The sequence below is a fragment of the Ambystoma mexicanum genome, chromosome 5p, assembly GCF_040938575.1.
Source record: "Ambystoma mexicanum isolate Mex_15411 chromosome 5p, UKY_AmexF1_1, whole genome shotgun sequence".
Lineage (NCBI taxonomy): Eukaryota > Metazoa > Chordata > Amphibia > Caudata > Ambystomatidae > Ambystoma > Ambystoma mexicanum.
The window spans coordinates 218,037,080-218,109,168 of NC_090930.1; positions in this window are offsets into that span (position 1 = coordinate 218,037,080).

Consider the following 72,089-nt stretch of genomic DNA (forward strand, 5'->3'; position numbering starts at 1 on the left):
CAAATAAAGCACACAGGGGACTGTGTTGCCTGTCATGCAGGCGATGTGACGGCCTGCATCATGGCGGCCCACTACTGCTCTGAGTTACTCCTACAATATCGTTTCACCATTTGTTTTGCAGACTAGTTGTTCCATTCTGAGAGGAGGGCATCAGCAGGAAAGGACATCATTTGAATCACCAAAAGCTTTAAACGTGTGAACGTTATTATGACCATTTTTCTCACAATTAATTGTGCTGTGTTTCTGTACTTGTAGCCACATATATAGTAACATGAATAACCCCCCTTTAAAGTAAAAGGCGTCACAATTTAATAGTACAAACAGTAAAAGCCTTAAAATAGTGGAAAGAGATAACTAATATAAAAAGTGTATTTGCACGCTAAAGGATATGCAAACTGTGAGGAAATGTGTGTGATAGACTAGTCGGATGAAGTTGAAATTGGTTTAAACCTGAGGAGAGTAGAATAGTGTCTAGTTTCACATCCGTGTCCCTGTGCAGAGTGAGAATGTAACTCTGTGCATATTTATAAGTAACCTAGATATGTTTTGTTAGTTCTCGCAACAGAGAGCCTTAGCAACATGTGCTCGTCCAAAGTATCTAACTTTGCTTCATTATTTGCTTTAGTCTTTGTACATTTGTGAACTGTTCCCCTGAAGCATTCATTACCCTGCAAAGTTCCTGCTGCATGGCCTTGTGAAACTGCTTTGCAGGGTATAGTACAACAAAGACATTTTCAAAGCAGAATGAATAGGTGTATTCATAGTTGTCTGTCTGAATACTTTCAAACTGAGCACGACCATGTTAATTTTCGAACCACTCACTCCACTTCCTGCTTTGCAATACCATATATTTGAAAATAGTACCGGAATTACAAGAAAAAAGTTGCATCGCAACACAGTAAATCTGTTTATTAGAGCGTGCACGAATCAGTGCCGATCAAAGAAATTAAACGTCGAACAAGGAAACCGTAACAAGGAAGCGTGGACATCTGACAGCTATTGCCAAGCAGAAGCATTTGGAATTATTTTCAATGTTACATCTACAATAATATGCATTTCAAAAGCTTATTGGTCGGGCCTTTTAAAATGTATAGCGGAAAGTTATTGTATTTTTTGCACTCTGGGGGATGTACAAACATCTCCTATCTTTCACATTATAAAGATTGCTTTTTCGATATGTCGATATGTTGTTTACCTAATTATAAGTATTATTGCACCATTGAATAATCTACAGAAAACAAACGTCCTCCGAGTGCATCGAGCTTGGTACAGAGACATCCGCGTTTCTGTTTCAGTTTCATCTCTCCCGTCGCAACAAGTTCCTAAGTTCGTATAGATCTTTAGTTGAGGCCTCATTATCCCCATAGTCCCTAAAAGATTCAGTCTGAACTCGAGAAACATGTGCCAGATGTGCCAGAACTCCTTACCTTGGAAAATGTAAGGTTCGACATATAAATGGGCTGGTAGATATTTTAAATGTTCTTGTGATATTTTAGCAGTCTGGGTGTTGTTATGACACCAAACCCATAAATATGCCTTGCATTTCATATTTTTAATTTCTTTCACCAAGGGATCATTGAGATTCCATAAAAATTCTATGTCACTAAAGACATGTAGCATCTTTTCTGAAAAGATGACTAGCAATTAATTATTTGCCACCATCAATGCTTTTTTCAATATTCCCCATATATTGTCTAACTCAAGGAACATAATATGTAAAAAGAATGACCCTAATCTTACATGTCCTTCCATATTTGATGAGGCAATGCCCAGATCACATCTTACTAGAGACAATGAGGTACAGCTGGGAACTCACAAGATAGGTGGCAAAAAATGACCTTCCAGTTTGGTAAGCTAAAGTTCAAGGTTAGTTGTAAAGGAATCAAGTCCATATAGTACTACTGATGAGAATTTTTATTTATATAAACTAGTAGTCGGGGTTTAAAGAGAAATCAATATATTTATTCTTATCCCTCAAGCAGATAGCAAGAATTAATCCTCTTTGGAGCCGATCGTGTAAAATGTTCTTTTCCGAAGCCTTGCAATTAAGTACTGCACTCAGATAGATATATTCCACGATGCTTTCCAATAGCGGTTGCCCACATTTCCAAATGGAGCATCATTTTGCTTTTTGTTTCTGATCTACATCACTTTGGTTTTAGAACAGTTGATTAGTAGATGATGATACCCACCAACGAAAGCAAAGCATTGAGCATAGACTCTATTGGTTTTTCAGTGTGACATATGCATAGAATAGCCAAAATAAATTAGTGGAGCCTAACTCTGGGGAGACCAATTTGACTTGTTGCTGCCAAGTGAGAAAATCAGATAGATATACATTAGTAAGAACAGGAGGTAAAATGCAGCCCTGTTTAAGACCTTGGTAGGTAGAAACCTGACGTACAAAGTCACCGGTAAGGTAAGAATGATTTTAACATTGGTATGTTTGTGTAGGCCCTAAATACACTATAGACATCTAAGATCCACATTTTTATTGAGCATTTTCCTCCGAGGACATTGGGGATAAACCAAATCGAAAGCCAATGAAAAGTCGATGAAGGCCACATAATGTTATGCACGGTGGAACATTGTTCTCTAATTTCTGTGGTTTTCTATCCTCAGAACTCTTTGCTCAAGAGCCCATTTTTGTAGATCACACAATTTATTGTTATAAAGACATTGCTTATAGAGTCCAGTAAAACAGTCCATGTGTAATATCTAGGGACATTTTTATAAATAGTTGTGAATCGAAGGTCTTGTCATGAAAAAGGAATTTGTCTGGAATCGAAGATGAGATTACATAGTGGCCTTGCCCACTGAGGTCTCAGGATTATCTTTTAGAACAATAGCAGTGTTTGCGTCCCTGAGCCATTGAATCTTTAATTTTACCTATTGCTCTCAAAATATTCTCAACGGTAAATTCGTAACTATCGTAACTATTGGTTTTAGCAAGATGGTTCCAGTCCAAGTTGGGCTATGCCGTTGGTTGATAAGCAGCCGAAATATGCTGCACCCATGTCTGCTCATTGATGGGCATTATTTGCAGCTGACCTGTGTTAATATGCTTCTCGGTATTCGTTTACAAAATGCATGGGCATTCTTTCTAATCAGACACACTACCTTTCTTATGTTCATCTGTTGGGGTCCTACATATTTATATTGAATCAACCAATTTGATTGCCTCAATCATGTTACTTTTTCCTTATAGGTTCTGACAGAATCAAAGTTTGTACTTACATTTCTAGTTTCCTTTCTCAGTTTATTTTCACTCATTAACAGCATGATCCCACTTCACATTTGTCCTCCTCACAAGGCACAAGTCCTTTTTTAGAATGTGTTAATATGGGGGTGCAATGTCCCAAATTAAAAAGGAAGTATAGGCCTATAAACTGCTATAACATGAGTGTTTTTGCCATTTTATTGACTTGGGCTTCGTTTCTGCCTCACTCTAGAGAGTCTATGGATGGCCAAGTATGCGGTGGGGGTGAACGGGAAGCACACATTTTAAGCATTGCTTCAAGAATTAGGCATCTGAGTGTTTCATCCATGTTATGTGAATGTCTGCCATTTTGAATTAGATTCCATTTCTAGTCCATCCTAGAAAGCCTCTGGGGCTGGGCTGCTGAGTATGTGGCAGGATGGCCAGGCAGCACAGAATATGAGTCATTGGGCCTTATTATAACCCTGCTCGTCTGTTAATATTACTGTCTGATGTGAGTGTGTGGAGAGTGTTCAGTTTTTCAGTCAAAGGACTGGCTGACCTTGCATTTGCATTAAAGCGTATTTCCTTCAATTTGTGAATCTCTTCATTGTTTCTGAATTGTATTAAGAGTCTACAAGTGGTGACCCTGATGTGATCTCCAGCACTTCTCTGGTCGCATGTCGCAGGCCGTGGCACCTCTAGGAGAACTTTTGGGTTGTATTTAGTATCTTGTGGTATTCTGTGGTATTTTGGTATGGTAGTATATTGGCATGGTGCTATTTTGCAGTATATTATACTGGACTTAGTACATTCTGAATAATTGGCTCATGCTCTCCTGTGATATTGTATCCACAATATCACTCTTAGGCCCTTTTAGCTGTGTTTAAGAATATATTAAACATGCAAATGAATTACAAAACTTTCATTCAGCCTCTCTTGGTAAAACAATTGTCAGTTCAACAATGTTTATTCGGATATAAAAACATCCATCCATTAAACACATGCCATATATAATTTAAAAATTCTTTAAAATTAGTCATAATGCAAAAAATGTTTACCATTACAAAATTGCTATACCATGCACATACTTTCACACCCCACATCATGATGCTAATAGAACTTAGACCTATCCCTTAAAAATCCCCTTTCTAATATACATATCATTTTTTATATTAGACAGCAATGCCCATGCAATCAAAACAGATTCTGCTGACAGAAGCAACGGTAATCCAGGTCTCTGGGGCCTGGGACCTCAATACCTTCAACTCTCTCTTCCTAAATATCTTCCTTCTCGAGCTCTCCGTTCATCCACCTCCAACTCTCTCAGGATTAGTCGCTTCTACAAGCAGCTAGTTGGTGGTAGATCTCTTTCTTCTGCTGGGGCCACCCCTGGAACAGCCTGCCTGCCTCTCTGAAACGTGAGGAGAACCATCTCTGGTTCCAGAAGCACCTCAAGACCTTCCTCTTTGCTTCTGCTTTCTCTCCTCCTCTCCCCTGCTGATCTCCTGGCTGAATCTGAAACTGCACTGGTTACCTGCCTACACTCTGATATTGGGCCCAGGACCCCTCCCCACCAGTTGTACACCTGCACTGCCCCCCCGGCAACCCTTGCACTCAGGGACTGTTTCTGTATCCCTACAGCTCCCACTAGCACTTGACACCTGATGTCTGCACTTACCCTTGCACTTGCCACCGGCTGGCCGCACCGTTGTTTATTGTCTTATTTATTTTACTGTTATCTTATGTACTGCAATGCCCCCTCCCCTTCCCTCTGCACTTTTCCCCATCCCCCCCTCCCCTGCACTTGCGTGATCTCAATGTCACCTAGCCTAGTAGGATCGTTGTCTCTGTCTTCCCTCTGTTTCACCTCCACTGCCTCATTGTGCCTTGAAGCACTTGTGTATAGGCGTGTTATAAATGCCATATTGTATCATATCATATCATATAAAAGTGCATATCAGTTTGCTTTATAATGTGCATAATTGTTAATTTTCTTATTTCTCCATAACTTGGACAAAACAGTAGAACATGTTTTAAATCCTCTATTGCGGCCCCACATACTGGACAACCTTGATTGTCAGAATAACCAGGCCAATTTACAGTATTTGCCCTCAACCAAAGACAATCAACAGGGTAATCCATAGAATTTCGCACAAAAGAGGCGCACGCGGCTGGCGCACAGTGTGCGCATGCGAATGTCTGCACCAGCCGTGTGCGCTAAAATCGATTTCCGCGCACAGCGTATTCATTGATTTTAGCCTCCAAAACCAGCCGTGGCGCAGAGTGGCGCAGCGACCCTGCAGCAGCACCAGTTACGCCCCCAAGAACGCCCTTGCGCAAGCAAAAGCCATCAAAATACCCAATCCAGCGCAAAGGGCTGTGCTAACCCTGGACCAGTTTACACGGCTGCCAAACAGCAAACGCCAAGCGGGGAACATGTATTACTGGGGTTCACGTGAAGTTTCACACGTGAAAGGGCCTGTGCGAGTGGGGTACGTGTATAACTAGGGCTCGCGTGCAGTTTCACACGTGATTTCAGCAGGGTACGTGTATTACAGGGTTCGCGGTAAGTCTCACACGCGATTGGATCCGGGTACGTGTATTTCGGGGGTGCGCGGTAAGTCTCACACTCTCGAAAGGGCCTGTGAGAGTGGGGTACGTGTATAACTGGGGTTCACTGGAAGTTTCACACGCGATTTCAGCAGGGTACGTGTATTTCGGAGGTGTGCGGAAAGTTTCACACGCAAAAGGGCCTGTGCGAGTAGGGTACGTGTATTCCTGCGGTTCGCGTGAAGTTTTACACGTGAAAGGGCCCTGTGCGAGTGGGGTATGTGTATTCCTGGGGCTTGCGTGAAGTTTTACATGCGAAAGGGCAATGCCCGTGCCCGATACGTCACAGACGCGCTTACGCGCTAAGGGCCTTTGGTCCAATGAAATCACATACGTGTGCTGACCCGCTTACGTGCTAAGGGCCTTTCCTCGAATTACACGCTGACATGCAAATATTTCACGTGCCAAATCACTCCGTATCAAGCTGGCCACGCATACACACATGGAAGACCACGCTCCTGCCCTGAAGGCCATTTTCCTGCCCCCCCAGAACCCCGAGCACGCTCCCACCTGCCATCTGCTGCTGCCTGACTGTCTGCTGCCCACGTTCCCTGCTATTTGGTGCCTGCATATCAGCTATCTGCAGGGGTCCAGTTGCTGTGTCCACCCCTGCTGGAACAGAAGACTCCCGACTGGGATACCATTGCTCCACAGCCCAGCCCCAGGACCCAGTTGCCCACCCATTCCTGCCTCTGGGGTTGCCATGTCGGGCACATCTCCATCTGGCACTACTGGCAACCCCCAGCCAGAGAGGCAGAGGGCCACCAGCTTCACTGCCACCGAAGTTGGTGTCCTGGTGGAGCATGTCCTGGGGCATTATGATGCCCTCTTCGGAACATCACGAGCCAACAAGGAAGGACGGGAGAGGATCTGGGACGACGTAGTGGTTGCCATCAACGCGGAGGGGGTGGCAACCCGCGACATCAAGCATGTGGGGGCCGGGCACGCATGTGTAACATCCAGATGAGGGTCCTGGAACGCGTAGGCCCAGCGCTCCACGCCCAGATCCTTCGGAGGCAGACCCTCTGGTAGTCTGATGCTTTCCTGTGTGTGTGACTTAGGCCATGTATGGATGTGTGTTTGCAGGGAGATCATGGTCATGCATGTGAGACCAGTTATGTGTGAACCACATGCTTGGTGCATGTGTTTTAATGCAACATGGGGAGCTCTATGCGGAATGCACACATGAAGGGAGGTGAGGAATGGGTGCTGATGTCATGTACATGTATGGTGCACATGTTTGTGTGTGTGCCTGAGAAGTGTGTGTGTGACTTTGAAACGCCATGGATGCATGTGACTTTGAAGGCAACATCTTGGTTTACAGGGGCCCTTCTACATGGATGTTGATGTTGATTACAGGCGCCAGGACTGTTTCTGCATGTGTGTTGTGTGCATTCACCCATGTGTTGTGGAGTGACAGGATGGAAGTGACATTTGACAGTGCCACTCATGTGTTATTGCTTCCTGTCTAGGGTATTTTGTACTGTACCCTGATGCTTGTGTTCTATGTCTCCCTCTACGCAGCGTCAAGTGAAGAAGAGGGCGGAGACGGCGCTGTGGAGCCAAGCGGCGGGGATGCCTCCACTGGGCGGGGACGCAAGGCCCAGCCACCCTCCCAGGAATGACCATCATCCGGGACCGAGGGGGCTGGTGCTGCGTCTGCCACAACGGCTGTGGCGGAAGGACCGGGTGAGCCCCCACAGGGTCTTCCAATGGTGGAAGACGGTGTGGAGACATCCAGGTTGGTGGTCTCCACAGAGGAGGAGGAGCCCACTACTGAGCCGCACATGGGGCATGGTGGGGGCAGTCCCACTGGTGCAAGTGGTGCAGTCCGGGGCCAGGGTCAGGAGGCGGCACAGGTCACTGCAGAGGGGCCTGTGCATGTCGCTGTCCCTGACCCTGTGACTACACCACCATGCACCAGCAGGGAGGCCCCGTCCCAGGCCTGTCCGCAGGTAGGGGAGAGTGCCATGTCATCTGCCTCTCCACTACCTGCGGACGAGGGGTCCCACGAACGTATGGGCTCCATCCTGGTTGGTGTCGCGTTGCGCACTCGTGTCATTCGTGATGACGTGCGTTCTTCCTGGGTGGAGAACACACACCATCACGGAGAGCAGCGTCATGACGTGGCACTGCTGGGAGGGGCCCTGGTTGGTGGGTTCCTACATGTGTTGCGCACTCTGGCGGACCTTTCCTCCTCTGAGGAGACTATGCACCAGTCATTCTCCACACGGTCTTCCGGCCCAGATTCCACCAGGGCCCCCTGTGGACCTGGCCCGACCAACACAGCCAGCTTGGTGGAGCTCACATCCCTGCTACAGTCGGGAGTCGGCGGCCCAGCAGGGGTGGACACCACAACTGGAGATCAGCTGATGAAGGATGTGCAGGCAGCATCAGACACGGCACATGGACAGCAGCAGCAGGAGCAGGCTCTAGGTGGGAGCTATAATGGCTCGGGGACATCAACATCAGAGGAGCAGGCATCGGCCAGAGGGCAGGAGGACCCAGGAATGGGAGTGTCTTCCGTGTGGCACCGGTTGGGCCAGCAGATAGGTGCGGAGCGGCGGCGGGCAGAAGAGGCGCGGCTCACCATGGTCAGGGCGGAGTTCTCCCTGCGTCGGGCTTTGAGGCGGGCAGAGTGCCTCGAGGCAACTCGCAGGGAGTTGGAACAGGCCATGAGTGTCTCCCTGCGAGACCTCGGGGCCAGGACAGAGGCCCACCTCTGGCAAATAGACATGGTGTCCGATGATGCCCTGGCCCGGGACACCACAGAGTGAGCCGCTGGACTTGCCCGTCGCCATTGTATATAGTTAGATAGTGTTAGGTTTCCTTTCATTTTTTCTTTATTTTGGTTGCGCTTGGACAATGCACCACTTTTTTGTATATAGTTATTTATTAGGTAGTATTTTTGATAGGTTTCATTTCATCAGCTCATGGACCCTGGATTGTTTATCTGTACATAGTTCACCATTGGATTGTTCTCTTCTTTTTTTATTTTCACCATGGAGCAATGGTTTTCACTTTCTTTTTTCCCTTAGATTTGCTTTGTTGGACTGTGACTTTGGACACCATTTCTTTTGGATTTCTTTGGATTATGATTTTCTTTTTTTAATTCTTTTACGAACATGCAGCTTTTCTTTTATCATTCCCATTGTTGTGTGTTGGATTTTGATTACATTCATGTTGTGTTTAATACATTTTTTTCTTCATACTTCAATGTGTGTTATTATCTCATTGGTTTCATGCATGTCATGATATGGGTTTTCACATACACTTGCACCCATTGTGTGTGTGTGATGGACATGTGTTCATTTACATACTTGCCATTGGGCTTGTATCATGTAATTGCCTTTTCTATGTGGGTGGATGCAATACTTGGTTGGGTCTTTGGGCTGGGGAGGCTGGCCATAAGGGCCATGATTGAGGATCATCATGACCTGGGGGCAGGTGGACATGAGTGGGACATGAGTGGGGGCCCGCTGGCAGGTGCCCTGCACTGCAGGCGGGTGGAGTGCAGGGGGACATGAGTGGGGGCCTGCTGGCAGGTGCCCTGCACTGCTGGGGGGTGGGGGTCCAAGGGGACATGAGTGGGACATCAGTGGGGGCCTGCTGGCAGGTGCCCTGCACTGCTGGTGGTGGGGGTACAGGGGGACATGAGTGGGGGACTGCTGGCAGGTGCCCTGCACTGCTGGGGAGTGGGGGTGCAGAGGGACATGAGTGGGGGCCTGCTGGCAGGTGCCCTGCACTGCTCGGGGGTGGGGGTGCAGGGGGATATGAGTGGGACATGAGTGGGGGCCTGCTGGCATGTGCCCCTCAGTGCTGGGGGGTACACCCCACCCCCCAGCAGTGAAATGCTGATCTCATGACACAAACCAAAAGTCAACTATGTACATCAACACATGTCTGTCACACACATACACTGGTTGGCATTGCTTGTGTAAACCCACATTTTCACATGCATCAACCCAATGAGCGTATCCCACACATGGAACTAAAAAATGAAAATGTATTATGTACATGAAATCAAAAATGAAATGAAAGCATACCAAAATATGAAACATGAAATGAAAAGCATGTGAAAAAGATGATTGAATGAAAATGATAACCAATCGAAAAATTTGAAAGAAAAACAGTCCAAAGTCACCCTCCAACAACGCAAATCCAAAGGAAATGTAAAAAAAAATCTCCATTGCTTCATGTTCATGATAAATAAAAAAAAGAGAAATCAATCCATAGTCCAACTATTTACAATCCATTGTCCGGAAAAAATAAATCCATTGCTCCATGTCCATAATGCAAAAAAAAAAAAAAAAGAATACATGATGAAACTATATACAATCAATTGTCCAAGGATGTAAAGTGTCCATGATCCCAACCAAACAAATGAAACCTACCTAACTAACTGCCTAAACATATAACTATATACACATTTGTGTGGCATTGTCCATTGACCGCAAATGAAAGGAAAATGAAAAGGAAACCTAACTCTAAAAACTATTTACAAGGGCAGCGGGCTAGTCCAAAAGCTCACTTTTGGATGTTCCGGACCAGGGCATCATTGAACTCCTGCCGAATGTCCTGGAGGCGGTCCTCTTCCATGGCCCCGAGGGTTTGCAGGGACGATGACATGTTCTCCTCCAACTCCCTGCGAATTGCCTCGAGGCACTCGGCCAGCCTCAGAGCCCTCCGCATGGAGTTCTCCGCCCTGACCATCATGAGCCGTGACTCTTCTGCCCGCTGCCGCTCCGCATCTATAGCATGGCCTAACCGCTGCCACACGGAAGACACTTCCAGTCCTGGGTCCTCCTGCCCTCTGGCCAATGCCTGCCCCTCCGATGTCAAAGGCCCCGAGCCATGATGGCTCCCACCTTGTTGCTGCTGCTGCTGTGCCTCTGCCTGTGCCCTTGCTCTTGCTGCCTGCACATCCTCCTCCTGCTGGGGTGCAGTTGTTGAGGTGGCCACCCCTGCTGGACGTCCGACTCCCGACTGTGGCAGGGATGTGTCCTCCATGTTACAAATGCCATATCATATCACCAGCCTGGCCGCAGGGTCAGAGGCAGCTCCACAGGGTACCCAGGTGATACATGGGTGGGAAGATGGCATGGAGGACGACTGGGGCATAGGTGGTTCAGTTGAGGAGGGGGTCGGAACAAGGTCCAGAAAACGGAGGAATCCGGCCCTGGTGAGCTGTCCCAGTAGGTCAACGCAGTCAACGAGCCATTCGAGAAGACGTGCAGTCTCCTCATGAAAAGACTGCAGGTCACCTCGCATGGCCCGTTGACGCAACGCCACCCCACCCAGGACAAGCTCAACCCAGTCCCGGATAGCCACGTCCACAGGGAGAGGAAGGCCAGTTGTTGTAAGCGGATCCCCTCCCTGAAAACGGGTCTGGACGTAGGCATTCCTGCTGGTGCGGGATGATGCAGTCACAGGATCGGGGACAGGATTACACACAGGCACCTCCGCGGTGGCCTTTGCTGCCTCCTGTCCCTGCACCTGCACTGCACCACTAGCACCAGTGGAATTCCCACCTCCAGACCCCGTGTCTGTCCCTTGCACGGCCTCCTCCTCCACCAAACCCCCCACCAACCTGGATGACTCTGTGCCATCTTCCTCCGTCGCACCCTGTGGGGTCTCAGCTCCCCCTTCTGCTGCCAAGGAGTCCAACTCCAACCTCCGCCTCTTGGACCTTTCCTTGGCAGCTGCGGCCTGGGACGCAGCACCGGACTCCTCACTCCCCGACAAGATGACAACCTGGGAGGGGAGCCGGGCCTTGCGTCTCCGGCTGGCGGGATGATCCCTGCCACTGTGCTCCACAGCACCCTCTCCGCCCTCTTCTTCAGTTGACGCTGCAGACAGGGAGAGATAAAACACAGGCATCAGGGCACTGTACAATGGACTGATACACACATGACAGTTGCACATGAGTGGCATTGTTTAACTACAGACACGGCATCACACTCCATGACACACATGTCATTTTAACTCACACACATGAACATTTCAACAGCAATATTGCACCAGCCAGCACCATCCATACACATACAACAGCATGAACAGCCAAAGGTGATCCTGACATCACATGAAACACAAGGAGTGCACTAGACATGCACACACGCCACCACACTTACATACATGTCTACATCTCCTCCAACTGTTGCAGTGATGAGATCGCCATACATGTCACATCTGGCATTGCGCCTTCTACATATCAGTGTCACGTGCATCCATGTTGCATCACAGTTGCACACTTGTCAGATACACATACATGCACATGTACACAGTGCAGATACATGCATTATGAACCACCATCCATGCCACAACCATGCCAATGTACATACACAGAAATTCAAACATGTGTGCTCCCACCCCTGCATTTGCGCAGCATGCTTACCAAAACATACACCATCAATGTGTCTCACAACTGAGATGACTCACATGTGGCAGCCTCATGCCCATGTTCATACACATCCCTACATGGCCCTACATAAACACATGTGCAACCTGCACACTACTGGCACACCAGGACACACACAGCATACTATCATCATGCATGTACACTTACCGCTCGACTCCAGACGGGTCTGCCTCTCAAGGATCTGGACGTAGAGCGCTGGGCATATGCGTTCCAAGACTCTCATTTGATGGTTCGACAGCTGGCCCCGGTGCCCCTTGGCATCCGTTGCCTTAGCGAGGCGCCGGGCCTTGTTGAGGGTCCTGGACCTGAAGTCCTCCCAGCGCTTCTTGACATGATGTAAGTCGCAGACTGCCACCCCCTCCGCGTTAATGGCCGTCATGATGTCCATCCAGATCCTGGTCCATCCTTCATTGTCGGCGCGCAAACTTCCAACGAGGGCATCATACTGCCCCAGGACTTGCTCCACCAGGACACCAACTTCGGTGGCAGTAAAGCTGGTGGCCCTCTGCCTCTCTGGCTGGGGGTTGCCAGTGCTGCCAGATGGTGTTGTGCTGGACATGGCAACCCCAGATGCAGGAGTGGGTGGGCAACTGGGTCCTGGGGCTGGGCTGTGGAGCAATGGAATCCCAGTCGGGAGTCTTCGGTTCCCGCAGGGGTGGTCACAGCAACTACACCCCTGGCTGACGTGCAGGCAGCAAATGGCAGAGCACATCAGGCAGCAGCAGATGGCAGGTTGGAGCGTGCTTGGGGCTCTGGGGGGCAGTACTTCGGCCTTCTGGGCAGGAGCGTGGTCTTCCGTGTGTTTTTGCATGGCCAGCTTGATACGGAGTGATTTGGCACGTGAAAAAATTGCACGTCAGCGTGTAATTCGAGGAAAGGGCCCTAGCGCGTAAGTGCGTCAGCACACGCACGCGATTCCATTGGACCAAAGGCCCTTAGCGCGTAAGCGCGTAAGTTACATTGCGCCCGTGGGCGTTTCCCTCATAGCACGTGATGACAGAGCACACGTGGAAAAACTGCACATCCGAGTGTTATCACGTGTAATTGGAGGAAAGCGCCTGCGTACACGCGTATCTGACGTGTACGTGTGGGCCGGTTTAAAAGCTACGTGTAGGACGCCATTTCCTTGTATGTGCTTTTCGTGGAGAGCGAGTGGGTGAAATCTGTACTTCTGTACGCGATTACTTCACAGCGTTTCTAGTTCGTACTCCCTGTTACCTCTGACAGCTCTTTTCTGAATTTTTGTTGGGCCTGTTTTCTCAAACAGAGTTCACTTCTCCTTTTGTCCTGTCTCCTCAGACAGCATACAATTCTTCTTTTGGCGGGGCTGTTGCCAACGCGCACACGCGCGCATTTTTCACGTTCTTTTTCCAGGCAGACGGTGAGTTCCGCACGTACTTAGCAACTGTGCTTGCCCCCTGTGTCGCGTTCCCCTTCAGAGGTCATTGTAGGCTGCGTGTATTACGCGTACGCTTAGTTTTGTGTTTCTGGGTGCCACAGCGTAGTGCGGGTTCATTTTTTCACGCATGTGGTCTACGAGGGGTTGCGTGCACGTTAATTTTTGATTTTGGGCTGCCTGTGCATTGCGTGACCCGTCATCTTCTCCCAGGGGTCACAGACAGCCTTGTTAGAGCACTAGGGTACGAATTCCATCTGGTATCCTACCCATTTGACCCCCAATTGCCCAGGACAATAGTTTACTGCAACTCCCATACGCACAACAACATCAGTGCCATGGTTGGGAGGAGACCAAGCGGTAAGGGAGGCAAAGGTGGCTGACCTTCAAAAGGTGGGCAATGTGGACACTGTAGGGGACGTGTCCGGGATTTGCAGGGTGCCCCTATACCCCCATGTGTGGAGGAACAATCAGGGACACCATTGCCCCCCCCCCATGGTTGAGGGAAACGTGGCTGACACCATCCCAGCTCAGCCCCTGTTGGACCAGCCCATTGTGGCACCTGACCTGGCACAGGATGACTCCCTGGCTGACTTCCAGGTCAGCAGGTCTAGGCCACGTGTGGCGGTGCAAGTTGTTGTCACCAAGCCACGTGGATCTGGGGCAGCTATGTCTACTGCTGCCCCAAGTATGCAGGGTGGGGAGGCTGCAGGGGCAGCTGCAGCTCCATCCGCGTCAGCTCTGGCTCTCCCAGCCAGGACAGTGTCAGTACAGGTCAATCAAACTGACGTTCGCCCTGCCAACTTTACCCTGCAACCAATGCCTTTATCAAGACCTATGGTCATTGTGCATTCCCACACTCCTACTACCCAGTCCACCGGTGATTCGGCCCCTACTGACCAGAGCGACGTAACAGCAATATTGCACTCTGGCTCTGCTCCACCTTTAAAGAAGAGGAAGAAGGGTGCTCTGGCACGGTAGGCTGAGACCCCAGACAAGGCTACACACTCCGGTACCTCAAGGAAGCCTTGCTTTAATGATCCCGAACTTGATGCACTTGTGGCCTATGTGTCGGCACATAGCCACGAAATGCTGGTGACTGCAGGGTTCAAGACCACAACTGGTCAACATAAGGCACACTGGCAGATCATCGCCGACCGCATAAGTGCCCTTGGATTTGTGAGGCGCACAGCTGATGATTGCTACAAGCGGTGGAATGACCTGAGACGCAGAGCAAAGAACAAACTGGCCTCAAATCATGCCGCTACTCTGGTGACTGGTGGTGGGTCTCGACAAGAGGACAACAAACTCACTGGACATGAGTCTGTTGCTGGGGCCTTCATCACAGAGGAACAGATCCAAGGTGTGGGAGAACTACCTGATTATGATGCATTGTCCAGTGAGTGCCCATGCATGTGTGTGTAATGCATGTGTATGTTGTTTGGGTGATGGGTTCTGATTGAGTGCCAGGTGAGGGTGTGTGTGCCTGAGTGGTATGGGTCACCCATGTGCTTCATCCAAAACATTGAGTGGCCTTGGATTTGGGTGTGACAGTATCCCTTCTGCCCACAGTAGTAATTTAGCACAACATTACAGCAGTTGCCCTTGAAGTGGCATCTTGCACCAACATTGTTTGTATTTTTCAGTGTTCGTTCAGGCTGATTGTTTCAATTCTCCCACTTTTGCTATGCATTTCTCAGCCCTATTATCACATTTGTGACATGCTTCTGTCATTGATGAACCCCACATTGGCCCACATGTGTTACCTTGTTAGGTGAATGATTTGACCATTCAGGCTGATTGAGTATTGGCCTGATCACATACATTTTTGGGGCCTGTTTGAATGTGGAACATGATAGTTGTTTCCTGTCATGGTGAAGTGCACAACCATTGATGTGTACATCCGCCTGCAATCACTGTATTTTTGTACACTGGATGTGTTGCAGTGTGTGGCACATGCCTATTTTGTCACAATATGTAGCATTTTTCATCTCATCATGTCCATCTCACATGGATGGCTGACAGTATTCATTCACTGACATATGGATGTACTTGTGGAATGTACCATGGCTATGGTACATGCCATCTGTGTGATGGCATGTGTCATGTATGTGTATTGGAATTGCCACTCACAGGCCAATGTGTGATGGCAGTGCTACCCAGCATGCAGCAAATGTGTTGCTCTTCCATCTTGGTGTCATCAGTGTCTGCCTTTTGCCTCTCCTTCCAACTCAGTGACAGTGCATGCATGGGAGGGTTATAGTAATGTGGGACATGTGTAAATCATGTACTGGTTCTGTAGCTTTTCAGGCCTATTTGTGAGCTATGGTGCTAATGCCTGTTTCCATTTTTTGTCTTTCATGGTTTATCAGGGGATGACGTACTTGATGCTGTTGAGGTTGAGGAGATGGTGCAGACCCAGGAGAGATCTCAGGCATGACCAGGCACCAGTGGGGGACGTGGTGTGGTGGTCGGTGAGAACCCAATCTTGCTGCAGACCATTCTGTCCAGGGGTGCCTCTAGATGCACCTCCCCAGACCTCTATTCAGGTGCTGATTTGGATGATGAGACCTATGTGCCGTCGCAGGTAAGTGTTTCTGGCAGGGATTCTGTTCTGTCCAACCCATCTGCACCAGGGGTAGAACCCTCTATGGGGATGTCAGTGTTGGTAAGTCCGCCTTTGGCGGTTACGGATGCAGGGTCACACTCCACAACATCTGATCCTGTTCCTGGGCCAGCAGATCAGAGGGGGAATGCAGTCCTGCAGCCTCAGGCATTGCCGGCACAGCAAGGCGCAGATCACCTTGCCCCAAACAGGTGTGGTACCCGCCGACGCGGTGGCCGTACGCCACCAGGCAATACCGCATGAGAATAATCCATGTACGGTATGGCAACCCAACAGGCAGCATCAGTTAAGATGATGGCTCAAGCAATGGATAGGGTGGCCACTTCCATTGTCCCCCCTGAAAGGCAGATGGAGCAACTACAGCAGGCAACAGGCTCCATTTGCCAATCACACAGGGAGGACATGTTGGCGTCCAACAGGGACAGAAGGGCGGCACTGGAGACTCTACGCCAATCGATATCAATAGAGTCCCAGGGCCACAGGGAAGCCCTGAGGGTAGAACTCCATCACCTCAGGGAGACTCTTGTTGACCTTGAGGCTTCCACTAACTTGAGGACAGAACAGCAGCTGGAGCAGCTCACACGTTCGCTCTCAGCTGAGATGCAGGCAACTCGGGAGGAGATCCGGGCATCACGTCAGGTGGTGCATGGGGATCTCCGCACTATAATTCTCCAGAACGAGACCTTCCACACCCGCATGCTTGCTGCCATGGAGGACCATACCAGGGCTTTGCGCGGGCTGCTTCCCATAGCACCACCACCTCCTGTGACAGCAGCAGAGAGTGATGAGAGCAACAGCAGCAGTTCTCCCACATTGGCATAGCCGTGCAGGCCATGAGCCCATGGAGGTGTTTTTTTTCCGAACATCCACACAGGTGGCTGTTGGTGCACACCCTGTCCTTGTACCTCCTGGGTGGCCTCCCCCCCCAGCCCCCACATGGCCATTTTTGAATTTTGATATTTGATTTTTGATTTTTGATAATTTTTTACAGTGTGTATCCCCGCTATTCCGGCTGGGCACATGCAGGCTTGTCCTGAGTTTGGGTTAGATGCTTGGGTTTGTGAGACACACACCCCTCCTGCTTCCCATTTCCATGGGCTTGCAAAGGGTGTGCCCAAGTGACAGTGACTTACACAGTGATGTTGGACTCCCATGAGCTGTGTGGGCAGTCTGTAGTCAATACTGTGCATACATTCCTAGTGGATATTGTTGTTGTATTGTACACTGCATGGTGTATTGATATGTGCTTGTGCATCCATGTCTTCCTCCTAATTTGCAGGTCCATTCCTCATGTCTTCACAAGGCCGTCTACTTTGGAGATGGAGTTCATGTTGTAAGCAGTGCACTTACACATTTGCGTGGCAGCAACACTGTACAGTTAGAAGTGGTCGATGTGCTGGCATAATCAGGTTGTAAGACTACCACTACTTTAACTTAGTACTGTCATGTTTATGCTATGTTTGAGGTTGTGTAGCTGCATTGTATTGTTTGTAAGTATTTGGTCATGTGTGTTGTTAGTTCTACATTGCTGGGAGCATTTTGTGTGTGGCCAGTTTCCATTAGGGACACTGTACTTTGTGATACTTGTGTCATGTTTTGTGGGTTGCTTTGTTTGCTCTCACATAGCATGACATGCCATGTTGTGTTGGGTGGCAGTGCTGGGGAGGAGTTGTGTGACATAGCACTGTTGTCATGTTGTATTTTGCAAGGGGGCAATGAATTTAGCAGCATAGAAGTGTGTCTTTTGATGACACAGCATTGCTGGTGTTTGTGTAGGTAGGGATGCACACAATGTAACACTTCCAGGTGACCAATATCAGGCTGGTATGGTTGTGATAGTTGACTGTCCCTTATGTCATCATCATTGATTGTCAGATGGTATGTGCCAGGGCTGTGTGCACTCCACAGGGGTGTGATTTTAGGTGAAGTAATTAGCCATCAGCTGCGTACGGCTGCCTCACCCCGTGCCCTTTCCCCTCCCATGCGCAGCGAGCATGCATGTGGTTGGGGATGTGGGGGCACCACCATGTCCAGGGGCAGGCCCCGGCGTGTTGCAACGTTGTGCAGGACACATGCTGCCACTATGATCCTGCACACTACTGGGGGAGCGTATAACAGCTGCCCGCCAAAACGGTGAAGGGAGTGAAAGCGTGACTTGAGCACTCCGAATGTGCGCTCCACTATGCCCCGGGTTGCAATGTGGGCTGTCTTGTATCTTACCTCGGGTGGCGTGGTGGGGTTCTGAATTGCCGTCATCATGTGGGTGCTCAGAGGGTAGGCACTGTCCCCTGGGGAGGTGGTGATGGGTATCATTAGTGGAGTTGTGATTACTCAGTATCTGACATGCATGCATGTGCTGTGGTATTTATACTCACCGAGCAGCCATGTATCGCCATGCCGCCCAGCTTCTAGGTCCTGGTTTAGGGTTGACATTCTGTAAATAAAACTGTCGTGGGTGGACCCTGGATAGTTGGCATATACTGAGGTGATGATTCCCTTGGCATCACATACTACCTGAACGTTGATGGAATGCCAGTGCTTGTGGTTTCTATAGATGTGCTCTGATGCCCTGGGGGGATGTAGAGCCACATGGGTGCAATTAATGGCACCTAGGACGTTGGGGAATTGTGCCACCCGTAGAAATCCTGGACGGCAGCATGCCTTTCTGCAGGTGTTATGGGCAGGTATATGTGCCTGCGGACGGATGGGCGTGCAGTCATGATGGCCAAGACCTGGTGTAGGCAGCGTGACTGGGTGGCCTGTGACACCCCCCACTATAGCACTTGTCCGCTGAAATGATCCAGTGGCCAAGAAGTGCAGTACATTGACTGAATTATTTAACCTATGTTACATAGTTTAAAACATACACTGCACACGCTCCTCAATTAACAGCATAATTACCTAGGTCTGTTGGCGATATTTCCCACTCAGTTTGGCTGTAACCCAGGGTCCTTCACAGAAAAGGTCACTCGAGGCTTCGCAGCTCTTCTAAGGACTGCCAACCCAGGAGAGAGACGGCCTCAGCCAACCAGACAGCCAGCTTGCAAGCACTGAAGACTCAGTTTCTCAGGAACCAGTGTTCTGCTCCCTTCCAGCACTTCTGCCTCCTTCATCAGTGAGTGAAAGAATGCCCAGCCCTCTCTGATTCAAACGTTTTGCCAAACCCTTTGTCACTCAAAAAGCACTTCCCCTTGACAGGATCATCCCATTAAAATAGCATATGATTACCTCTATGCCTTTACCCAAAACACAATCTGAATTGCTCAATAGAACTTGTTACATCTCTCCCGCGCTTCCTGCTCGAGACAATGCACTGTCTCTAGTAGAACAGATCTTCACATTCCTCATCTTACAACACAGCGCACCTTCAAGCATGCACGTCTAAAGTTTATTTTTCTTTCCAGACCACCATGAATTTTCTGTCAATCTACATCCAGCTTAAATAATGGATTGATTTGGACTACATGTTATTATGGGAATCTGTTACATGTTACATGGGTAGAGTAAATTAGTATATTAGCTTAAAGTTAGCTTCATTTTTTTGTGCAACTCAGCCCATTAACAATAGCACTTTGGAGCAAAGTGATGATTTTCTAGCATGTGTTCTTTGCATTGGCATCTATGTAAATTCAGCCTGAGATTCATACCCTTGATTCACATATATGAGTCTCACACCCTTAGCCCTAGTTAAAATTCAAACCTTAGCTAAAATGTGAATGAAGAAATGTGGGGTCCAGATGTTGAAATATGGAGCCTACATTCTACACCCCTGCCTTCAGAGAGCAGTCTGTGCGTGCATAAAAACAGAAAGGTGAGCAGATGTGACCAGACATGTGTTTCTCTAAATGTCTGTCTGATCTCTTGATTGAGGGCACTGATCAGGTCTGTGAAGGCAGTTAGCGGGGCATGGCATCGCAGGCACTCATACAACACATAATAGTAAGTTAAGATCAGGTTTTGTATGAAATAACATTTTCCTGACATTTTTTCATTGCTTATGAATTGCTATTGCTTATGAAGTGTTCATTTAAGATGGGGAAACCCCTCTGAGAGAGGGAAGACAATGGGGGTCATTACGAGTTTAGAGGTATCCATGGTGCTGTTTAGCGCCATGGCTGACTCCAAACCTGGGTACGGGTACAGTCTCACTGAATGGGGACTTACCGGGACAATCCGACCTATGCGGACCCGGTAAGTCCCCATTCAGTAAACCATTCCCCAATCCCATTGGGCCCGCATAGGGCTCAATGCGAATGGGGAAGGCGCTAATAACGGGCCCGCAAATTGCGGGCCAATAATTAGCTCCAGGGTCCCTTGACGGGTCCCGCAAAAAACAGCTGCTCAGCCTGGTCGTTCCTGCTGGGACCTGCTAAGGGACCTCTGAATAGGGCGGTAAGGGTTTACCGGCACCAGCATCCTTACCAGTGCCCGTAAACCCTTACCGCCCAACTTGGAATGACCCCTAATGTTGTGTAGTGTTGAATCATTGTGGCGAATCGCCCCTTCGAGTCAGAAAAGACAGCATGCGTAGTGTCAGAATAATGTATTGAGGATTGTGGTGAAACTCATTTTAATGAAGAAAGACAATGCTGTATAATAATGCATGTGTGTTGGTGAATTATTGTGGTGAGTCTCCCCTTTTGGGCAGGAAAAGACAATGGGCCTCATTACGAGTATGGAGGTAGCCATGGTGCTCTTAGTGACATGGCTGCCTCCATACCGGTCTCCAATACCGGGTTCCTTCAATGAGGAATAACTGGGTCATTCCAACATTGGAGGACCCGGTAATTCCTCCTTGAAGGAACCATTCCCCATTCTCATTGGAGCCCACATAGGGCTCAATGGGAATGGGGGGGAGCTAATAACAGGCACGTAAATAACAGCCCGTTATTAGCTCCCTGTTTCCCTCGTGGGACCCGGATAGGACGTCTGGTTTTACCAGACATCTGATCCGAGTCCCGCAAAGGGGAACCTCGTAATAGGCGCTCCCGTAATGAAGGGTGCCGGTCCCGTACCGGCACCCTTCATTACGGGAGCGCCAGGGTCCTAATGAGGCCCAATGTTGTGTTATCCCTCTGTTCTAGAGAAGGGAACTTGAGGAGGTTTAGGTACCCTTATCTTGAGTTAAGGAGACAAAGGAAGAATCTACATCATTGTGTAAATAACTGTGTTTTATTGCCGGTATTGTTGACCATTGTGTAAATAAGGTGTTTTGTTGCTAAGCATTGTTAGCAGCCATGCAAGTATAGTTGTGTTGGTGTTTGGTGTTGTCAGCAGAGGTGTACATAACGAGATTTGTTTCTGGGTGGGGTGGTGTTATTCATTGTGTTCACTGTAAGGTGTTGTTGGTGATTGTGTAAATGAGGGTGTTTTAAGGTGAGGTGTTGTTTGGCAGTTGTTAGAGTAAATTGGTTTACCAGTATATTGTGAGTTCTGGAGATAGATGCTGCTTGTCCGGGGTCTGCAGTTGTTGTTATGAGAGTGGTCGGAACCTGGGTGGTTGTGCCTAAAAGCTTGTGTACAGTGTAGACATTTTTGACCATAGCACATAAAGTGGACTTTGATTTCATAGTGCCACAATTAATGCTTTGTTGCAATGTGCCTATCTTTCCTATCTGCACTGCATTCCCTGCGCTACTCTAAATTCTTTAATACATTGTTATGACCCCTCCCAACGGTATGTATTTTGCAACCTCTGAAACCTGAAACGTAGATCCACTCAGGCTTGGCATGTGGCCAACCTGGCACCAGACGTGCAGATGTGCTGGCCTGCTGTTAAATCTCAGTTACCCATTTAATGGTGTCCATTATAGAGTGTAATGTGCTTTCTGACCTTGAACATTCAGACATGTAATTGCTCATTTTACTACAGCCGGTAAGATAGCTATAGCTGGTAAGATAGCTCAGTGAGTTGGGCACTTGCTGCTGCGATGTGTGTGTGATCTACAGGTTGGAAGTTCGAATCCCAGCAAGGCCAGCTCAGCCGTTCATCCTTCTGAGATTGATAAATGAGTACCAACACTGGTTGGGTAATATTGTATGTATATGTGTTCTATATATTGCGCTTAAGCGTACGTTCTATATATTTACACATCATTATCATTTGGCCTTGAACATATGCTTGCATTAACTTTAATTTGGTAATATGGGCCTATACACGCTGATATTAATGATACATATGGTCATACATTCTTGTATGAAATGTATATCACATTACAGTAATATCGTAACCATATTTTTCGTAGTGTACTTAGGAACAATGCAATGTGATGACACTTCCTGTTTTGTCATGGGGTGAAAGATCGTATTCCATCACTTCCTGAGATGTCAGTTTGAGGTGGGGTCAAATGACATTACTTCCTGTGATGTCATCAGAGGTCAAGGGTTGTGTGATGTCACGTCAACTATTCCTGGCATTTTGGTGAAAAGACGTCCGTGCGCATACTTGATCCATGGAAATATTTTGTGGAAGAAGACAGCAGAGGTCATTACGAGATTGGAGGTAATGGAAAAACGATTCCGGTAAAGGATTACCGGCATGGCATACTGCTCCGGGCTATTCTGACCTAAGACCCCGTTATTAGAGGCACCACTAATAACGGTGCCTCTAATAGCTGCAAGGGCGCGGGTACGCGGCCCTTCAGGCTAGCAATACCGGGATGCCGCTAATGGGAGGACATCACAAGTCAGGCGGGACATGTAAATACCGGCATCATGAAGGCGCTAATAGGGGATAACGGCATGCCGGTAATACTGGTATCAAGAACCACCCGTAAAATGCTATGTGCAGTGTTCCCAATTGCCACAGGTACACACAATCAGCACAGGTGGAGGCAATGGAGTCTGGGCCAGTACAAAAGGAGCACACCGACACACCACACCCCATTCCCACACCAAAATGATTCCTCTAGTAGTAGACATTCTGGGGCTGGTGGACATGCTTGCAATGCTACACCAGCAACAACAACAACAACAGCAGGCACCACAGAGGAGACGCAGGAGTGGAAGGAGGGTGAGACAGGCCGATCATGCCCCAGCAGTGATCCCCCAATCCCTCACACCAGAGCCAATCCATTCAACCTAACCCCTGAGCAGATCCACACCCTGTACCGTCTGTACCGGGACACTATCACCACTATTGTGGACATGATACACAACGACATTGTTAGCCTCATCGAAATACGCACCACCATCCCCCCTCTACTCAAAGTAGTGTTGGTGCTCCACTTCCTTGACACAGGCACCTACCAGCACACAGTGGGGCACATGCATGGCCTATCACAACCCTTATTTTCTCGCATGCTGAACCAAGTACTGGATTCCCTCCTGAAGCACACAAGGGACTACATATCCCTACCACAGACTCCCCAGGAGATTTTTGATACAAAAGTTGGCTTCCATGCACTGGCAGGCATGCCGAATTGTATAGGTGCCCTCGACTGCACCCACATGGAGTTGGTGGTCCCGCATGCCATGGAGTCGGTGTACTGCAATCGCAAGCAGTACCACTCCATCAATGTCAGATGGTATGTGACGCCAGCAAGATCATCACACGTTGTTGTGCCCAATATCCTGGATCAACACATGACTCAATGGTCCCATATCAATGAAGTTTGCTGGAAACCTATCACAACATGGCAAACTTAAAAAACACCCCACATCCCACAACACATCTACCACCGATCATCATACCTCAGCCTCTGTAACACAATCCAGCAACATGCTGCGAATAATCACTATGGAAATGTCTTCAGCAAATCACTACACAGGACATGCATCCATGGGAGTGCACTGGACAAAATCACCAAGGGAATCCACAGCTTGTCACAGGGCCACCACCACCACCACAGAAGTGCAGCATGTCACCATCGTAATAATCTGCACTGAATGCCTAATATTGCAGAGCCTACTGCCAACGCTGCCAGTTAGAAAATCATACAGAACACAACACATCACTAATTTCACACAAACACAGCGGTATGCATCCACAATGTATGAGCAACATCAAGGCAGTGTACACCATGTATCATCTTGGAGATGCAACCCACACCATAAGTTCATAGCATAGAACACATTGGGCCTCATTCCGAGGTTGGTGCTAGTCATGGCACTATTAGCGCCATGACTAGCACCATTACCTGTACCGTGTCTGCCCTTGTTCAATGGGGACTTACCGGTCTAGTCTGACCTTTGCGGGACCGGTAAATCCCCATTGAAAATGTCAATCCCCATTCCCATTTGAGCCCCCATAGGGCTCAATGGGAATGGAGAAGGTGCTAATAACGGTACCGTAAATTACGGTACAGTTATTAGCTCTGAAGTCCCTTTGCGGATCCCGTCCATAACGCCTGGTAAAAGCAGGCATTAAGGGCGGGGCCGCAAAGGGACCACGTAGTAGGGCGCAAAGGGTTTACCAGCACCGATGTCCTTAACAGTGCCCGGTATCCCGTTGCGTCCTACTCAGAATGAACCCCAATGAGGACATTAATATTATGTGCATGCGACCAGGGACATGTGCATGTGACCAACGATAATCTGCAGGCATGTGTGACTTGTACAGCTGTCCAACATGATTCGACTGACATATACCTTTTATTGCCTCTCATGCAGGTGATAGTGGCTATCCCTTGAAGCCGTGGCTCCTCACCCTTGTCCGAAACCCACAGAACAGGCACGAGCAGGACTACAAACGTTCCCATACCCGTACCCGTGTGGTTATCGAGCAGACCTTTGGCCTGTTGAAGGCACGGTTTTGGTGCCTTAGGCGGTTGGGTGGGGCACTCCACTACAGGTATGAGAAGGTGGCCAAGATCATCATGGCATGTGTCATGCTGCACAACATGTGTATCCGAAGAAACGTGCCCCTGCCCCCTCAAATTGAACTGCAACCACCTGGTGATGAAGGGGATGAAGAAGATGTGGGTGCACATCATCGCAGTGACGATGCACAGGAGGGACGTGCTGTGCGTCGGTCAGTGATTGCACAATATTTATGACACACATGGGTGCAGAGGCTGACATGAAAGTCGGACAGAGGGCACTGGGTGTGGGAGTACATGTACAATATGCACTGTATATCAATAAACGACACATATACAATAAGAAATGTTTTTTTTTTACGCAACGGGTGTATTTAACTGTCCAAAAAATATTAAAGTACTGAAACCCTCCACTCCATGCACCCTAAACCACCTCCCCCTCCCCCCACAACTCCCCCACACACTCTCCCCCCTCCCACTCCCCCCACAACTCCCCCACACACCCTCACCTCCCTCCCCCTCCCCCACAACTCCCCCACACACTCTCCTCCCTCCCACTCCCCCCACAACTCCCCCACACACCCTCACCTCCCTCCCCCTCCCCCCACAACTACCCCACACACCCTCACCCTCCTCCACCTCCCCGCACAACTCCCCCACACACCCTCCCCCCACAGCTCCCCCACACATGGTGTCCAATCAATTGTCTATTGCCTTCATCAGGCTGCCCCGTCTACATCTTGCCACTCCCTGCATCTGGTGGCGGCATGTCCGTGCGGCGCAGGGTATGCGCCGACCTGCGTAGGGGGCTGGTTTGCATGGAACTTGAGGAAGATGGTTGGCCGCCTGCTCCATTCTGGGGGCTGGACGCTCAGCCTCCATTGAATCTGCAATGCGGGTGAGGACCTGCCTCAGGGCAAACACCTCCTCACACAATCTATTGGTGCTTTCCACGATGATATGCCTCAGGAAGGTGGTGTTGTCGCACCCCTCCTGCCTTGCTTGGGCACTGTCTGTGACCAACTGTCTCACCAGGGCAGTGAGTTCCTCCTGCCGCAGCGCAGCGTGTCCTGCCTGCTGCACCCCTGCCGGTACACCAGTGGAGGTGGAGATGCATCTGTGACATGGGCAAATGCATTTGGGTCCTCTATGGGACTCATGCTCCCTTGGATGGACCCCCCTTGAGACTGCTCCGGGGTGGTGTCGTGGTATGAGTTGACAGGTGTGAGCTGGATTGATGGGGCCGGACTTGGTGTAGCAGGTAGATCGGAGGACTCGTCCTTGACAGGCACACACACCTGTCCCTGCACGTCGTCATCTGAGAGGGGTGCTGTTGCTGCTGCCTCGCCAACAGAGCTGTTCTCTGCAGATTGTGGCCCTTCGACTGTCTCCTGTGCAGGTGTCACAGGTGTTGTGGGTACTGTGGTGATGGGCCCTGGCGGCACCAGTGCTGTGGCATCCTGGGCTGGTTTGGTCTTCGGTGCCTGTCGTGGCTTGTGTGGGGCTTTGGAAGTGGAAGGCCTGTTGCCTTCATCCCTGGCCCTCTTCCGGGGTGTATTTGCCTGTGGTGGTGAGTCCCGGGCCTCGCTGTCAGGATCTGAGCCTGTGGGGGATGAAGAGAGGGACGGCATGAGTGATGGTTTGACAAGCATAATGCATATATTTGTATTATTGCTCATCTACACATTAGAGGGGAATAGGCAGTGGAGTTTTGATGATCACGTTGCTTGCTATATGGGTGGATCATGCAGGCATCCATCCGGGTCACTCATGTTGGGGTGGGCATATGCTATATGACATGCATTTCTGTTGTGGCTTGCGTGCAGTGTGACTTATGCCATTTTCATATTTGTGTGGTGTGTGTCAGGTATGGCACTGCCATGCTGCAGGTATGTGCATGTGTCTGTGCTGCGGATGAGAACTAGGCTGGGAATGTGTATGTATTGGGCCATGCCTTGCGTCTTTAGACAGACAAATTGGTGGACTATCACCAGACTTTGCATTACAGTGTTTTCTTAGGACACTCACCTCCTTCCGCCGATGAGGTTGCGCCACACTCCATATCGCCTACACCTTCGATGGGCTCTATGCCAATTGTGCTGGCACAGATCTCCCACCGGCTCAGCTTTATTGGTGAGCTTGCTCCTCCACCAGTAGCCATGGCCTGGCTCCTGTTTGCAGACCCAGATTTCCTTTTTCTTGATCACTGCCTCCCTCTTGAGGCTGTTTGCAAATACGACCTCGGCATTGTCAGCCAGGGTCTCAGCCAGCATGGTGAGCTCATCCTCATTAAAGCGTTACTTGTGCTGGTGGGAGGCACCTTTTTTAACTGCCTTGGGCATGATATAGTTGTTGGAGGGGTGGATGTATGTACTCAGCAATGTGCTCCAGGTCCTGGGTGCTGAGGCCGCTGTGCTCTTTCCTGTTCCTGTGAGGTTACACTACTTCCGGTTCCGCTCCGCTTATTTATGGTCACCGCTGATAGCGGTCACCGCTAATGCTGCATCAATTGATGCCGGTAGAGCTGTCTGCGCTTTCCATGATGCCGCTAAGGGCCATTTTTTGGACTTTAAAGGCATGCCGGTAATGTTGTTACTGGCATGGCGTAAAGCCCGTGCACGCATACTCGTAATGGCCCTCTATTAGTGGGCTCTTTACTGCACGGACACAGTATTTGCTCCATGCCGGTAAGGATAGTTACTTACCTCCAAACTCGTAATGAGGCCCAGTGTCCCTGGTAGTGATAGGGGGAGACCCGTCCCGACAACCAGACAGGACACTGCCCCATCCCCATATGGGCTCTACTTCTACAGCATGCCGTAGGGTATACCAACCCCCAGTTTTCTCCCTAATGAAAGATGAGCAAGGGGCTTCAGGAAAACTTTGGGCCTCCACCAAAGATCGAAGCAATTGAGAAGATTGCAGAAATTGAGAACAAGGCTCCTCAAGAAGGTGGAGGAAGCATTACAAAAGGCAGAACGGGAGCTGACACAAGAGTTGCAGGGTCGGAACAGACAGTGGGGGGCAGGGGAGGGGCAGAGCATGCCCATAGGTACTGAGTAAAGTTGTCGACGATCCCCAGATCTCGACTACTTAGATTACCCCAGGGGAAACCATGCCATGCGGCATAAGTGAAGAATCACATTATATAGGTGAGGAGAGGAGTATTACAGACGGGGATTCAGTAAGTGCAGAGGGAAGCCAGGAAGAGGATGCTGACGGGTGGGAGTCAAATACCTCGCAGCAGGTAACAATCTGGAGCCACAGGCTTCAATTGTGGCCTAGCCGAATGCCCCTAGCCAAAGTCAGGAAGCGAGTGAGGGCCTCCAAGCTTAAACAATGGGAAACCCAGTTCCCATTGTAATGGAATGGACTGGGAGGACTTCATTATGTGCCTTGGCCCCACATGCATTGGGTCAACTTAATGCACGGTTTGCTCTCCCTCACCATGGGATCTTGCAAGTATATTTCCCCATTGAGAAGCATAGAGCAGGCATCACCATAGCTGTGGGGGGATATAAAGAGTTTGTTTTCCTCCCTGCTATTAGAACTAGTGCAGATGGATGAGATATAGAGTAAGGCTGAGTACAAGGGGGTAATGTTCAACAGTACCACCAACAATGGTGCTCTATTTAAGAACTGTTGAGCGCAAGTATGAAATGTTTTGAGAAACATGACTCCGACAGACACGGTATGAATAGTATCATGGCCCACACAATGAAGGTAGATGAGGACCCCACAATGTATATAGAGCAGATTCAAGAGATGTGACGTTTAGACACAGGGGAAGCATGGGGCAAAAATATCACAATTTGTAATCACGTGTTGTACAAGAGCCTCCCCACAGAAGAACAAGCTAATTTGAATGAGGTGGTTGGAATAGAAACAAAACTATGGACCGAGAAACAAGCACACATAATACACTATTGTAGGCAGAAACAGGAGAAATATAAGGATCTGGCAGAGTAAACACAGAGAGCAGAAGCAAAGCTGGTACCGAAGAAATTAGCAAAGCTGAGAATGGAAGGTGCAGTAGTAACAAGCACTCAGAAAAGGCAACCTGAGCAACGCCCCACGCAGGGTTGACTAGAAGGGCCTAGAAATGTCAGAAGGTAAATGGGAGGTTTCCAGAGAGGATGAGGATGTTTCCAGAGGGTTAGAGGAGGAGGATTCAGAGGTTCTGGAGGATAGGGAACATGTGACCTCAAACGGAAGTACAATGTTGGTCCTGTGGGAAGATGTGCCTTATCACACGAAAATGTAGAAGTTGGCCGAGTACGTCCTTCAACCCCAATGCCCTGATGCATCCACCTGCCTTTAACTCGCAGCACCAATATACCCCATACACCCCAGGCCTGTGCAACAATAAGTGCAGCCTCATTTGCCAAATCTCACCCAGTCACCCACTCAGCTATTTGATAAGAACTCTTTGCCACAGGGCACGCTCACTCATTACACAGGAGCAAGCACGTCGGGGGCAATCATTTCCCACTCACAGGATTCAGTGTCCACCCTCAATAACACAGCTCAGAGGGAGCTCGAACATGCCCAGTACTATCAGTAACTACCAACCTGGATGAAGAAAACTGAGTAAAAGTACAGATAGGGGATTGGACATTCTCTTTTTTATTCAACAAAGGGGTTACTAAATTCTGCAGTAAGGAAGGGAAGTTCTTTATGTCAGACAAATTAATGGAATGGAAATTACTGAAGACTTACCTGTAACTATAGGCACACAAGAATTATCAATTCCTTTATTCTACTCATGAGATTCCCCAGTTAATCTCCTGGGCAGGGACAACATGAGCAAGCTAAACATGACTATTTTGTTTTCAGAGGAGGGCAGGTATGCTCCACACCAGGCATGTACCATTTTAGGGCTGTCACAGTAATGCAAGCACTGTGTGGCCACAGTGCTCTGTGGGGCATACCGCTACATCTAGATTTGTCCCTCTATGGGGTATTAGTACTGTTAAATTAGATGACAGGGAATAGGGATAACATGCTCTGCATACGTGCTGAGTTCCTATTTAGACCAGCTGTTGAACAGGAAAGGGTGCCAGGCACCTTCATCACATTATATTTGGATTCAGTTATCAGTAAGACAGACCAGGTAATCCTCTTTGGTTTGTATAAGGATGAAAATTAATCGCGTACAGTTTTGTGAATTGATCCACCACAGCAGTTAAGAGATGTGTCTGAGGAACAGCTGTTTGAGGACACCGATGAAGCAAGGGGGATGGCATTTAACATCTCCATACAATGCCACGTAATGTTGGAGAACAGAGAGGTACCACACACCATTCTCCTTGCCAAACAATGAACATCATATTTGCAGGAAGATCTAGACAGAGTACCCAGCCTGCTATGAACCAGTAGTATCAAACAGGTACAGTTTTCCCCGAGTGAAACAGTATCCCATGATAAGGGAAGCAAATGAAAGCATTTATGCCACCATAGTGGCCTTATGGCAGCAGGGCATAATACAACCATCTTAGTAACCATTTAACACAGCTATTTATCCTGTCAAAAAAGCAAAGAGGTCAACTTGGAGGATGGTTCAGGACTTACACCCTTTGAACAATATTGTAGAAGCAGAGTTGCCATTGGTTCCAAACCCCACCAACATCCTGTGCAATATCCCCATTGAAGCTACCTATTTCACAGTAATAGACCTCAACAATACATTATTTTCAATCTGATTACACCCAGATTCCCAACCCCTTATAACATTTACTTACAGAGGCCCAATGTTCCAACGCACTTGTTTGCCCCAAGAGTACTGTGAGCTCCCCTGAATTTATAACAGGGTATTGCAAATGGATATAGGGAACACACACACACAGAGCACAGTCTTTCTGTATATAGACAACTTCCTGGTCTGTAGCACGACAGAAGAGCTATGTATGAATGACTCTTGATCTTATTGTCAGAGAATAATTACAAAGTGGACAAGGATAAACTGTATATTGCCAGCAAGAAGGTGTGTACCTAGGGCAGATAATATCATCGGCAGACAGGAAAATAGCTCTAGAAGGGCCCACAGCAGTGCAGAACACACCGCAGCCTACAACGGTCAAGCAGATGCAGATGTTTTTGAGATTATGTAACTATTGTCGAGCATGGATATTTGACTATTCAACATATACCAAACCCCTACTGCAAGGGCTGGATCAAACACATAAAGCAATGGAGCCATTGATGAACAGACCAGATGATCTAATCATTTCAGGAGCTTACAAATGTGATCAGCAGTGCCCCAGTTCGGGCCACCCCAGATTATAAAAAATATAATTTTTTATTTTCTATTCTTACACTCTAACAGCCAGGTGATGATGGCTGTCCTCACAAAGAAAACCTCGCTGGAACATAAGCCACTGGCTTATTATAGTCGTCTCCTGGACCCAGTCATGCAGGGACACTCCCCATGCCATCATTCACTGGCAGCCGCTGTTGGGCAATCCCAAATCATCCACATTTACTATGGGGTGCCCATCACCCTTTATGTAGAGAATGCACTTTTCTCAATCCAGAAAACATCAAAATCCACTCTCACCACCCAACGAGCATCAGGCTATGAGGTAATGCTGTCAAATTCCTTCCTCCATCCATATTGTTAGGTGTCACACTGTCAATCCAGCAACATTCATTGCAGAACAGGTACAGCCAAATGTTAAAGAAGATGCTCTTGAAGAGCGGAAGGTGCTCTTCATTGACAGTTTGTCAATGATAGATCAGAACACAGGACTGAGGCACACAGGGCAGCAGTAGTGAGCATTGAATTAGGAGGGTGCTATGTGTTATCAAAAGTTCAACTACTCTTGCACTACTCCGCACAAGCGGCAGAGCTTGTAGCACTAATAACAGCATAAGTACTATCACAAGGGTGCTCCACTACCATTTATTCAGATTCAGCGTATGCAACACCCACAGTAAACTCCGACCTGTCCAGATGACAGAGGTGGGGTTTCAAAAAGTCCAATGGTGTGCCAATGCAGCATGCCACACTACTCACCAGATTGATTGATGCATTAGCGCTCCCTACAGTAGATGCAGTAGTAAAATATGCCGCTCATACAAACAATACAGTTGCTTATGGAAACCAAGAAGTAGAGTTAGTAGCAAAAGAAGCAGCATATTTAGAAAACCCCAATGACGTAGTGTCCTCTGAATTATCATTACAGCTGGTAGAAATTGCTAATTCCTCCAACGCTCTTCCCCTGGCCCAACGTATCAAACTGCAAACTCAGGTTCCTCAGCAGAAAAAAGAATTATAGGCAAAGAGGGGGTGTTCTCTTTCCCCCAATGATCCCATATGGGAGAGAATATTTCAGGGAGACCAGTTATGCCCCAAATGCTAATCATGTTACTCTTGAGCAGTTGCACCTTCCAACACACAAGTCCAAGCAATACATAGCAATACATAGCCACCAATTTGAAAGCCAAATGGTTCATCCCAAATCTCCAAGAACGTGTTGCTGATTTCATATCAAATTGTATTACTTTTCAAAAGTACACTACAGTCCCATTCTCAGAAAGCTTGAGGTGACATTGACCCACCCTACTTGGCCCTTTGAAACCTACACATTGACTATGTGGACATGGTTAACAGGTGCAGTAATGTTTGTTATCTAATTGTTGTGGCTTATCCATTCTCCGGAAGGCTGGAAACAGGCCTTCTGTTTCCTTGTGGTGCACGCACAGCCGTTGATGCACACAGTTCTGCTCAAATTTTAGGGGAAGAGTTCCAGGGTTACCTTAGGAAGTTAGCAAAATCTGTCAAGTTTATATCTTGCCAGCTTGGGCCCCATCACAATGATCATGATCCACCGCAGACAAGGCATTGCAGACACAAAACGAATCATGGCAGCTGCAGCAACCACAGCTTTCCCAGGTGATCAACTGTTTGTAAGGAACTTCATCAGGAAGTAGGAGTGTCTTAACTTAAATTTCAGGGACCATACAAAGTGATCTACACTACTCCCACAGCCATCAAAGTCTCTTGCAGGAAAGCATGGATCCATCTCAGTGATGTCTGGAAGGACAGCAGTTCCATCTCCCCTCACCAACAGCAGGAGGAAGAGGAGGGTTTGAATATCAAGGGGAGTATAATGCCCATGACTTTTATGGGTAATATGTGTCCTTTTGGACGGCTGGATGCTAACGTTTTATGGCAATTGCAAAAGAGCATCAACAGACTCAGAACATGCATGCCTTATATTCTTTTTGTCTTTTGCATCCCATATATCTTTTGCTATATTTTACATTCTTTTATCCTTGAAAAGGTGGATCCTACAACGTTACTAACATTGAACATGCAGCAGCAAATTTTCATGTTTCTGTGCCTAGAGTTAGGAGGGATATTTCTAACGCAGGTGTTATCCAAGGTACATCTGACAATGTGCATCACCACGTGCAGGTCGTGGGAAGAGAGAAAAATCGGAAGTGACCCCTATTTTGTTTGTTCATTGATTCCTTATGCAGTGCCCATACATAGGTTGTTCGTCCCTCGAGGGATGAACCCAGAGATAGCACATTTTTTTGTTTAACTGGCTTTATGTAGGGTGTGATGAACTACTCAGGGACTTGAGACTCAAAATCAGTGGGTAAAAGGTAATTAAAAAATATATGATGACAATTATGTGGAACTGAACATGTTAACAGTGGACAAATGTCAGATTGATCTTACACATACATATCAGAGAAAAGTACAAGGGCGGGTGAGACAGATTTTTGGGAAAAGCAAGTCAGGAAGAATGAGCTAGTCTTCACAGCAACACCTGCATTTCATTGTTCCAATAATGTAGGGCAGGGCCAGTCTCATTGAGCATACACCAAGTGGCTACAAATAACAAGGTGGAAACTCATTCAATTGGCCAATGACACAGAAAATGGTGTGGTTGCTATTAGGGAAAAATGCTTTAAGAATAAGCACCTTGCAAAATAGGCATTTACTAGATCTAGTAACTGCCAAGGAGGGTGGAGTTCATGCAAAACTCAGCACTTCTTGGTGCACGTATATTCCTTCCAATGATTTGGACAATGAAACACTGTCGCAAGCAATAAATGCACTGCGCATTCTGTGCACCACCATGGAGAAAGAAGGTGGGATGTAGAACAATGAGTGGTTCACCTCAATCTTTTCATGGGTGCCTTCATGGATGAGTAGCCTCCTCAAAGTATTACTTCCTTTAATTATCCTGCTGCTATGTTCTTTTTTGCATTTGTCAATTTGTTTTCGGATGCTGCAAGAAAATGATGGTTGAGTTAATGCCCACAATGTCTTTTACTATAAAACCTATTGATGACACTCCCCTTCTGAAGGATACTCACACCCAAACCAAAACAATGGGCTTGATTAGAATATTACACCAAATTGGCCCTGAGGGAACACTGTTCGAATGCCCCAATGATCCAGAAAACTATTTTGATACATATGTTGATTGTACAGGTGATGGAGGTTGTTGTTTTTTGCCATGTAGCCCAGCAGAGTATAGAGGGGATTTGCGCAATGTTTGCAATGGGTGGGTATCAAACACTTATTTTGATAAAATGAAAGAAAAAGATAGTGTTGTTGATAAATCAACAAGAGGGAGGAATGTTAATATGGAGGTGCAACATCTTAAACATAATGGGAAATATAGGCTTAGAAACCTCTATTAACATGAGTATTTTGCCATTTTATAGAATTAGGCTTCATGTCTCCCTCACTCTAGAGAGTCCATGGCTGGCCAAGTATGCAGCGGGGTGAACTGGCAGCACAAATATTAAGCATTGCTTGAAGAATTAGGCCTCTGAGTATTTCCGCCATTTTATGTGAGAGTCTCTGCCATTTAGAATTCAATAGATTCAATTTCTGCTGCATCCAAGAGAGCATTTGGGCTGCTGAATACATGGCAGGATGGAAGGCAGCAGTGCAGCACTGTCCCAAGATGTAGACCTTTGTTGTACTTTCTCATGGATGGAAACTTTTCTCCATGGTCTCGAACATTTAAGAAATAACGTTTTTCTTCATTGGCATACTCAGATGGGTACATGATAGCTGAAAGGACATGCTTTAAATATGGGAGAGCAGCAGGTTTTTGGGAGTAGCATAGTATGCCAAGTTGTCTGGTCACATAGGAGAGAATAGGAATATATCTAGTTTGTTGCCATGGGGGAAGATTTCACTCTTCTTTCTAATTGTGTAGGATTAGGTGATCTGTGTTGGGATGCACATCAAAATGAATCTTGTCACCCTACTACCAGTTAGTATAGGGCAATGTGATAACCAATTAGAATAGGGCAATGTATGCTGACTTAGGTTTTATATAGGCAGGAGTCAATAGTATGATTAGAATTTAGTTACACCTAATGTCTAAATTGCATATAATTGTGTGCTTTTCACCTTTAAAAATTACTATCTAATATGGAACTGTCGAGAGTCTTCAATTTTTCAGTCTCAAGGGACTGGCAGACCTTCCGGCAGTCCATTGTATTTTCATTATTTTTATTTATGTATTCATGTGTTATAGTTCTCAATGAACTTTTCACATATTAACACAAATCGTCAACAAATCATCAAACAGTGAGTATTGTTTTACCAAAAGTTAAAATCACAGCCTTCCTGTTAAAACATATACATACACATGTAAAATGAAAACAATTTCCAAATTTGCATTTAAAAACAATCTTAAAAATCTGTTTTAGCAATCTCCTATGGCTAATGTTAACATTTAAAATGCCTAGCAAAATCATTACAAATCTAATAGGACTCTCTACAAGAGGCATACTTTACCGGGTGCTAAAGTTTCTTTCATAAACGGATAGCAGCTAGGGACCATTTAAAGGCTTTATTGGTAAAAATGCATTGCCAGACCCAGCCCATATGGGCCGTTCTGAATTCCTACAGAAGATGCGAGAACTGAGCTTTGCATATTTTAGACAGTTCAGGACGGAGTGTCAATAGGTGATAAAGAGTTTCTGTAATGTTCTCCTTTTTACAGTATCTCAAACTTTGCTCTGTTCCTCCATGGGCACGCAATAATTCATTTCTGGGAAGCAAATTCAAATGAAATCGTAAGCACTGGGAACACCAGTATTGCCTAGGACATCTCCTCATGTAGTATAGCAATGTATTGTGAGGTCTAGCGTCTAGTAACAAGTTTGTATATATATGATACTTCCTAACCTGGTCAATTATAGCAATCCAATCGGCCTCCCACAACTTCTTTTTTACTTTGCGTAGGAACATTACAAGATAATACAGTGAGGAGTCAATATCAGTTAACATGTCAAGGCACTGACGGAACCAAACAATAAGACCATCCAGGGACTTAGAGTCTAACCCATACTTTAACATATTCCAAATCGAACCTGCTTCCGCCCTGCAAATCCTTTGTAGGAAATGTATTTGTTTCCATTTGGCTAGCAGCACAGAATGCCAAGTTGTCTGGTCGCATGGGAGAGAATAACATGTTAAGGATTTCAGTCGGGTGACACACCTTGGTCTTAGCCTAGGAATCAGCGCACAATTGGAATGCTTTTTCTTTATTTTCTACGAATTCAATTTGAGATGGAACACAACCTGTCTCACACACCCTTTTACAAATACCCCGGGTCACAATGGACCATGAACCAGGCCGGTTGGTGGGAATACAATATTTATTTATTTTAAAATTCAAAGAAATCACACACATTTTAATATTGAGCAGCAATCACCAATGGGGTGATAATTACAATGATAACCACTGAAATGCACTTGGTTAACCTTCAACAAGGACATATCCAAAGCACAAATGAATAGGAGAAATGTTTCAACTAGGATAGAGAGCAAGCGAGTTAAGGTTTCCCCCTACAATGTTCCCTCAACCCAAAATTAATCAAATTCTGAGTGGATAGAATGAAGCATCATTTTAAATCCTTTGCAATGGCATAAAATGACACTCGGATTTCAACAAATAATTAATTATATGTGTGATTATATAATGATATACATATGTTTTATCATAGTATCAGGGATGTTATATCACTAGCAACCATAAGGAAAGGTATCACAAAAAGCATACAGTTCAAAAGCAATGTGAAAGTGAGAACCCAGTGCAGCCGAAATCAAACATGGAAAAGTTGCATTTATACTTTTTTCAGTTTTAAATGTCAAAACGTTTTTTTTTAAACAGTTGAAATATACAAAATCGGAATGCAGTTTTTGACCAGGGTGATAGATGCACATCAGAGGGACAGTGTGAATGTGAAAGAGTGACTATAGCTGAAGAACTGGATGAGATTTTCAAGGTGAAAGCAGGTTCAGAGTTGGTAAAATGAAGCAATTAAGAAGAGTAAATCGGTTTGGAAAGAAGGGAAAAGTTGTACTTAAACTGGATTATTAAGACTAGATTGTTAAAGAAAGACACGGCATGATCCCAGGTTAATTTGCAACTTAACTCTTTCCCCCAGCGTTCAGATCTATGTGGGAATTAATTCAAATTATTCCAAATATTGCTAAGGAGTTACAAAATGACGTGAATGAAAGAATTGCACTAACACTAGAAAAACAAGGACAGGGTGCACAGAGAATTCTAACAGTTTTGGACAAGTTACTTGGGTATGGATAGGATTACTTAGAGAGTAGAACAAAGACACAGGGACTCATCACGAGTTGGGCGGTAACCCTGGTGGGGTTATTAGTCCTACTGCCAAACCCCCTGTGCTATTAGCGCCGGATCACGGGTTTGGCAGAACGGTTGGTTCCCATTCCCAATTGGGCCCATTTGGGATTTCCCCATTCCCCATTGGGCCCAATGGGTAATTTTCGTGCTATTACCTCTGGCGGTATTAGCGCTGGTGGTAATAGCACTGAAAATGAGCAAAATTGCAGTGGATTTGCTCCCAGCTAAAAGCTGGGGGCAAATCCGCCAAGCCCATGATCTGGCGGACCCTTAAATGCAGCGGTAATAGCGCTACCACCGCATTTAATGGTTACTGCCAGACTCGTGATGAGGCCCAAAGTATCAAGATGGGGTAGGCTATGTGTTGATATGGGAGGGGAAATACTCACAATCCAATCTTGGATTTAGGATTGGGAAAAGCCAACCGGCTTCTGGACTCCAAGGCTCGGGTCACCGGATAGCGGGCTCTCCCAGCAAAAGTCAGCTGGGCAAAGGTCTTGTCACGGCATAGCAACGCCTCAGTGGAATGGAGCGGGTAAGCAGGGCAAACAGGCAGCACTGGAGAATCCCAAAGCAGGTTCAGCCACCTTTCCACTTTCTCCCTGAAGTTAGTGGGATTTTGTTATGGGGTTTCTAGTAGGATTTCTGGTTCAGGGCCTTGCTGGATAGGATCAGCTATGCTTTGGCCTTGCTGGGATAGGATCATCTATGCTTTGGCCTTGCAGTGGGATCTTGAATCTGGCAAGATGAGTGTGGAATATCAGGAACGCAGGCACTGGAAATTCAGGAGAGTCTGTCTAGAGTTCTGTTAGACACCCTTATTTATAAAGCATGGCAACATTATAGAATTATATGGTGGGGCAGGCTTAGCTGGGCATGCCTCTAAACATCTGGATTGGTCAGGGGTGATTGTTACTGCCTTGCTGTCAACTGGTTGGATTCTTAAGGACATGACATCAGCTTTATGATGTGGGTTTACTATGTCCAGAACATAAGTGGCAAATATTTACAGTTGTGGCATTTGAACAAATTACATAGGCATATTACAAACTTTACGCAGAGCGTGGCAGTCCAATTCTCATGGTTGTGGGACTTTGTTTTGCATGCTTAACAATTTTTCGTTTTCAGTAAGAAATATTCATCTTAAAATTCTATAACTTTATACATGTTTATAGATTATTATTAGGCATATCAGTATTACATTTCAAAGTGGCATCATGTAGACTTTCCTTAGAATATGCTATTCTCTGCCATTTATGTTCCCAGTATGGCAGTGAAGGCTACAACGTCTTAAATTAAAAACCACAAGAAGATTCTAGAACTGCCAGCTTCAGAGATGGCTGCCTAAGGCCTGAGCTCCTGTGCCAACTGCTGAAAATAATATCCTTCCTTTACTATGGCTGAAGATTCATGTGCTACTGGGCCTGTTCAGCTTGCCAAAAGTCAAAAAGGAGAAGAGGAAGGGAGAGATGACAAGATTTTGGATTTGCTTACCAAAATGACAGCTGATATAGCGGATATCAAAACTAGCCTAATCAAATCTAAAGAAAAATACCTGGATCTCACTACAAAGGTAGTCTCTGTGGAGAAACATCTCACTTCAGTTGATGAACAGACTATGGGCCTCATCACGAGTTTGGCGGTAACCCTTAAATCCGGCAGTAGCGCTGTTACCGCTGGATTTAAGAGTCTGCCAAATCAAGGCTTTGGAGGATTTCTCCCCAGCTCTGATCTGGGGGGAAATCTGCCGAAAATTCACGCTCATACCGCCGGCAGGAAAACCGCCAGCGGTATGAGCGCGAAATTTCCCCATTGAGCCCAATGGGGAATGGGGTATTCCCGAATGGGCTCAATGAGGAATGAGGATTTCCAAATCCGCCAAACCCATGATTTGGCACTAATAGCGCCAGTAGGTTTGGTGGTAGGGCAGATAGCGCCAGCGTTACCGCCCAACTCGTGATGAGGCCCGATAAGTCTTGCAGATCAAGTCAGGCTCCTGGAGATGGTGAATGAAAAATTGTCTGCCAAGCTGTAACGCTCACCTGATATCCACGGGGACGCCACTCAGCCGGTCCAGACTTCCGACCACTTCGAACCCTTCCCTGGACTTGCTCAACCAAGCACTGGGCCTGAAACACAGTATTATCAGAGGTCAATTCCCTATTGGTCTTGCTTGTCTGGCCCCCCTTTTCTTCCCTGGGTCCCAATCTTCCCCCGGACCTCTCCTCACCTTGTTTTTTGATGTGGGGCGCTCTACGTCCTGCATTCGATGCAGGGGTGCATTGGGTGATGCGGGCTGGAGGGTGCCTAGTTGCTTCACTGGCACGGGCCCGACGGACGGGGCTTGCTGCAGCTTCAGCCCGACCGGTAATTGGAGTGAGTCTTACAAAAGTTCTGATGGCTCTAGTCCCTTTAATACTGTGTCTTTCTTTCCTTAGGTGATGAAGGTCTTGAGGATGGTGATGCGCGGCTAAAGTATGTAGGAATGCAGAGCGTGATGCTTATTGGCTTCCTTAGCACTAACCAATGTTTGTCTTTTCCGTGTCCTTTTAGGTGCTGCAGTAACCCACCATGGAAGCGAGCTGAGGAGATGAGCTGCGGTGAGAAAGCGCGATGTGCGGCGTCTCTTAAATGTTTTGTGCTAAACTGATGTGTCTTTTCCCTTTTTTCAGATCGGCGGGATGCTCCGGAGCAGAAGTTGTCTGATCGATGGGAGTTCAGGTAAGGATTAAACTCTATTTGCAAATTCGAGAGAGCTAAGTATTGCAGAATGCTTACTAACGTCTTTTCTTCTATTCTTCTCCCTTTTGGTAGGGTGCGGCATGCCGAGATGGAGATGACTCTGCCGTAGGAATCCGCAAGACTGGGAAGAACTGGATAGAAGTTGGATGCTCTTCGAAGTGAGTATTGGCAACAAAGTTCTTATTCTTGCATGTGCGCTGGCGCTGAAGAAAGAAGTGGGCCTCTTCAGGAGATCCGAGCATGGTGAGTGTCACACTGCAGGTGCAGAGAAACGCAAAGCATGTTTCTCAGGCCGGCTGTGGTTTAAATAGTCTGTAGGTATCCCAGGTATCCCTGGGCTGAGCCACACCCAAAAAACTAGACCGCTCATCCAGTGCAAGGAACTGAATTACATGGGGGCATCCATTGCCCCATAATACATTGGAAGTCCAATACTAAGTGGGTCTCAGGACTGTGTGTGAGCGTGGTGCCAAAGGTGCCAAGTCTGTGTCCAAGTAGGTGTCTGGGGAGATGGAGAGGCCCTTAGGGGCCATCTAGGTGGCCGTGACCTGGCTCCAGCCTGATATGCCGGGTGCTGGGGGTAGGAATCATGACACAATCTTTCTGAGCAAGAAAACTTTTCAAGGCGCAATAATGTAAAGATTCCTGGATCTCCTGAGAATTCTGTGCATGGTAACCCAATATCCTTCCTTGAAAAAGCGTTGCCCTCTGTATTAATTTGGATCCTAAAATGCCACTTGAGATTGAGAGAGCACATAGATCTCTTGGACAGAAGCCAGCTTTGGGTCAAAGACCTAGACACTTCATTGTTAAGTTTTTAAGATACCCAACCAGGGAGCTCATCTTGAAAAAGTCTCGTGACATTGGTCACCTTGCATGGGGAGGAAATAAAATAATGATTTTTGCAGATTTGAGCAAGGACATTATGGATCAGTGTTTTCAGGCTGCCAAGGAAAATGCTAGGGATAAACATTTGAAATATCATACAATCTATCCAGCAATTCTGCGTATTGTTGTGGAAGATCAGGTACATTCATTTGTTGACCATAAACAGGCTGAGGCCTTTATAACAGACTTGGAGCCTGAACCAATGGAAGCAATTTCTGTTCCCCAAAAATCAAATATACAAAAAAAGAAACATGACAAGTGATTCCTTGATTTCTTTGTATTAATTGTTTTAATCTTTTTGATCTGCATACAAATTTTGACTTAAATTGTCTTTTTTATGTCACTGTATGTAACCGCTCAGTTTTAACATTTCTTTTATTTATTTGGTGTTGAAGGCATATAATGCTAGAGTAAGGCACCTTGCGCTCTGTTTGCGTGCCTTTGCGTGAGCCAGTGAAGTAATGATGGCGGCTTTGGAGCGCCGCCGGAGGATTTCGCTTTCCTGAACATTTGCACGTTTCCGGGAACTCAATGGATAAGTGACTGATTGCTACATCGCCTATGGAGTCTAAGGTTGGCGTTCTCTCTGTCACAGGGGAATGACTCTACTGAAGCTGATGCCTTGGTGTCATGTGGTACTACTCCTAGTACGATATTCATGTGGTTCCTTCTGTTGAAGCCTGTGATGGATGCTATGCAGATTCTTTTTTTCTCACAAATATACTGCTGCTGCTGAGTCGCACACTTTGGCTTGTGTAATGGCCTATGCAGGGATTCCTATCACTCCCGCATGCATGACACTGAACGGTGCTCCATTCTTGCTCAAGCAGGCACCACTTACCAGTGCTACGTTCAGAACCCCAGCTGGTGCCCCGTAGTTACGAGTGGCCCCATAATGAGACAGGGAGTCCGCTCCTGCAGGCAGCTTGTGACTTCAATGTGATGCACCCTGAGGAAGCTGCATCGTGCGAAGGAAAAGTTCCAGTCATGCTTATACGCTCTTCCGGGAACTCAATTGACTATGTGATTGATATATACCTATGCTATGCTCTGTACCATCGAGGCATTGGCAAGTGTTAGCACTATTGTTGCTTCAGTCCGATCTGGAATGCAGTATTGCCTATCCCCATTGTCTGCTTGGTCCATGTGGCAAAACTTGACCTTCTCAGTTTAAGTGGCTGCTTCTTCAGTCAATTACGTCCAGCTAAGCGTTTAATGGTGTACAGACTCAATGTGCATATGTGACCTGTTGTAAATATGGAGTTTAAATTGACTCTGTCTTTGCCCTGCGATTGAGTTCTTTGCTGTGGCCGAGGACAGCTCTTCAGGATTGGACAAACCGCAGAGTGTTGAACTGTTATTTTATGTCTGCTCGGCTTTGATAGACAATGCTTTTGAACCTTGGAGGCTTGGTGGGTGACACGCCATTCGCCCAACCTTCCTGAGAGGACCATTCACTAGTTACAGAGAATACAACTTTTGGTGTTTTGTTTGTAACCTAAGACCTCTTATGCATGTCTGTCCATTTGAGCCCTTTTTGCATCCTTTGGTACACTCACTTAATGAGGGCAATGTAGTGGTTGGTTACATTTTTGCAGTGTGGCTGCCACCTAACTTCTCGTTGAGGTCTGAGTCTGCGAGCTTGTATTGGTACCCTCTAGGTTAACAGGTCTTGTGAGGAGTCGTTCAAGGTGCTACATTAGTATTTGATTTGTGTTGGCCATTCGTGTGCTGCACACTTGCCTGGCCAGCATTCTTTAACAGGAGTAAGGTCTGCGAGGACTGCTGCATGGAATGCTCCTTCTGTTGGGGATTTGGCAAATTTGATTCTCTCCTACACCAGTCTGAATGGCTTGACTCCACCTCACCAAGAGGGCTTTCATGTAGATAGTCATGTGTTGTATGTTCATATTCCCTCAAAGTTTGGTGAAGCTCATTTTTCATGCAGTCAATTGAATTTGTGATCTGTTTTAATTTGGAACTTTACCTGACATTTTTCTGTTTTGAAATGCTTGCTTTTTCTTTCACCGTGTGATTCTTATTTGTGCACCTGCTTGGGTGTTCCTAATTTTCTTTTACTTCCCTAAATTGTTTGTTGGCTTTCTTGATTCTTGGAGGTAATTAGCCAATTCACTTCAGTGGTTTTGGAGCATTGTTGTGTTTATGTTGATTGGATCTATTTATTTATTTCAGCATAGGTTACAACAGTTTTGTGTTGTCAGTTTGAAAGGAGACTCTGGGTTTTAGTTGTGTATGCATATATGCTGTTTGCATTATATATTGTTTGTTATGCATGTAAGTATTTAAGTATGCAGCATTGTTTAATATGTATCTATTTGGGGGATGGACGTTTTTGATTCTCTGTGCTAATGAGAATATTAATTCCCATGTTTACCGTGAGACTATGGCAAAGCACTGACTCCCTGACAATAGTTGGGGTAGCCCCAATGATATACTGCCATTTTGGGTGTTGTGAATTATCTTTGACTTAACTGTGAATAGGTCCTGAAAATTGGGTAAGCTGAGGCGTCAATTTGAGTTAGAAGTGACATAGGGTGTTGTTTTTATCCGCTAGAAATGTGTTTATTGATACTTATGTTATATCCTTGTTATTTTGTGGCATATTAAAAACAGTATATATACAATTATGGAGCAGATGATGCATTTTCTTGAGAGAGATGTTTGAGTGGAGTACACCTATTTATTTTGGAGGGTTTTCAATGCATATAATAATAGATTTTTCTTGGTTAACCTTTTGAAATTATCTAACACTTACAGGGTTCTCCATGTCTTACAATTTTTCTTAAGTAATGGAAGGATAGAATTAATCTTTTAAAAAATTGGCACGGGTTTCTGGAGGGTGGTTGACAATGGATTTCGACTTGTAAATATAGTAGCTTTTGATGAGCCTGTTTTCTGTTGGGCTCTTTTCAATCAATATGTTCATATGTCTTTGTCTTTGTCTTTTGTCTTAATGTTTGTTTGTTTGGGGGTTTGAAACATTCTTTGCTCCGATACAATCTTTTGTCGTTCCCTTGTATTTTGCTTTGGTAAGTGAAAGGAACATTTTATATGGGGTACTGTGGTATTATGTTCAATTCCTGATGATTTAAATGTTGTGGTAATATGGGAATACTTACGATAGGAACTTGGAATGTCAAAGGTTTGAGGTGTCCATTCAAAAGGAAGAAAATTCTGTCCAAAATTTGGAGGGAAAGGATTGATGTAATTCTTATTCAGGAGACACACTTTAAGGATAGCACTGGAATACCTTTTACTAATTCTAGGTACAATAAAATATGGCTTAATTGCTATGAAACAAATTCGAGGGGAGTTGGGGTTATGATTCGGAGGGGTTTGGGTGTAAGTGTAGATAAGGTAGCCATGGATGATGCAGGCCGAATCATTTTACTTGACTTAAAGTATGAAGATAAATTCATTACTATTGGCTCTGTATATGGCCCATGTGCAGCAGGGGGACATTTTTTTGATACTCTAACTGAACTTCTATCAGATATGAGAGGGGAAGTAATTATTTTAGGAGGAGATTTCAATTGTGTTTTAGACTTTAGGCTGGACAGATCTTTGATATGTTCTTTTACTGGTCAGAAATCTAGTAGGGATTTTCGAGATTTCCTTAAGACATTTGACTTCATAGACTCCTGGTGGTGTTTGCATCAGGATGAGAAAGAGTTTTCATTTTATTCCCTGGTTCATTACTCTTTTTCAAGGATTGGCTATATTCTTGCTTCAGAAAAGTTTGCTTAGACTATAATTGAGGCTAGGATGTGTGAACGACATATCTCAGATCATTCACTTGTTTTGTTTAAATTGCATTTAGATCCGCACAAACTGGATTCTGGCATGTGTAGATTAAAACCATTTATCTTAAAGGAAGAGAGTGCTTTGTCTTCACTTTGTAATTTTATATCTTCTTACTTCAAAGAGAATAAATATTCTGCTGATAGCCTAATGGTGTGGGATTCTTTCAAGTCCTCGATTAGGGGTGAATTGATGAATTGGACAGCTAGAGTGAGGAAGAAAAGTGAAACAAAAATCTTGAATTGGAATTAGTAAACTGCAGTCTGTTTATGTGGATACCAGAGCAATTAAAGATTGTGTGAGGATGAACAGGGTGAGGGACTTGTTACCTTGTGAGACTGATTTACAAGTTGATTGTGGTGCATTTCATTCTAGACAGCGCTTTTGGGAGAAGGGGGAGTGTGGGGGTAAATTGTTGGCGAAAAGGTTAGGTGGCCTTTGTGAAAAGTCTTTTGTTCAAAAAATAAAGAATGAGTCCTGCAGGATCTTGATGAAGAGAGTGGAAATGAGTGTGTGTTTCTGCGTATTTTATGAGTCCTTATATGCTGAGAATAATGATCCTTCGGAAGGTGAGTTAGAAGAATGTTTTAATAAGATTGATGTTCCATGCCTCTCTACTGAAGCCAGATAATTCATGGATGCTCCTGTTTTAGTAGAGGAAGTTTTAGAGGCTATATGGGGTTTGAAGACTGGTAAATCACCTGGCCTGGATGGGTTACCGACTGAATTTTATCAAACGTTTGGTGAGCAGGCGGCACTGGAACTATGTCATCTCTATAATCAGATTTTAATGGAGGGTGCTTTGTGTCCTTCAATGAGGGAAGCGGTTGTAACTCTGATTCCAAAAGTGGGGAAAGATGCTTCAAATTGCGGGAACTATCATCCTATATCGCTTCTAAATGTAGATGTAAAGATATTTACGAAAATTCTGACTACTAGATTAGATAAATATATGGATGATCTGATTGATAAGACTCTAGTTAGATTTATGCAACTGCGATACGGTTATGATAATATTAGGACTCTCTTAGATATTCTAAATCTCTCCTCCTCCGGATCAGCGGACTTATTATTTATATTCCTAGACGCTGAAAAAGCATTTAATAGTGTTAATTGGACTTTCTTAAATTTTACATTTAAGAAGATGGGTTTTGGTCCGCTATTTATAAATGCTGTTTGAGCGTTGCAGTCAGACATTAGTTCTAAGATTCGGGTTAATGGGATTCTCTCGGCTTCTTTTAGATTATTTAAAGGTACTCGTCAGGGATGTCCCTTGTCGCCTTATCTCTTCAATTTGGCTCTTGAACCTTTTTGGATATACATTTGACAATCTTGTAATCTGTCAGGCTTCAGGTTAGGGGAGATTGAAGTTAAAATCCTGGCTTATGCGGATGATGTTGCACTTATTGTAATTAATCCTGAAATTGAGGGTGTCATCTTGAAGAATATGATTGATGAGGTGGGTAAACTCTCGGGTTAAAAAATGTATTGGGAAAAATCAGTTTTGTTCCCAGCTCGAGATACCCCAGTGTGTGGGCAATTTTTGGGTTGAAATTGTAAGTGGGAAAATAGGCAGGTGAAGTACTTGGGGTATATTTGATGAGAGATATGAAAGAAATGGTTGAGCTCAAAATTGTTAAAGTTATAGAGGCTTTGAAGAAGAAAATTAGTAAATGGAGCAGACTGTCATTGACTATTTGGGCAAAGATTAACGATATTAAGATGGTGCTCTTACCCAAAGTTTTATACATACTTCAGGCATTTTTTTGCAATTCACGAAAAAAAAATTTGTCGTTCAGGATTTCTTATGGGGTCCAGGGAAAAGGCCTAGAATACCTTGGTATTTAATGACTCAGAGTGTCAGCAATGGGGGCTTTGGTTACCCTATTCTTGAAAACTACTATAAGAGCTTTTTGATTAAAAAATCAGTTGTTTATTCTTTTATGAATGATCAAAGAGCTCCAATATGGGCCCAGATAGAAGACTATAAAATGAGACCTTTTAGAATTGAATTCCTGTACTCATTGGGTAAACTACCTAGATCAGTATCTAAATTGAAAACAGTGCTAGCCACCAAGGATGCAATCTCTTCACTGGTAGTGGGGTGTAGACAGGGAATTTGAATGTATGAGGAGGCTTCCATCTGGCAGAATTCAGGATTGCGGATAGATAATAATTTGCTATGTTGGAGAAGTCGGATCAATAAAGATATGTTGCTAATGAGAGATGTCTGGTGTGAGGAGGGAATGTTATCTTTTGAGTTTTTGAAAAGGAAATATGCACTGAATAACTGTGAGCTGAGGAGATATAATTTGTTAAAGAATGTGATTGTCAAGTTAATTAAAACTCTTCCCGATAGAAGAAAATGTTAAATCTTCATGGGATGGTTTACAGATGGCGTGGTCTGAAGAAATAGGTGTGGAGATTATGATGAAAGATTGGGAAAATTTATGGAAGGTTTCGGTTAGGATGAAAATTGATTTGAATCTGCGTTATATTCAACAGAGGATCTTGGGCCGTCTTTTTTGGACCACAGATATGATGTACAGATTGGGGTTAAAAACCGATGATGTATGTTGGAGTTGCTCTAAGGAGAAAGGAACTATGCTTCATATGTTGTGGGATTGTGTAAGGGTAAAGAGTTTCTGGAGTTATATTTTGGATAGGGTTGACTTGGTTTGTAATATAGTTTTCCCAAGAACGCCATTGGCTATACTTTTGAAATCTCCGATTGGTACACGTCATCTGAGTTTTGTGACACTATGCTGGGTTAATAAAGTCCTTTTGGTGGCGACACGGCAAATTCTGCACCTTTGGAAGACAAGGAAAAAAACCATGTGTTGACGAATGGGTGGTATAGGTGCAGTTGCTTTCACGTTTTGAAAAGGTCAAATTTGATGCTTTAAATAGGAAAGAACTTTATGAAGAACAATGGGGTGTATTTAATGAGTTGTATACATGAATTTTGTCATTACAGGTTTTCTTTTACTTTACCTCGGTATTGGAGTGGATAATTTAAGGGAGGGATTCATTGTTTGTCTTGTTTTGTGTTTTATGTATTAGTTTATAATGTTTTGCTTCTGTTGATTTTGTGTCATTTCACAGTTACATGGTTAGATTATTGTTGTTTGCATGTTGATAATTTTTGAATTGTTTCTGTTTTTGACTATGCTAATTTATTGATATTTTGATATTTGTTTTCACTGATGATCTATGTGTTGATAAGTTGTTACTGTTTGAAAAATGTAAACAAAGTATTTAAAAAAAAAACAAATAACTTAATAAATGCATGGCCAAAGGAAAAAAAACACACAAAATTTCATTTACACTGTTAACTTTTTATGTTCCTGCGAAGTCCTGTTGCAACGATAAAAGTCTTAAACGTTTCTTAATTAAAATAGTCTTTTGAAACAAATGGGCCTTGCCTTTGTCCTTCACTTGGCCCACTTTTTTCTCAGCTACCACCAACTATCATTTCAGCCCAGGGTGTCCATGGTGGTTTCCCAGTTTGATTGAATGTGTATTGCCACTTCCTCACTTCACAGGTTGGTGTCCCATAATATCTATTGTTAGAGGCCTCTGCCCAGACAAAAGTTTGATGAGCATGTGATATGCGGCCTTCTGGTCCTATTCAAAGTTTTCCAAGCTAGCAATTATCACTTATGTGTCCCAGAAGTTTATAGTGGCTCCTTTTGGGGGAAGGCCTAAGTTTAGCCAGCAGAAAGACCAGTTCTGGAGCTTGTAAAATCCCGCCAATGCATTTTAATTCCTTTATTTCTTTTATTTTGTAATGAATCAAAAACAAGCCTTTGAATAAAACATCCCATATATATTCCCCAGCAAAACCCCCTTTACATTGCTATGCAAGGACAAGTTTTTATTCAGCATTGTACTTTTTAAACAGGCATTTTCTTTTGGTTTGCAACAGCCCATTCTGACACATTATCAAAGATGCTAGGATTTCTCTTTTAAATTTGTTTTTTCTCGCTTCCACCTGGCTTCCCAATATTGTTTTGCAGCCCTATTCAGTGTCTTTTATCCAGCAGTTTGTTCAAGCCACAGGTTCACTGAAATTGACATATGCCCATAGAGCTAGGAGTTCTTTAAAGCCTTGATTTTTGACATTTTGTAATCCAAAATTAAGCGTTTTCTCGCACGGCTGAAAGTGAAGTTTCTTAGATTTCCCAGATTTGGCTTGAGATTGGTCTATCAGTCAGGGAGAATGCTCTCTTCTGCTGAAGTACAATGTGAATATGGATGGGCATGGCAGGGCCTTATTGATAAAAACAATGTGATATGGAATAGATGGAAATAGCATCAGGGCAGCATCCTATTTAGTGTAAAATGGGAACTTTTTGCAAGCAGCTGAGCAGCGCTGTCTTTTTCAATTCGCTTCTTTTGGGGCACATGAGGACACACACTGGCACTTTTCTCGGTGTGCTCCCTGTTCCAACTCACCCAATAGGTGTTTGGCAAGATGGTGCAGCCATCCTTTTGTCGCTGCCAAACACAGTTTTGACGCAATGGTGCTCCAAGGAGCCAGCACAGCCATTTTGCTGTTGACTGAAGAAGCGCAGCTTGGTTATAAATGGGAATTCTGCTGAGTGGGTCAATGTAGCCCACAAACCTATCTAGTTTGTTGCCATGGGGGTACATTTCGCTCTTCTTACTTATTGCGTAGGATTAGGTAATCTGCGTTGGGATGCACATCAAAATGTATCTTCTTACCCTACTACCAGTTAGTATAGGGCAATGTACTAACCAATTAGAATAGGACAATTTATGCTGACTTGGGTTTTATATAGGAAGGAGCCAATAGTATGATTAGAATTTCCTTACACCTAATGTCTAGATTGTATGTCATTTTGTGTGTTTCACCTTTAAATATTACTGTCTGATATGGGAGTGTCGAGGGTTTTCAGTTTTTCAGGCTCAAGGGACTGGCTGTCCTCCCGGCAGTCAATTGCATTTGCAGTAACTCTGCTTTTCTTCAATTTGTGCATCTCTTCATTGTTTTCAGATTGTATTAAGAGTCTACAAATGCGTAGCTACAAAGGCTATAACCTGCCCTTTAATGAAGCTAACACTCTCCTGTACATTAAGAGGTAATGTTTCTAACGGGTTCAGGAAATCCTAAGACAACTTATAGTTTGTGAACACCCTTATGTTTTTCTTGGATCAATTAAATCTAGTCCCTTGAACTTTAGCAGAAGCTGAACCAATTGCTCGAAACTGCACATGTCTTGTCCAGTTTAGTTTAAATTTGAGACAGAGATCACTACTGTGAGTAAAGTTAACAAACAGTGATAGTATCCATTCAAAACAGCTGCAGGAGGCAAAAAATAATGAATAATGGACTTATATCCTTGTCCATTAGTCCATTAACCTCCAGCTAGCAAAATACTTAAATCACGCGTAACCTTCTTGATTACATCTTTTCTGCTAAACTATTGCTGGAGCCACGTTATCAACATCAACCCCACACATTCCTACATGCTGTAGCAGTTGGACACTTAACATTCAGTTCCCACACACAGAGTATTAGAGAGGCAGGATATTTAAAAATTCAACCCTAAAATACTCAAGTAAAAATATGAAAGAGTAGAGGCTGCATATTCGCCTTCTGGGGTACATACATTTTAATCAATACTAATCTCTCATTCTGTAGAAGCCCTTCTGCAAAACATTGCTTAATAGCCTGAATGTAATCTGCAATTTCATCTTCCATATATGTTTCAGCTGAAATCATGTTACTGACCCCTACTTCTAGTCCAGCCATAGGTCAAACTTGATTGCCTTTAAGGGTTGATATACAATAACTAGTACAGCCATTAACATGGAATCTCGACGAGAGTCATGTCTCCTGCAAAAAAATATTAGCTGTCACCCAATCAATCAAATGTTTATTGTTCAATATATTCCTATGCAAATGATCAGTCTTCTGAGCAGGTGTCCTATGGAGCGAGGACCAGTCCTCAATCAGGGATAATTGCAAATTTGAATTTCACTCCGTTATGTGGATGACCTGTTGTGAGCTATTTACATTCGAATATCAAATTTGGAACTTGTTCTAGGAAAGTGTAAGATCTTGCTTGGTCTTGTATTGCAATGGAAAGACGTTTTTTGTAGAAGCATTCCAATTTGCTGCTCCTTCTTTTCACCTCTCACTACGCTTTCTCCAATCATGCTACAACTTCCTCAATTGCTCTCCCTATTATAAAACTCACAACTCGAAACTCCCACTACTCCATCTCTCTTCCACCTACTTTCAACAAACAAAGCTGCTGAGCTAACCATACCTCGTCTAATGCCTACTCACCTGGCCTCTCTTCCTCTCAGTCTCCACTTCTCTACTCTTACCCTATCAACTGAATATTGCTCTCTTGAATGCTCAGTCTGTATACAACACAACTTCTTTTATCACTGACTACTTTCACTCCAGCTCTCCTCCCTTATACCTTCTTGTGATCACTAATACCAGAATTTCTCCATCTGAGACTGCCACTCTGAAGGCCCTATATGACCCCAAGCTATCCTTCATTCACTCCCCTTGATTGACTGTCAGAGGTGGAGGCGTCAGACACCTACTCTCTTCCTGCCTCAGTGCCTCACAAATCTACAATGCCATATCCTCTCCTACTTCTTTTGAATTCAACATCTCTACTATTGCCCGGCCTCACTCGGTTCACATCATCTCCATCTATCGCCCTCCTGGTTCCACTGGACCATTTCGATGATCTTGAAGAACTCCTTGATTCTCTTTGCACTAAACATCACCTCATTCTCTTAGGTGACTTTAGCCTTCCCTCACCAACCACTTCTCAGATATTTGAACTTCAGTCTTTTCTTAGTGACCATGCTGTCCACTCTATCCATAATCTGCCTACCCACACAGGATGTAACTCTTTGGATCGCTTTTTCATCTCCACCTCTCTCAGCAACTAATACAACACCATCTCTATCTGATCACTGAGCTGTTTCCACCATCATCTGCTTTCCACCCTCTGACCTCTCCACACCACTTGCCTCACCAATTACTAAAGGAAATATAAATGTTTTGTCCTTCCTCCCTTTCTCTCTGACCTACAGTGCTCAATCTCCTCCTTCACACATGATGCCTCTTCCACCAAAGCTGCATTCTCCAGACTACAATCCCTACTATATGACTCATTATCCTCTTACTTCCCACTTCTTACTTTCATCCCAAAGTCTCTGCATCCTCAATCTTAGGTCACCCCATTTGCACTCTCTCTCCACAAAGACATGCATCAGCTGCTGCGCAAATGGAGGCATACCCACTTGAATGAGGACCTGCAACTCTACCTCTCTACACTGAACTCCCTCAAGTCCTCTCTTGATAGAGCAAAAAGGGAATTCTACCTCACCCACATTGACTGTCATTCCAACCATCCTCACTGTCCACAGGGCAACCTAGACTCACTCCTCTCTTATCTTTAAGCTATGAATATCAACTCCACTCTCACAGCTAATGACCTAGGTGAATACTATGCTGCAAACATTTCCAAAATTAAAGACCCTCTCCTGACCTTCCTCAAACTACCTTTGCCTACATCCTACACTCAGCCTACTCTACCATCACACTTTGCTTCTATCTCCCACTTTAGTCAAACTAATACTGAAGAAGTCCTATCTCTACTGATGAAGGCTAACCCCTCTTGTACCCCATCAGTTCCTCCTGCTCCTCAGCTAGTTAATCCTATTGATGCTTTAGTACCCTCTCACCTTGCTGAACTCTTTAACCGGTCCTTTGACTCTGCTTGCTTTGCCTCTATTTTCAAAACAACCATGATCATCCCTCTGTTAAAAAAAAGAATGGGTCTCACCCGAATATAGTGGCTACCTTTGCCATGTGTCTCTCCTTTCACACTACTCTAAAGTGCTCAAAAGGCTTGTGTTCAACTGACTTACCAATTTCTTAGACTTCTGCTACCTTCAGGAACCCCTACAAGCAGGTTGCAGCTATTGTCACTCCATGGAAACTGCTCTCATAAATGTGTCCAACCTCATTGCCTCTGCTAAGCACTCCAACCTATCCTCTATCCTAAATTTTCCTTAACTTGTCTTCTGCCTTTGACACTTTCGATCACTCTGATCTTCTTAATACTCTTGTTCTTCTTGGGATTCAGGATCGAGTCCTTGCCTAGATTGAACCCCACCTGACACCTTGCCGAATCTCTGTCTCCTAGAGCAAAGGCACCTCTTAACTCACTTCTCTAACTGTTGGTGTTCCACCAGGCTCTTTCTTGGGTCCTCTCCTCTTTACACTCCCACTTTGGGTTCTCGTACCAACTCTTTGCAGATGACAGCCAAATATGTTCTTTAACTCTCCTCTGATCCCCCTATCAAAATGTTCAACTGTCTCTCTGCCATTAAATATTGGATTGCTTTGCACTATCTGATGTTAAAGTCTACTCTTCTTCCCTGCCAAATGGTTTCTCTCATCTCTTCCTCTGCCTATCCAGTTCCCACCTGACACTCTCCACTACTCTTCTTCAGCTAGAAACCTCAGCATCATCTATAACCCTTCTCACACTGTCTCTACTTTCATCTCCAAAACTGCAACAGCAGCAGTGCCTCAACCTCCTAAATAGTAGGAAAAACAGGCACCTCCTTCCTTTCAACACCACTAAACATCTCTTAAACACTCTTGTCTACACTGGAATACTGTGCCAACATCTTATTTGGTCTCCCCAGCCATGCTTTCTGACCTCTCGACAAGATCATTAACTTTGCTACCATGACTCTCTTTGAACTCCCTCACTTCAAACCTAGTTCCTCATACCATCACCTGGCTGGATGGATGGCAGTGAATAACAGAGCCAGATTTAAATTTCTTCTCCTAGTTCACAAATCTATCCACAGTAAAGCACCAGTGTAGTTCTCCTCCTCCATCAAACTCTACAAGTCTGGTAATCTCTGCTCTGCCTTCTCGAATACCTTTGTGGAGCCTTGCCCTCCCTGTGCTTCTTCTCTCTTCTACTCTTTCTCTCTTCTTGCTCCACTTGCATGGACTTCTCTTCCCCAGGACATCTGAGAAGCAGTCCACATGAAATTGTTCAAAACCAAACTAAAAGCCTACCTCTTTGTCTCTGAGTTGTCCTATTAGCCTACCTCTCAACTGCTTTTTAACCTTTTTTCAACTGCCTAACATGTTTCCTTCAATTCTAACCTTCTTCTGCCCCTCACATGCTCTGCCTCCACTCTAGCACTTTTGCCATCATGGTCACATCTCAGACAGAGCTAGCCATACCGCCTTTCTGCACTTAAAAATGTCCAATGTTGGTTGTCCTTAATCTATGTATGTCCACTTATGTATTGCCCCAGGTGGCTGTCTTATATTCTCCCCTCCAGAACCTAGTCATAATGTCATGCAAACTCAACCCATTGTAAGAAGCTCACTGAATCCCATCAAATATGATTTCTTATCTATTTTACTTTGTGATCAAAAGAGCATTATTGCTCCCTGTATATAAAATAAATAAATGATTACAATTACTAAATATGCATTAAAATTGTTAACCCTGAAGTGGACAACGCTATTCAAGATCATTTGTTCAATAAGTCTCAATTTCAAAAACAGCTTCACCCTTTTCAAATCGTGGTGGTCTGCAAACCCAATGCCCCTAATTTACAGAAAAAGTGCTAAGTCTGCACACATTAGTTAGCGTGAGCGCGAACATCGCGTGGCCCAATTGTACAGAATGATAATAGTGCAGAAACATGCAGTGCAAAGAAAAATCAGTAGGCCTGGCACACCCACAACATGCCCACAGGGCAAAAGAGCATAGCGCTGTCAAAGTACTCTGTGCCACAATGTGAAGTGTGACCTTGGCCAGACCAATTGGAAAGAAGTAATCAAGGATTACTTTCCAGCAATCACCATTGCTTGCACTCCTCTTCTGCATCCAACATGTCCTTGTCCAAGTACCTCCACCAATCTGTATCCCCAATCCTATATTAAGGCAGCACCCACAAGTCATTTTCCAAGTACCTCCACCAATCTGCACCCCCTAATCCTACATTAAGGCAGCACCAACAAGTCCTCAGCCCTGTACCTTCATCCATCTGCACCCCCCAATCCTACATTAATGCAGCACCCACAAGTACTCATTCCAGTACCTCCACCAATGTGCGCCTCCAATCCTACATTAAGGCAGCACCCACAAGTCTTCATCCCAGTACCTCCACCAATCTCTGCCCCATAATCCTCATTACTCTACACCCACTCTTCTTCTTCATAATGCTTTCCCCAACAAGGAGCAACATCACATTCATGCACCACAAATAAACTTCCCCCGAACCGACACTCTTCTATTGCACAGTACGGACACATGGTGTTGAATGAAATGCCAAATGTGTCTGAGTGGAATCCTTCTGAATCAGCTTGGTGTGGAGATCCATGATGAAGCTCCAACCCACATTAGTAGGCATCCTCCACTCCTATGTAATTTGCTTACAACACTCTCTTGACAATAGCTCACTGGATGTTTCCTCCATACCCCTTGCAGTTAGGAACATAACAATTGCACTTGTAATGCTGAACACACAGAACTGTAGGCTGGCCCACACTCAGGATTGGTTGTGAAAAGGGTAAAGTCACATACCCTACAGTAATGGATCCCCACTCCCACTTACAGACCCTACAACAGGCTTGCAGACCTTGCTCAGTATGATGGTGGGGTGAGCTGTACAATGTTTGTAAGTGTTTGGACACTTGGCAGCTATGCACCTTGTTCACCCAAAGCCCAGTTTGGTGTTGAGCACTTATCTTTGTCAACTCTTCTGGACTGTGTCTTCCATGAACTAGACCTGGAAGATACCCCCCTCCAACATGATCACTTGGAAGCAGTGCTGGTGGTTCCAGGACAGTCACATCTTCCAAGGCTTCCCCTTGGATCAGACTCAACTGCACAACAGCTGCCAACCACACGGTTCTACTACACCTTGGTCATTTGCCCTTTATGTGATATAGCCCTCATGAGAGGTGAGGAGCCCATTGAATCAAAGGGATCCAATATCCATGTTTATCATTCACAATGCTAATAGGCTGTATCTGTTGTAGAAGTGCAAGCATAAATCTACAGATAGGACACTGTTGGTTTATTTTTTTTAAGATCCAAAGATCCAAGAGCCAAAGGGCGAGCTAAACCGCAGTTGCAGCATAAGGGAACACTAAGTAGAATTATCAATCTGGAGAATTGAATGAGCAGAGGTGAATGAGCTGTTCCCAGATTCCTCAAATATCCCATCTGACCAGATACCTAAACAAATGTGCACGCTTCCTCAATAAGAGACATACAATATATTGATACAGAAAAATCCCCTATCACAAAATGTCTACCCACATTGCCACCAGTAGGCACACAATTCAAAACCTACTCAACCACCACTGGTACATCGAAAGCAAACATGAAATTCCCCTGCACCATAAATGGCCTCAGTCAACTATAGATTACTACACACACCCTTGCAAAGATCCCTTCCCTATTGGTGGTGAAACCCATGTCCACATGAACGTATGTGCAAGTCAGTCAAAGTAATGAAGCCTAACTCAAATAACCTCCACCAATAATCAACACCCATGAAAACATTTAGAAAAGAAGTGCCACGCTAACCACAGCATACATGTTTCTTTATTTGTATTTATTTATTTATTGGGTATTTATAATATGCCTATTCAGCAAATGGTGTTTCAAGACACCACAAGATAAAAAGGGTGGGCGGGGGCATGGATGAAGAAAAACAAAAAGCGGTTCTACTAGGCCTTGTGCCATTCGGATCATGCAAGTGCAGTAACACAAAGTGCAGGGGAGTGGGGAAGGAAGCAGAAATGCAGGTCAGAGAGGAATGCACTGATGCTAAGGTGGGAAGGGAAGTGCAGAAGGCAGTGGAGAGTGTGCAAGTGCTGGAGGGAGGTAGAGGAGGGGAGGGCCCCTGTGCTTGACCAGTGCTAAGGGGAGACAACGTGGACTAGTGCCAGCGGAATGGAAAGAGTGCAGGGAATGAAGTCCACAGGGACAGGGCTGGATCGGGCTAAGTAGGGGTGCAGGCCCCACCAGGCTAGTACCAATGAAGGGAGCCTGGCAGGGCAAGTGCAGGTTTGAGGGGGGGGGGCAGGGGAGACCGAAGGGCTGGGGTAGACTGGGTGAGGAGGGACTGGTGCCCTCTATGACTTAGAAGGAACCAAGCACCCAGTCAAAAATGTGGCAGAGTGGGACATTAGCAGGGGAGGCGGAGAAGGAAGGAGGGAGAGAAAAGGAGGGTATGAGAAGCTTCAATAACTTAAGGAGATCCGTCTCAAGTCTGAGAGGGGGGAGGCTGTTCCAGGTGGAGGATCCTGCAGAAGAGAGAGATCTAGCCCCCACTCTCTGCTTGGAAAAATGTCTTATCTGGAGGGATTTGGAGCTAGAAGACGGAAAAGCTCTAGCAGGGAGGAAGGGAACTTCTAGGGTATGGGAGCGAGATTTGGATGTAGTGGGGCCCTAGGCCCCAGAGAGCCTTGTGGATGATGCAGAGGGTCTTGATATTGATCCTCACAACAACCGGGAGCCAGTGGCGAGGTTTTAGGGCTGGATAGATGCGGTCCCTGTGCTTGAGGCCAAGGATAAATCTTGTAGTCCTATTCTGGATTATTTGAAGGAGGCTAAGGGAGGAATTAGGCAGATTGAGGAAGAGGCTGTTGCAGTAGTCCAGCCTAGAGAGGACCAGAGCCCTGGAGATGTTCAGTTTCTGGGGAAAGGTGAGAAAGAGAGATTGGGCCTCATTACGAGTATGGAGGTAGCCATGGTGCTATTAGCGCCATGGCTGCCTCCATACCGGGCTCCAATACCTGGTTCCTTCAATGGGGAATTACCGGGTCATTCCAACATTGGAGGACACGCTAATTCCTCCTTGAAGGAACCATTCCCCATTCCCATTTGAGACCCCATAGGGCTCAATGGGAATGGGGAGGGAGGTAATAACAGGCACATTACAAATGGCCCTTTAATAGCTCCCTCTTCCCCTCGCGGGACCCGGAAAGGACTTCTGGTTTTACCAGACATCTGTTCCAAGTCCCGCAAAGGGAACCTCGTAATAGGCACTCCCGTAATGAAGGGTGCCAGTCCCGTACCGGCACACTTCATTACGGGAGCGCCAGGGTCGGAATGAGGCCCAATGTCTCTGAGAAGGTGCAACTGAAAGTGGGTCTTCTTGGCAAGGTCAGTGATTTGGGGATGGATGGAAGGAGAGAGAGGAGTCAAAGATGACACCAAGGTATTTTGACACACAAGAGGGTGAGGTGATGGGGCCCATGGAGGGTGACCAGAGAGGAGAAGGGAAGGAGGGAGCTGGGGTCTCAATGAACAGGATCTCAGACTTACTGGCATTAAGACAGAGATTGTTAACAGCACAACATGCCTGAATAGCAGTCAGACATTCAGGAATGAGAGAGGAAGAAGAGGAAGCAGTGGCAGTGGAGGGAAGCTTGAAGGAGAGCTGCATGTCATCCGCATAACACTGGAAGTGAGGAGAAAAGTCAGGTAACAAATGAGCTAAAGGTGTCAGGTAGATGTTGAAGAGCCACGGTGAGAGGATAGAGCCTGAGGGATGCCACAGGTGGAGAGTGTAATGGGGGTGAGAAAAGGGCCCAATTTAACATGGGATGGTTTGTCAGAGAGGAAGGAGGAAGAGAGGAAGGAGATCAATCAGTCAAGTGTCAGGTCTGTGATGACAAGGGTGCCATAGAGCAGATTTATAAGGGTGGCATGATTGACTGTATCAAAAGCAGAGGAAATGTCACGAAGGATGAGAACGGAAGGAGAGTTTGAATCAGGATTTGAGAGCAAGTCTTCATGGGTGTTCAGGAGTGCAGTGTCTGTACCTCTGGCTGCTCTGAAGCCAAACTAGTGGTCGTGGAGACAACCAGCAGATTTAGTGTGGTGGATCAGCTGGGAGTTGACCATATTCTCCATTGCCCTGGAAGGGAGTAATGGAGATAGGGCGGTACTTAGCCGGACAGGAGGGGTCCTCAGAAGGGTTTTTGAGGGGAGCGTGCACAAGGGAGTGCTTAAGGGGTAGCGGGAAGGAGCCAGTGGAAAAGGAGTGATTGCAGAAATCAGCCAAGGCTGGAGCAAGCAAGGCAATGTAGTCCTTGATCATTCTGGAGGAGCAGGGGAACACCTGTTTGGAGGAGATTTTTATAGAGAGGACTTGTCTAGAGACCTGATCAGGTGGTATGGGCAAGAGGAGGAGGATTGGAGCGAAGAGTAGAGGGGGGCCAAGGGCAGTCTGAGAGTGGGGGAGGGAGAAGAGAGGGGTGAAGAGGAGAGTGAGGATAGGATGTCCTGAGTTTTGGTTATGAAGTGAGAGGCCAGTGCAGTGCAGACGGTCGGGGATCGCAGTCTGTTGACACACCCATGCACACCATGTGCATTAATGCACATCACATCTGTACGCCAAAGTACAGAACAGATGTGTTGCCTAAACATGTGAAACTCATGCAACTCTTAACATGTCACCTCCCTACATTGACAAACATACAAGGCATCATATTAAACATCACACTCACCTGAAGCATGCACACATGTCCCGATACAAATAGTCCACTACCACTATGAGCCACACAGTGTCCCCTAAAACCACCATAGGACATACTCAGTTGGAGATAATGTGATAACCAAAGGTGCACATGCCCAAAGAAGCACAAAAGCACACAACAATAAACCAAGATACGCTGCACAAGGTACAAAGAGACAGCAAACTGTTCCAGTGCTGTGCAGCTCTGGGTAAGTACAAGGAGGCAGGGGACTGCATAGTTTACAGTTGCAGCCCATAAGTGTGCACTGGCCTGGAGGCAGTGCAGGGGAGACTAATCATTGACGAGCCTGGTTCAATTGAATAATAAACATAGTAATGCATTAATGCAAAACTATGTATAAGTATGGATCATAACAAATGAAAAAGACACAAAAATAAATAGACTAAAAGGAAACCTTCTAATACAGAACTATGTACATGAGTTAGTGGGCTAGCTCATGTATATTTCTGATAATGCCGGTGCCAAGGCAAATTCTCCCTCAACATCTGCCTCTTGCAGTCGGGCCCCCAGTGTTTCATGGAGGCCTTGCATGGTTTCCTTCATCCTTGACTCTATCTCCTCTGCTGCCCTGCAGGAATTCCATCTTTGAAGACACCAGGCCATGCACCTGCCATCTTGCCTGCTGCTCAACTTGCTGGATGTGTGCTTCTTGTTGCCTTCTTCTGGCAGCTATCCCACCATGGGTTTGACTCCTCAGCACCAACATCTCCTACTGCCTGGCTATTCATCTCTGGGGCAGGTACTCCCTAGGATTGTCCGATTGGAGACAATCTGCTTCGGGGGAGTTCTGCACCTGTACTGCGATCACTTGCCTGGGATTCCTCAACAGCCTGTTCCCCTGTTTTCCTTGTTCGTACCAGCAGCATTAATATGGAACTGCAGTCCAACTCCCTGGAGATAAAGCATTGGGTTGGTCATCTCCAGGATCCATTGGTGTCACTCGATGGTGGCCTGCAAAGTGCACCTCCACGGAACCTCCAGCCTCAGGGGCTACCTTCGCCTTCATTCGGCTCCAGATCCGGAGGTCATCCCACCACTTCTTGGCATTGTCCACAGTATGGTTTGCCACCTTGTCCATGTTGATGGCAGTTGTGATATCCTTCCAGATCCTTTGACGTCCACATGCCCCAAGCTGCTTCTGCAGATTGAAGAGGGAATCGTAATGGGTCAGGGCCTGTTCACCAATTATGTCAACTTCAATAGTAGAGACGTTGAAAGCCCTCAGCCCACCACCTTGGGGTTGCTAGTAGATGTTACAGAGCCTGGGCCTGATTTTACCTGCACTGTGGAGATGTGATGTTAATATGGAGTTGTCAAAGTCTGTATATGGCAGATGCCATGGTCACAGAGCCTGTCAGGGGACCCACAGAAGAACAAGCTATGGGGGCAACCAGGCACTGAAATTATTTATTTGCAATGCGCACCATCAGGCCCGGGAGCATCTGGGCATAAAACTTGAAATTATTTACATACATAGTTACATACAAGTATTTACAGCAGTAGTTGAAGTGATGAGATATAAATGCAGACATGTAAAACGAGCAGGGATCATTGCATTGGGATCAGAACATAACAGGGAGAATAGATGAAGGTCATAGTCTTAACAAAGTTCGGCTAGTAGAATATGCCATAAAATTAACAAGGAGTCAGAGGCAGAAACAGGCGACTGCGAACTGTGGTGCATGGAGCAATAGCGGAATGTCTTAGTTCTGAACAAGCAGCCATGATTTCGTTTTCAACTTGAAGGTGTTAAATGAGTCCTCAGATCTGACGGTAGCAGGGAGAGTGTTCCATAACTTAGATGCTAGGTCAGGGAAGCTCACACCCCCAGCTTTTTGAAGTTTGAACCTTGGGATCGATAGGCAGTGGGTCTGGGCAGTTCTTTGAGGTCGGGTGGAGGTTTGGAGGGAGAGTCGGTTGCAAAGGTAGGGGGGGGGGGATTGTTCGACCAGGCATTTGTGAGTTAGGGCAAGTGTTTTCAGTGAGATTCTCTGCTTGACAGGTAACTAGTGTAGGTTAGTTCTGGCTTCAGAAATGTGGTGGTTTCTAGCCTGATGGCGTTGTTCTGGGTGATTTGTAGTTTATTCAAGTTCCCTTGACCAGTCCCCAGGTAGAGGGCACTACAATAGTCAATCTTGAACATGATGAGCGTTCTGGCTAGGGTGATGCTGTTAGGAGTAGTCAGAAAAGGTCTACATGCTGCAATCAGTTTACAAGTGTAAGCAGAGGCTGATCTAACTGCATTTGTTTGTCGTGACAGTGACAGAGTGATGTCAAGATAGAAACCTAATGTTTTTGTGTCTTTAGAGACCTTAATGTTATTTGCATCTATGATGAATGACTGGCAGGATGGATCTAGTTTGTTGAGACGTTGCGCGGAGCCCAAGATGAGGAGCTCCGTCTTTTCCACGTTAAGACATAATTCGTGTTGGGCCATCCAAGCCTGGATGACCAGATAGACGTTGTTCAAGGCCTTGGTATCAGCCATATAATTGGCAGTGATGGGAATGAGTATCTGGGTGTCGTCAGCATAGTTAGTGTAGGAGACACCCAGATAGTCAAGTACATCAAAAAGAGGTTTCGTGAAAACGTTATAGAGTGTAGGTGGCACGCAGGATCCTTGAGGGACGCCACAGTGAATCGGAGCGGGGTCAGCGGCTGCAGAGGGTGAGAAGACCCCCATGGATCTGTTACTCAGAAAGTATTTCATCCATGTCGTGGCTGAGTCAGAGAAGTGGGCAGCAGAATGAAGGTGTTGGCATAGGATTTGGTGATTGACCAGATCAAAGCCCGCAGAAAGGTCTAGGAGTAGTAGCAGGGCTAGTTTCCCATTGTCTTTCAAGACCTCAATTTGAGTTTTAAAGGCTATCAAGGCTGCTTCGATCACATGTCTGGGACGGAATCCTGATTGCCGCAGACCCAGGAGGTTATTGGATTCCAAGTAGTCTTGGATCTGTAGGTATGCCACATGGTCTAAAATCTTAAGCAAGAACGGGACAGTGGTTATGGGTCTGAAATTGGTGGGTATGCTTGGGTCTAAGGATGGTTTTTTAAGCAGTGGGATCACCCATGCGTCCTTGAGGTTGTCAGGGACAGTACCTGTTTTAAAAGATGAGTTAATGAAGGCCGTGATGAATGGGGTCAGGTCATGGGCAGAATCCTTAATCATAGGAGCTGGGCAAGGATCACCTTGACAGCTAGACGGTTTGATTCTCTTAATAATGTCTTCCACCTCAGCAATGGTGAGTGGAGCGAAGGCAAAAGGTTTAATATTAAGAGAAGCTAGAGGAGCGACCCTTAACGGGGTTGGTGGACGATTGTCCTGTTTCAGGCTGTCTTGTTTGTCTTTGAATTTGGATTGTAGAGTGGAGATTTTATTCAGTAGAGCGAACTGAATGTTGGCACACCATTTACTATCTTTGGTACAGGTGTCAGGGTGGGTGGCTGCAGATTTAAGTTCTTTTAAGATCTTAAAAAGTTATTTCGTGTTCGAGTCTGCTTGCATGATACGGTTATTGAGAGACTCCTTTTTTGCAGTGATAATAGCATCTTTGCAAGTGAGGGAGGCAAGGATGAAGTCGTCCTTATGCTCATCAGAAGGGTGACTTTTCCAGCGATTTTCAGCGCAGCGTTTAGCTTTGCGGAGCACTCTTAACAAGAGTTGAGATGTGCACGTGATTTAGACTTCCTAAGTTTGATAGGGGCAATTGAGTTTATCGATTTGAGCATGGTGCGATTGTAGGTATCACCTAAGGTTGTAGGGTCGGTGCAGGAGTAAATGACTGCATTGAGAGATGGGAGTAGCAGTGGGCAAAGTTTCTCTTTGGTTATGTCCCTTTTATTTCTAGTGCGGATGGCTGGAGCTATCAAAGGAGGAGAGTGCGGTGCTGCTTCAATATTAAAGGTAATGATGTGATGGTCAGACCATAAGCAGGGAGTATTGGAGAGAACATTAATATTGCAGTTGGAGCTGGCTAACCAGTCAACAGTCCTCCCTTTGGTATGGGTGGGCTCTTGAATGTGCATGGTGAAGCCGAAGTCAGTTAGTACATTCTCCAAGTCAGAGGCAGTAGAGTCTTTAGGGTCACAGAGTCCCAGATTAAGGTCACCTAGGATGATAATTTGCGAGTTGATTTTAGTTTTGTTGAGAAGTAAGGTGGACATTTCGCCAACAAAGGAAGGTGCAGGACCAGGAGGTCTCTAGATAAGGTGGAGGGTGGCAGTTTGGTTGGGCGTTAGTGGTAATTTGACTGAGAGTAGTTCAGCCGACTCAAGTTTGAAATTGGTAGCCACTCTTAAACCAAGAGAGTTTTTATGAATTAAGGCAACTCCGCCCCCTCTAATTTGGGCAGTATTGCGATCCCGTCGAGTGATGCCATAGTCTGGCGGTAAGGCCAGAGACAGTGAAGGTTCCGATGCGGCATGTAGCCATGTTTCGGATATTGCAATAAAGTCAAGTTCACGGGATGTGATAAGGTCTGCAATGTCTAGTGTGTGTGCTGGAAGAGATCTGGCGTTGATAATGGCGCCCTTGATCTGTTGAGATTTAGCTGCTGGGGTAGTGGTTTTAGGATTAATGCTAGGAGAAGGTGGGCAAGGTGGTTTGGGTTTAGTTTATTTAGAGTTGTTGCTATGTGTGTGTAATAGACAGAGTCTTGAGCCTAGTCTATTGTTTCTAAGCGAGAAGGAGCAAGGTTGATTTGGTGTGGGTTTCCTAGCAAAGTGAAAGTGTTCCAGCCATAGAGCAGGGTCATTAAGGTACTGGTTAGTATAGTTGTTGCTGTGGTAGTGTTCAATGGGGGTAGTCCCGGGGCAACCCATTGCAAGGTCGAATCTGGACAGTAGCTGGTGGTGAGGGGTGAGTGCAATAGCACTATCAGAAGGCTGAAGGAGCGGTAGGGGGGTTAAGGGGTGGATGTTAAGAAGGAGCGCTCGCTGGAGGTGTTACCACAATGAGTTTGTTTGTTTGTTTGTTTGTTTTATTATTTATAATGCGCGAGCGTACCCGGGGGTATCAGGGCGCAGACTTTACAAGAATTTTCGAAGCTTGGTTACAGTACACGAGGAATATACATAATACAAAAATAGGTGCACAAATGTTATATACAGTATATACAAATCATCAGTAAGGCCAGCAGGCGGTAATGTAATATACAGGTAAGCAAGAGGCACACGTGGTTACGATGTGTGCGTGTAGCGCTGGACACTACCTAGTCTTAGTGGGTCTCCAGTTTCAGCCAGGAGATTAACTTGGAACGGAAGTTCTGATAAGGCAAGTCTACTCTAAGGTTTGGAGGCAGGGAGTTCCAGAGCTTGGCAGCTTTTACCGGGAAGCTGTTGCCTCCTATGGTGGCCCGTTTGTAGTGGGGGACAGATAGGCAATCTTTGTATGCGGTTCTGACGGGTCTTGAGGAGGATTCTTTGTGGAACCTGTTGATCAGGTAGGTTGGGGCTGCGTTGTTGAGAGACTTGTGGGTGAGAGATGCCGTTTTTAAGAGAATTTTATCTCTGGTGGAGAGCCAATTGTTCTGTTGGCTGAAACCTGTAATGTGTTCTCTTCTGGAAATGCCCAGAGCTGCTCTGAGAGCGTTGTTCTGAAGGGTTTGCAGTTTATTGGTGGTGGCCTTGGTGGATCCTAGGTAGAGGGCATTACAATAGTCGAGGCGAGACAGTATGAGGGCTCTGGCGAGTGTCAGACAGCTAGTGTCAGACAGGAAAGGTTTGGCTGCACGGATTAATTTGCACGTGTAAGCCGTGGAGGATGCAAGGGAGCTCACTTGTCTTTTGAGGGAAAAATTGGAATCTAGATAGAATCCCAATGTTTTGACCTCTTGTCCGACTTTGATGTTGTTCCCGTCAATCATGAAGGAGTTATAGGCCGGGCCAAGTTTCTTTATACTGATTGTGGTCCCTAAGATGATGAGTTCTGTTTTATCATCATTCAGGCATAGTCCATGAGTAGCCATCCATGCCTGGATGATGATGTACACCCTATTTAGCAAGGCCAAATCCTTTCCATAATCTCCTGAAAGCGGAAGGAGGATCTGAGTATCATCTGCATAGTTAGTGTAGGTGATACCGAGATGATCCAAATCATCGAAAAGGGGCTTGGTAAATATGTTGTATAATGTGGGGGAGACACAGGAGCCCTGAGGTACACCACATGTGATGGGTATAGGGTCTGCTGCCGCCGTGGGAGAGAAGACCCTCATAGTCCTGCCGTTAAGGAAGGATGTGATCCAGGTGATGGCCTCACTGGAGAAGTGAGCCGAAGTGTGGAGGTGTGAGCAAAGGACAGAATGATCGACCAGATCGAAGGCTGCAGAAAGGTCGAGGAGGAGGAGTAGGGCGGCTTGCCCGTTGTCTCTGAGCGAATCGATCTGCGCTTTCAAGTCAATAAGGGCGGTTTCAGTCCCGTGTTGGGGACGGAATCCAGATTGTCTAGAGCCTAAGAGGTTGTGTTCTTCCAGGTGCTTCTGTATTTGTACATAGGCAACCTTGTCCAGAATTTTTAGTAGAAAGGGAACAGTAGTTATGGGACGGTAGTTTGTGGGTATGGCTGGGTCAAGTGTGGGTTTTTTCAGTAGAGGTAGTACCCAAGATTGTTTTAGGTTAGTAGGGATGGAGCCAGTGGCAAAGGAGGCATTGATCAATTTTGTAATGAAAGGGGAGAGGTCGCGGGCAGCATCTTTAATGAGCTGTGCAGGGCATAGATCTCCCTGGCAATTAGACGGTTTCAGGGACAGGATAATTTTTTCGACTTCGGCGAATTGGAAGCGGGCTAGGTCAGTGGGCATGGGCTTGTCCGGAATTTTTGAGTTGAGGGTGTCATTCAGGGATGCTCTTTTGCTGGTGATTTTACTTTGAAGAGTCGCAATCTTGTTTGCTAGGGCTCTTTGAATTTCTGAGCACCAGTTTTTATCTTTGGTGCATGTGTCAAGGGGTGCTATGGGGGTTTCTATTTCTTTAAGGATGGAAAAAAGTTCTTTCATGTTAGATTTAGCTTGGGATATACGAGAGTCAAAGGAGGCTCGTTTGGCCAGGTAGATTTCTTTTTTGTAGAGTGCAGCTAGTTTGGAGAGTTTTAGTTTGTTAGAGACTGAAGGGGATTTTTTCCAGATGGCCTCGCAGTTTCTTTTTTGCTGTCTTAGTTTTTTGAGGAATGGTGTGTACCATTTGTTAAGGTGCGTTTTCGGTTTACTGGATCTCAGTTTAAGGGGGGAGATGCGGTCCAGTGAGGTGGCCATAATCTTGTTATATTCTTCAACTAAGGTTCAGGGTCCAGGTTATCAGGAAGTGAGTTGAGAGTGGGGAGTAGGTCAGGGATAAGTCTTTCTACTGTCATGTTCTTCTTGTTTCTAGTGAGAGTGGGTGGGGCCTTAATGGTGGGCGGGGGTGGGGGTCTGTCGGTGGAGAGCATAAATGATACCAAATGGTGGTCAGTCCAGGCTTGGGGTGAGATATTTGTAATGTTCACTAGGCAGTTGTGGTCGGCCACCCAGTCAAGTGTTCTACCTTTCGTATGCGTGGGTGTCATACATCTTTGCACAAAGCCTAATTCAGTAAGAGTATTAGCTATGGTACTAGCGGAATGGTCTTCTAGGTCATTGTAGCCCAAGTTAAAGTCTCCTAAGGTGAGAGCTTGAGTGGAGCTTTTGAGGTTGCTGGATAGGATGGAGTTAAGGTCTTCATCGAAGGTGCCAATGGGGCCTGGCGGACGGTAGATCAAGTAGATGTTAAGAGTTTGGGAGTTAGTGAGTGGTATTTTGACTGCTAGTGATTCGCAAGAGAGGGCATCGGTCGAGGTGGCTAGTCTCATGGTGAGACTGCACTTATGGATAAAGGCGACACCGCCTCCTCTAGAATTAGGGCGGTCTTGTCTCAGGATGGAATAGTTATCTGGGACTGCCAACATAAGCATAGGGCCTGCTGCTGGGTGTAGCCAGGTCTCAGTGATGGCGAGGAAGTCAAGGTCTTCGGTGAGTATTAAGTCTGCAATTTCTGTAGCATGAGCTACTAGCGACCTGGCATTGATCAAGGCTCCCTTGATATTGGGGCTAGCTTTGTTTTTAGAGATAGTGGCTATGTTTTTTGAAGTAGTAGTAGTATGGCGCTTGTCTTGTGTAAGTTTAGGGGTACTCTGGTTGCGGGAGTTCTGAAGGGTTTGTAATGGGTTACTGGATTGTGTGGAGGTGTTTGGTCGCGGTGGCAGCGATCTAGAGTTTTGTGTAGTGGGCAGTAAGCGGGCAAGTGGTTCATGGATTTTGGCTAGCCTGGCTCTAAGTCCTAAGTTCCTTTCTGTGGTGGTGCGAGGGTGACTGGAAGGTAGCAGTGTCTGAAAGTCGTTTAAATCTAGGTAAGGTACTTGGTTGTTGTGTCTGGGTAGGGCTGGCATGTTAGGTAGGTGTGGAGCCATCTTGGTCGGAAATGTGTTATTGAGGCTGATCATGAAGTAGGCAAGCAAGATGGAGGTGAGTAGATACATGCTAAATGGTGGGGTCGAGAGTGTTATGGAGCGCTAAATAATACCTGAATTGGGGTGGCCGCACGTGGATGGGATGGTCTATGTAGCCCCTAGATAAGGGTAGTTGATAAGGCTGTGATGCCGGGGGTCTGGCAGACGGCAGACACTGGCACGTGCAGGGGGTCTGGCAGACGGCAGACACTGGCACGTAACAGGCATGAAACAGGCACTAGCCTTGTTTCAATAGTGTGGTCTAAGTACGACCATAGGGCACAACACAGTAGTGTGGTCACTATGCGACCATAAAGCACAACACAATAGTGTGATCACTATGCGGCCATAGGGCACAACACAGTAGTATGGTCACTATGCGACCATAGGGCACAACACAGTAGTGTGGTCACTATGCGACCATAGGGCACAACACAGTAGTGTGGTCACTATGCGACCATAGGACACAGCACAGTAATGTGGTCACTATGCGACCATAAGGCACGACACAGTAGTGTGGTCTAAATACGGCCATAAGGCACAACACAGTAGTGTGGTCTAAATACGACCATGAGGCACAACACAGTAGTGTGGTCTAAATACGACCATAAGGCACAACACAGTGGTGTGGTCTAAATACGACCATGAGGCACAACACAGTAGTGTGGTCTAAATACGACCATAAGGCACAACACAGTAGTGTGGTCTAAATACGACCATAAGGCACAACACAGTAGTGTGGTCTAAATACGCTGGGCGATGATGGCTAAAGGTAAGGCCATGTAATAATAAATGTTGTGGATGGTCCTAAAGAGCATGATGGTGGTGTTAAAGCAACTGGAATTTCAAAGAGAGAGCGCGGTGGAGCGCCCGACCTATAGCAGGTGAGGAAGTTCTTATGCATCAATTCAGAGGTAGGTATGGAGCGCACGGACACACTAGCGCTGCAAGCTAATTGTAGCAATAGGGGTTGCAATAGGAAAACAATAGGCTAGAGGTGTCATGAGCAGCAGGTAGGTACAATTGTAACAGTAGGGGTTCACCTAAATTCAACATTCACAGTAAGGGATAAAAATGTACAGTTGTAGCAGTAGAGGTTCACTTAAATTCGAGATTCATAGTAGTGCTAAAAATGCAGTGTGCAGGCAGGTAGGTACAATTGTGGCAGTAGGGGTTCACCTAGATACAAGGATCACAGTAAGGGCTAGAGAAGTTATAGGCAGCAGGTAGGTACAGTTGTTACATTAGGGGTTCACCTAAATTCAAGATTCACAGTAAGGGCTAAAAATGCAGTTTGCAGGCAGGTAGGTACAATTGTGGCATTAGGGGTTCACGGAGATTCAAGATACACACTAAAGGCTAAGATACAATGTGCAAGCAGGTAAACGCAGCTAAAAAAATGCAGTGTGCAGCCAGGTGCAACAAACCATAACAAGCCACAAAAGGGCTAAATGCAGCATTCAGTAGCAGGCACAAAAGGGCTAAATGCAGTATTCAATAGCAAGGCATAAAGGGCTAGGTGCAAAAAACCATAACAAGCCACAAAAGGGCTAAATGCAGCATTCAGTAGCAGACACAAAGGGGCTAAATGCAGTATTCAATAGCAAGGCATAAAGGGCTAGGTGCAACAAGCCATAACAAGCCACAAAAGGGCTCAATGTGTCATTCACTAGCAGGGTTCAGATCAGTTATAGGAGGCAGCGTTTGGGCATAAACATGGAAGCTGTTGTGTAAGCCGTAATACAGGTTAAGATAGTAGCAATATAGTACATCAGACAGTGGTGTCTCTGATTTATAAAATTGTATAGTTAGAGTAGAGGGGTCAGAGGCAGTCCTTACCGAATGGTGGCAGGTATATGGTGAACCAGAGCCCATCCAGCTCCAGACAGGTTCCCGACAGGCAGTAGCCTTTGTGCTCGTGCCTTAGTGGGTGTGCCGTCTCGAGCCTGCCAGCTCGCAATTGGTCCAGATGAGGGGGAAGTTAGCCAATGCAGGTTGTGCCTACTGTTGTTGTGGACAACAAAGAAGGCCAGAAGGAAATGGCGGCGGCCATTTTGGAGAGGCTTTTTGCTTTGTGGTCAGCAAACAGTGACACATTACTAGGCAGCATGAGATGTTGATGTAAGAACTCAAAATATGGCAGGAGGAGACACAAAATGGCACAGGGTAAGAGGAACAGGAAGGTACAGGGGTCTCCACTAGATCCACGAGGCAGTAGTGACAAAATCAGAAAAATGACCCTATGCACGTACATTCCGTGCCACACCCAGCACATATCGTGCATGATATGATATATGATATGATATTTTATTCATATCGCGCCCATACACAGGTGTTTCAGAGCATGCATGCATGCATATGCTGAATAATGCTGTAAATAGTGTACACACACACTTCACACCTGCATGTCCTTTCCTTAGTGTGCCTGGACGAGGTGATCTTTGGGGGTATGTTACAGAAACATGGCTTACTTTAGGCTCTGAACATTTTGCTTTAACTATTGCATTGCACCATGAGTGGAAGGATTCACAGAAAGAACGGGGACAAGGGCAGAAGAAGGGTGCACTTGCAAAATGTGTTGGTGAGGCTACAAGTGCACCAGTATGACCAATGCCCACTAGGGCTAAGAGGGGCCACAGGTACGGGAGAAAGGGCCGCCAAGGAAGAAGTGCTTCACTGATGTGGAGTTGCAAATCCTCATGGATAATGTAAACAAACACCATGTCGACCTGCACCTTTGGGCTGGAATTACCCTTCCCATGACCCAGCGGTGCAAGCAGGGAGCCCTGGGGGTAGAGAGGTGCACTGTGGAAGAGGTCCACAAGAGAATGTGTGACCTCAATAGGCAGACCAAAGAGAAGCTCAGCAGTAATGTGGCCTCTTCCCAGGCTACTGGTGGTGGATCAACACATGTTTAAGAGCTGATTCCATTTGAAAAGGTTGCTAGTAGACTCATAATGAGTGAACAGGTTGTTGGCATGCATGGAAGGCATGGACACCTATGTTGCCACATCAGGTGAGTGCCATGTGTGCATGATATACATGCTTTTGTCACCACATGATATGCAGTCAAATGTTGCAGTACTTTTGTTTGGGGTCCTTCTCTCCCATCCATGAATACTACAGTAATGCATCCATGGTCACTTCCATGACATGTTGCGCATAATAGAAGGTGGTTCTAAGTTTGCGGTTGACATTGATCTTTCGGTACACATTACTGTGTACAGAAATCTTTAGTGAGGCCAATACACCTATATGTGCCAATGGTTGCAAGACGTATGGCATTAAACACTCTTAGTGTCATGATTGTGGATAGTGTAGTCTCAAAGCTAAATTTAGCTCACATGGAATCACTCTCAGCAGTGGCTGATGTTAGAGTAATCCATTATCTGGCCCTGCCAGGCCATGGACATGCACGAGCTACAATGACAGTAAAAAGTTGCATGAAGGGGTGTACTTGACATAAGTTATAGTGGTTGGGTAAAATATATTTGATATGTAATGTTGATTCCACATTTGGAATGTCAATTATTCAGTTGTCATTTGAATGTATTTAATTGTTTGCTTGTAATTTGCTTATACAGCAAGTAAAATACTGTTTCAAAGCGCCCACAGGGTGAGGGGGCGGGGGGAGACAAGGGAAGGAAATGCATTACAAAACACAATATTTAATAAGAGCAGTGGAGGGAAAAGGGAAGAAAGGACAAACCTACTATGCCTTGTGAGTATTCAGAACATGCAAGTGCAGTAAGGAAGAGGGAAAGGGGGGTAAGTGCTGGGGAGTCTGAGATCATGGATGAGCCACAGATGAAGTGCTTGGGTTGAAGAGTGCTACACAGCCTGGAGCCACGTTAGGTTTAACTGAAAACCTCCAGGGTGGAGGGTGTGCCAAGGCAAGTGCAGAAGGTAGACAGGAGCTGGGCCG